The sequence below is a fragment of the Myotis myotis genome, unplaced genomic scaffold (genome assembly GCF_014108235.1).
Source record: "Myotis myotis isolate mMyoMyo1 unplaced genomic scaffold, mMyoMyo1.p scaffold_m19_p_4, whole genome shotgun sequence".
Classification (NCBI taxonomy): domain Eukaryota; kingdom Metazoa; phylum Chordata; class Mammalia; order Chiroptera; family Vespertilionidae; genus Myotis; species Myotis myotis.
The window spans coordinates 18,877,836-18,949,924 of NW_023416346.1; the positions used below are offsets into that span (position 1 = coordinate 18,877,836).

At 41.2% G+C, this 72,089-nt stretch overlaps 1 protein-coding gene and 1 pseudogene across 1 annotated transcript; both read right to left on the bottom strand.

Annotated features, from left to right (window-relative positions):
- Nucleotides 1-15,501: 15,501 nt before the first annotated feature.
- On the bottom strand, nucleotides 15,502-23,371 carry SLITRK2 (SLIT and NTRK like family member 2). The gene is made up of 3 exons (XM_036306164.1): nucleotides 23,248-23,371; nucleotides 19,441-19,494; nucleotides 15,502-18,918 (listed from the first exon to the last, which is right to left on the bottom strand). Exon 3 carries the CDS (start codon nucleotides 18,873-18,875, stop codon nucleotides 16,344-16,346), a length of 2,532 nt encoding a protein of 843 aa, XP_036162057.1. The 5' UTR covers nucleotides 18,876-18,918; nucleotides 19,441-19,494; nucleotides 23,248-23,371; the 3' UTR covers nucleotides 15,502-16,343.
- Nucleotides 23,372-70,440: 47,069 nt separating this feature from the next.
- Nucleotides 70,441-71,709, bottom strand: LOC118654666 (annotated as a pseudogene).
- Between the last annotated feature and the right edge of the window lie 380 nt (nucleotides 71,710-72,089).

The window sequence follows — 72,089 nt, forward strand, 5'->3', positions numbered from 1 at the left end:
CAAATTCACGTTACAGGGTTCTTATATTCCATATAGAATTTATATGCTCAGAGAGTCACCATATACATGTCCACACTATATGGGACTGTAGTGTGAATACCACACTATATGGGATTATAAAGAGTGAATATCAGCCCTAGCTGGTTTGGCTCAGTGGATAGAGCATCGGCCTGCAAACTGAAGGGTCCTGGGTTCGATTCCAGTCAAGGGCACATGCCCGGGTTGTGGATTCAATCCCCAAAGGGGGGTGTGCAGCAGGTAGCCGATCAGTGAGTCTCTCTCACCATTAATGTTTCTATCGCTCTCTCCCTCTCCCTTCCTCTCTGAAATCAATAAAAATGTATTAAAAAAGAGTGAATACCAGCTAATGTTTATGATACAAAGGAACTGTTAATACATTCATTAATTAGAACATTTGTAGATGTTTCTGTTGGAAGTACAGCCATTTGTCTGAAGCAAGATATCCTATATATTAAAAAGGTAATATGCAAATTGATCAAACAGCAGAACGACCAGTTGCTATGATACACACTGACCACCAGGGGGCAGACACTCAACGCAGGAGCTTCCCCCAGCCCACAGGCCCTGATTGCCCAATTGGGGCCTGCCCACCAACCTCTCTGTCCCTTCCCCTGGCCAGCAGGTTTTGATCGCCTAACGGGGAAGGGGGAACCAGGAGTGGGTGGTGGTAGATGCAGGCAGTGCCAGGCCAAGGCCTCTGCCCCACTGGTTGCCCCCCACACAGAGGGTGACCCGACAAGTGGGCGGGAACAGCCAACCTCTTGGTCCCTCCCCCCTGGCAGCCAGCAAGCTTCATTCGTCCAATGGGCAACAAGGAACCGGGGTGGGTGGTGGCAGGGGGCGGGGCTGGCTGCTGGCAGCCAGGGAAGATGGCTCTGATCGCAGGCCAAGCCTACGGGCTGTACCCATGTAAGAATTTCATGTGCTGGGTCTCTAGTTTATCTATAAAAGCTTTTAGTGCAGCCTGGCTGGTGTGGCTCAGTGGTTGAGCATCGACCTATGAACTAGGAGGTCAGGGTTTGATTCCCAGTTGGGGCACATGCCCAAGTTGTGAGCTCAATCCCCAGTGGGAGGGTATGCCCAATCAATAATTCTCTCTCATCATTGATGTTTCTATCTCTCTCCCTCTCTTTTCTCCTCTGAAATCAATAAAAATATATTTTTAAAAAGCCTTTAGTGCATATGAAGAAGTGAAAATACCTATGGTTCTCATAGGTACTTTGGAATTCCACACAAACAGGGATAGACACTTAGTAAATGTGTTTTATGCCAAGGCTTTATTAATTATCCAAAGCTTTAGTTAAGTATATGTGATCATTCTGTATGATATCCTATCTAATAAAGAGGTAATATGCTAGTTGACCCTCACACCATCTCAAAGATGGCAGAGCCCACAGCCAATAAGGAGGGAATATGCTAATTGACTGCCACACCCTCAAAGATGGTGGCGTCCACAGTCACAAGATGGCCAGCAGGAAAGGGTAGTTGGGAGCAACCAGGCTGGCAGGGGGGGGCAGTTGGGTGTGATCGGGCTGGCAGGGGAGCAGTTAGGCATCAATTAGGCTGGCAGGGGAGTGGTTACGGGGTGATCAGGCTGGCAGGCAGAAGCAGTTAGGGGAAATCAGGCAGGCCGACACACGAGCGGTTGGGAGCTAGCAGTCCCAGATTGTGAGAGGGATGTCCCACTGCCAATTTAGGCCCGATCCCCGCGGTCATCCCCCGAGGGGTCCCAGATTGGAGAGGGTGCAGGCTGGGCTGAGGGACAACCCCCCCCCCCCCCCAGTGCATGAATTTCATGCACCGGGCCTCAAGTAAACATATAAGATTCTAGAGGATTTGACCCCTCCCTTTTTCTCATCTTGCACAGATAACTAATAATAGATCCTCTAATTCTTTTTTTTTTAATATATTTTATTGATTTTTTACAGAGAGGAAGGGAGAGAGATAGAGAGTTAGAAACATCGATGAGAGAGAATCATCGATCAGCTGCCTCCCGCACATCTCCTACTGGGGATATCCCCGCAACCCAGGTACATGCCCTTGACCGGAATCGAACCCGGGACCTCTCAGTCCACAGGCCGACGCTCTATCCACTGAGCCAAACCGGCTTCGGCAGATCCTCTAATTCTTTACCTCCTTTTGTCATTAGGACTTCCATATCCTCAGTTTCAACTGCTCGAGCTCCTGTTTTGACTTCCAAATTGTTTTTTTCCACCTCTGGTTTCTCGATACACTAGTCCATTCATTATTCAAGGCAATAAGTGATTTTTCTAAATACAGATTTGATTGTTACTACCCTTCTCAAACTCACAATGCCTTTAGTCTCCTAAGCATGACATTAAAGGTCCTTCATGATTAGACTGCAGCCTATTTTCACAGCCTCATCCTTGCCATTGTCCCCTTGTGCCTTATCCTGTAGTTAGTTACATCAGATGTCTTACCATGGCCAAAACATGTTATGCCCTTGCACAGGTCTGTGCCTTTGAATCTGCTGTTTCCTTTCCTAACTTTTGTAGCCAACACAATTCTATTCACCCCTCTAGGTCCAGCTCTAGTGTCACTTGCTAGGTCTTCCTACCCAGATTGAGTCAATGACTGCCTCCTTTCTATTCCCAGTGCACTCTGTGTATCCTTCTATTGTGTCATTGACAATTCTGCATTAGCATTCGATTTATGCATGGCTTTCTGCACCACTTGATTGTGAACCACCAGAGGATTAGAGCTCAAGTTGTGCATAGTGTTTAATAAATGTTTGTTACATGAATAAATGAATGAGTTAATGAGTTAATTATTTTCCCCTGCTATGGACATTAGTCAGCATTCAAAATAGTCTTTTTCCATTTGGGAATTTCTTCATTTCCATACAGCATAATGAGGCCTCTTAAATTTAACAGAAGTCTGGGAAAGGAAATGTAATAAATGGGAAAGTATTTTTAAGTAGGCATGTGTGGGCATTAGCTTAAGCCCTTTAAAGACAGAAGTTATACTCCGGAAAGCATTATGAATGAGGATGTTGAAAAAAATGGTTTGTTTCATAATAGTTAGGAGTGAAAAGTTATTTTCTTTATCCCTCGGAACAATAAGGTGATAATCCTTATTTCAACCCCCTCCCTGTACCTGTTCTTAACAGTGTTTACCACATGAAAAACACACACACACAAACAAACAAGTTCTTTCATCCAGATTTCTGGTCTCTAAAAAGTAAAAAGATATATTTTCATATTAATTGTTCTTGAGTTTCATAATTTTATGAAGGTCAGGTAAGATTTACAAATGTGGCAGCATGGTTTAAAAAGTAAGTTGTTTGCTGTAGGTCAAAATCTTTTGTTCAGTTTACAGAACTGTGGGAATTCTTCAACCAAAATTTAATTCATATGTTCATTTTAATATAATTTAAATCATGGCATAATTTGTAAAGTAAGCCATAGAATCATACATTTTCAGATCAAAAGAGGTCTTATGACACATTTTGTCCAATGTAGATGACATATTTGGGGAGACTTTGATGTTATTACTACTTACAGAAAAAATAGCCATTGACAATATAAGAGACGTTATGTTTTTAAAATGCCACAGAGTAGTTTTTAGTTTACCAGTTCTAGGAATAGCCAAAAATAAATGCAAATGATTCTTGTTTTGTCTATAAATAATTAAGTCAGAGATCTATGGATTTATTTACCAAATCAGTCATTAAGGTTTATTTCTAGAATCTTTACTTATTTTGATTGTTTATGAGCCATGAATAGAATTCAATAACATTAAAGTTATTAGGATAAAACAAAACAAAACAAATAATGCCAGAAGTTTTCTAAGTCACAAGCTAGCTCTCTACAGTGTGATTCAGCAACTTTCAGCAGTTGCAGAGCAAAGCTTTCTGAATCTGGGGCCATCTGACCAGTCCCAGAGCTCAAGGAGAGAGGCCTGAATCCACATTTCCATGCTTGAGGAGGCAAAGCAGCCAGCCCAGCAGCAGAACCTATCTTTCCTCTGGGCTCAGGCCTCAGGGCTCAAAGCCTCTGCCCTACTTGGCACTATTGGGATTTTGTCAACCTAAGGAATCAATTGGCAAAGTGCTGAGTGCTTTTATTTTTTCAAAAAAATATAAACCCTAAGCTTTGAGCTTAACATACAGTCTGCACTTCCTAAATCACACCAATGCCCACACAGCCCTTCAGAAAGACCAATACATCAATCAAAGACACCTTTGTCCCTAAGGCTCATTCATTTGCATTCTAAGTAAGACCCACAGTTTGTGGGTCAGATATAAACAAAAGACCAATATGTGGCCCAACATCTCAGGCTTCCGAAAACTCCAGGCTTCAAAGGCAGCTGTGAGGTTTGCCTACAAACCACTCCTATGTGTCTGACAAATGCTTGATAGAAATCTTTGCATGGGCAGCCGCAGGAGTTTTTGCTTGTACAATGCTGTCATGATGTGACCTTTCTCATTTACTATTTAAAGAGTTTTGCTAAGAATAACTGAAAATTTATTCGGGTGCTGTTTAATGGAAATCCTCAAAGGCTGTTGAAGCAATTTCATTTACAATGAAGCAATAGAAAGTAATAGAAATATCCTGATCCTGTCAATCAGGCTTTAATCCACCCCTGCTCTAACTCACTGTGTCAACTTTTCCAAGTTCCCTTTCCCTGAAAATGCTTCTGTTTCTTTACGTTATTAAGTGGAGAAAATGCTGTTCTCCGCTTTTTCCTTTCTTCTTAAGGCTATTCTGATGAATGAAACCTGGAAGTTATTCTTATGGTCACAGTTTAGATGACAGAGGTAAATGGAGAGTTTTAAAAACTACACGTTTTCTTTCTTACAAAGTTTACCCAAATCATCTAGAGCAGGGGTCCTCAAACTACGGCCTGCAGGCCACATGCAAATACAAATATTGTATTTGTTCCCGTTTTGTTTTTTTACTTCAAAATAAGATATGTGCAGTGTGCACAGGAATTTGTTCATATTTTTTTAAAAAACTATAGTCCGGCCCCCCAACGGTCTGAGGGAGAGAGAATTGGCCCCCTGTTTAAAAAGTTTGAGGACCCCTGATCTAGAGCCATTTTTTTACCTGCCTTACAAAGCCCAAATTGCTCTTCTCATACTGCTGAGTTATTCCATTGCTTTCACCAGCTGTGTACCATTGAGATAAAAACTGAGTACAGAACAGAAAAACTGCACCTCCCATCACCACCACAACTGCCTTAATATTGGATGCTTTTATTTTTCTTTTTACATTTGTATTGTTGACACTATTGCAGATGTCCTCCTATTTTCTCCCCCTTTGCCCACCTCCACTCAGCCCCCAACCCCATCTCCTTCAGCCCTCATCACACTATTGTCTGTGTTCATGGCCTATGCATATATGTTATTTGACTAATCCCTTCACCTTCTTTCATCCAGTCCCCCCCATCCCCCTCCCCTCTGACGTTTGTCAGTCTGTTCTGTGTATCTATGCCTCTGGTTCTGTTTTGTTCATCAGTTTATTTTGTTCATTAGATTCCACATATAAATGAAATCATATGGTAGATGTTTTTATTTTTGTTAAACACACACATTATGAATTAACTAAAAAAAGTTGTGTAAATGTGAATAAGAATGCTTAAAAAGAGAAACATATGCACTTTCATTTAGTGCAGTGGTTCTCAACCTTCCTCATGCCGCGACCATTTAATGCAGTTCCTCATGTTGTGGTGACCTCCAATTTCACTATTACAAATTGAACATAATTAAAGCATAGTAATTAATCACAAACACAATATCAATATGTAATTATATATGTGTTTTCTGATGGTCTTAGGCGACCCCTGTGAAAGGGTCGTTCGACCCCCAAAGGGGTTGCGACCCACAAGTTGAGAACCGCTGATTTAGTGTGAGACCGCATATGAAAGGTCAGTGGAATAAGGCATACATATCCAGGAAAATAGAGGTTGCAGGATGTTCACAAAGGAGTGGTTCTAGTAGAAACAGATCTGCCTTAGGCAAGAGAAATTTGTGGCAAGTTAATTGACCCAGGACTGGTTAGATCATTTATGAAGCCCAGTGCAAAATTAAAATGTAGAGTGTAAATGTTCAAAAGTTATTCATATTTTCAAGAGCCATCAATGCAGCAAAATATTAAACCAAGTGTGGGTCACTTCTAAGCTTGAGTCCCTGGGCAACTGCACAAGTTGCACACCCATGAAGTGGTCCCTGCATAGATTTAAGACCCAGATTTCCTGCATGAATCTTGGGTAAGCCTGAAATTTTTCCCCAGGTGGCCTCAGGTTTCTCCCCTTATAACCAACCCCCGTCAAGTTTCTCTTTCTTCAGAATCCATGAGGAAAACTCCTTTTTTTCCTCTTTGCCCATTTTGACTTACACTTTTTCCTTAGAGAATACAAATACTCTTAAGTTAAGACTCTGCTGATGATAAAAGATGTATGTGTTACTAAATACGGCTTTCTAAAAGATCAATCTGTACTCACAGGTTTTGGACAGTCTGTGGTTGAACATAAGAGCAAGGTCTCTTGCTTTCATCTTCTCTCCATTTCCCTAATCATTTCTTTAAACCTGAATCACCATAGCAGCTACCTGAACCCTAGTATCCTCTCTGCCCAAATGCTCAGATCGCTCTTTATGCTGGAGAGCTCATGGCTTCTCTGTTTCTCCAGTGGGATCTGGTGATGAAGTAGACAAGACATGGTTTTAAAGTAATTCAGAATGTCTGCTCTTAAACACTTCTCTGTGCTGACTCATTGAACTAGGTGGCCTCTCCCTCCACTCAAAGGGTCACTGGACCAAGCATCAAATCTCCCCAAACCTTGGTTTCCTCATTATAACTCAGATATAATAATCTCAAATGGTGATTATAAGGATTAACATTAGAAATGCATGTGAAACACTTAAGAAGACTCTATGCAAATATCAACAGTTCTACAACTTTTACTTTGCTTGAAGAATCTTCCATTATTTATGAAATCAAGTCCACATTTCTTATTTTAGCTTTTAAAGCTATTAAAAGGTAACTCAAGTCAGTCCTTCTATTCTCACTGTTTTTCCACAGGATTATTTCTGTCTTTACATTTTCAAGCTTGATGATTCCTGAAGCCTTTCCCTAATTCAAGGCTCTTTATGTGTCCTCTCTCCTTCAAGCAGACTTTTCAGATAATGCCAGTCTAGTCTGCATTGATCTTTTTCTGTTCTGACCCTGACCACTCATACCCGTTTCATGGATAAAGCAGAACATCTTCCCAACTTTGTTATTCATTCCCTGAGGGCAGAAACCATGTCTCTTTTTTAGTGCACATGTTGTGTTTCCACAGGACAGTGATTAGTGGTGTTTCCATTTCTCCCCAGATTCTCATCCCAGTGCTAGGCACAGGCTGGGCCTTCAGAAACATTTGTGGGTTTGTCTTATATGTGCATATCATATGTTCATGTATGCAGCACACAATGAGCACTTCATAAATTGTATTTTTAGAGATAATCTGTTGCCACATATAGACTATCAGAAATTACTCTTTGTGTAAATGGTTTTATACAATTAAATGTTTAGGAACTGGAATAAGGATGAGGGAAAGAAAATCATGACATTGTTGTTGTTTTTTTAAACTGAAAAGAACAATAGAACTTCTAATCCAAATGGTTTCACTGGTGTGTCACAGAACAGGTGTGAGGTTTGTTGAAAACAATTTGCTATTAATTATAGTTAATATGTCAAGTTTGTGAATGATTTACTATTGTTTTGTGAATTGAAATGGATTCTAAGGTTCCCTAGTAATAAGCTCATTTGTATTCAATTGTTTTCTTAACTGACAAGGCTAAGTGTTGCTGCTTTTTTTCAGATAAGGAAACTGAGGCTCAGAGACAAGAAGGAACTCATTCAATATCACACAGCATGTTTGCAGAGACATGGAAGCCAAATCTTAGGGCCCCTTGACCTCTGATGAATGGTCCAGGCACTGTTCTCTGATCCTGCTCAGTCAGTAAATCATAAGGAATCAGTGTGATTGAATGCCAAAATCACACAGAATTCAGTAAAATCCAATGTCTTACTCATATAGGAAAATGTTTATTTCCTGGTCAGGGATCAAAACTTGGGAAAGATTTCTCTTGGAAAGGCAAGGGAAGAGGATTTTGTGAAACTACCTTATCCCTGGCCCTCAGTTAGAAATCATTCGAGAAATTGTATATTTGCCCTTCTCTTCCTAAGACTATACTTTCTCTTTGTACAAATATCCATCCTTGTGTATTTGATTTTGTTTTAGAGAGACACACAAAAATTCCAACTTAAAAACAACCAACTGCATCAACACAGGCAGAACCTCCCCATTTTAATCTATAAGAGCAGAAAAAAATCAGTTAATTTTACATTTTCAGAACATTTGAACTATTTGCATAGTATAACTAAAAAACTTTCTGATAAATTTTCACACAAAAAATCTGAAAAATAATGAGATTCTTTTAACAAACCCCTCTTTGAAATTACCCAGATTATTGTTTTAAAAGTGCTTACTTGCCCTAGCTGATTTGGCTCAGTGGATAGAGAGTTGACCTGTGGACTGAAGGGTCCCTGGGTTGTGGGCTCAATCCCCAGTAGGGGGCGTGCAGGAGGCAGCCGATCAATGATTCTCTCATCATTGATGTTTCTCTCTTTCTCTCCCTTCCTCTCTGAAATCAATAAAAGTATATTAAAAAAAAGAAACGTCCTTAAAAAAAAAAGTGCTTGCTTTGCAGAGATCAATTCAGTAACTAAAATATATATTTTGTTCCCAAATTTCAAGTTACACGTTTGAAATGTAATCATATTCTGCCTTTAATATCTCAATGGCATCCAGTTTATTTTTTTAAGATAATGCCTTAGACAAGGATAACCTTTACCATATATCCCTTTTCATAGCCTTCTGTAATATGACAGAAGAAACCACACAGCAAAGTGTAGCTGGATGTTCCTTTCATTCACTAATGCATTTAATAAACCCCTCAGAAACCTCTGAAAAGCAGAGGAAAATTTTGAATCGATGTTTTTTTACTCTTTTTCATTCTTGCAAAGATCATGTCAGCTGAATATTACAAGATTGAGGGCTTTATTTCTTTGTTTGTTTCCATTTAAAAGCTATTTGACCAGATAGAGACACACTGGCCCAGCAGTAAAACAATGGCTGAAGCTTATGATCAGGAAAAGGCCAAACACCACTTGTCAGGTAAGAGCTTTGCTCACTGGAATAAATCATTGATTTTCTGAAGCTCAATTGAGTTGGTCAAGGGTCCATCAGTTTCCCTAATGATAAGAAACTTGACAGTGTTGCCTAAAAGGGTGGGGTAATGAACAACTAAATGGGCAAACTGGTCTATGACCTGAAATGTGATAATGGGATCTTTTTAGATTCAGTTAAACTTCCTTAATTATCACACAAAATAATTAAACTTATCAACCCCATAGACAACTCCCCTGAAAACAGCTAAATGAAAAATCTGTCATCTCCACTGCCACCCCATTCCCACTGCCAAAAGAATCAGTAGGATATTGTGCTTTACAAAAAAGTAAGGAAAGTGGTTTAAATATTTAAAGTCAAATATAGGAAGAGAAATTAACCCAAGACAAATGGTGTATTTGAATCCTGCAAAAAGAAAATAACAGTAAAGCTAAGTCCAGATTAGTTAACTGAAAGGAGAAGAGGGGTAAGAGATTTTCAGTCTTGATCACCTGAATAATTATCCCAATGCCCTGTTTTGTAAGTAGCAACAACTCCCCAAAGAGCCAAGAATCATAGAGTATTACAGTTAGATATGTCTATTGAGTTCATCCAGTTCAATGCTATTCCAAAATGGGGGAACTGAGACCCAAGGAAAGCTATGACTTCTCCTCACCACTTTTAGCAGCATAAAAATCAGAACCTCAGATCTTAGGTCTTTTTATTGTGAAACATTACCTGTAGGTTCTTATTTTGTATAAATCAGAACTTTATGAGACAACCATGTTCTGACAGAAATATAATTTTATATAGTTTTGAGCACAAAGAAGTTCTCTTATCTGGAAGACTTAAATCAATCAAATACACAGAGCCATAGGAAGAACTAAATGATAAGCTCTGGAAGAATTCATCATTCAAGCTTGTCAGGGAGTGTATTTTCTCTCAACTCAGAATCTACCAATTCTGAAAGTCAATAACAAGGCAATCTCACAGCTCAGCAGTAAAGCTACTTTTAACTCTAGAATGAGATCATTGGGTTCAATAGACAGACTCAAGTAGCACTTAAAACTGGGCCTGCCTGCATGTAATAAACTTTGGATCTTAGCTGTGTGTTACCATAATTTCTCTGCCATCTTTATGGTGTGTGTGTGTGTGTGTTTCTCATAAATTCTGAAATGTTTCAACTAAATGATCAGATAATCTACTGTACTAAGCACCAACTCTCATTCTTCAACAAAACACTTTAAAATGAGACTACCATATGACTGCTATGTAAATAAACTGAATATATTGTGCATATAGCAAATTAATAATCTCAAGAGAGGATAATCTCTTTTAAGTCCTCATGTCCACCACAGGAATCTCAAATCCTTTGTTTTGTTATACATTTGTGAGTGGCAGGTATATTCTGCTGTTCAACTAAAAGCAAACAGCCAAAAAAGTCACTTTGCTGTAATATCACCACAATAACAGCAACAAATCCACTCCCCTTCCCTGCATCTCATTTGTTTTAACTCTAGACTTTGGGAATATAGTAATAGCATTCCATTAATGAATTCAAAACTTCTGTTCTTTGGATTTACATATAAATCTGTCTCTTATTTTATAAAATATAAATTTATTAAATCAGTTATGCTATTAGAACTTTATGATGAAAAGTTGTTGGTTGTAGTATGGGTGAGAATGCATGGTGGGGGGAGTCGGAAATCAGTAGAGTTTCAATTCCTAGGGAGATATCTCTATTTGAATTGTTTTTATTGATTGCTTAGTCTGATACTAATGGACGTTCATGGAAAAGTGCCAATATATTTTTTAAAAGAGCTAATTTTCCCCTTAATATGTAAAATTATTACCTTCATTTGTAAACATTTAAACAGCGTATATCAAGGCTAAGAGGATGGTTCCAGTAATACTTTGTCATTAATTTCTCTTAAGATTCTGAAGATTTTTTCTAATTCAACTGTTCATTTTCAGCAAATATTTATTAACTAAAAGCTAACTACAGTATAAAATATCGATGTAAACAGTTTATCCAAAAAAAACACAATATCATTTGATCACATTTCCAATATTTCAGTTTGCCTATTAACAGCACAAAATATGACATTTATTTTTTGAAACAATGTCAATATTTGGCGCAGAAGTCTATTTACACGAGGGCTTGTTCATTTGCCATTTATTCCAATAACTTGAGAACAATTATTTGCAACTAAATCTAAATTTTACACAAGTACTTTCAAGCTAAAATACTGCTAAAAATCCCATCATACATGCAATTCAATATGTTTGCATAATAACATATTAATTATAAAATCTGTGACTCTATGCACTTTATAGGAGTCATTCTACCTTCTAATGAATCATATCCACATCTGAGAGGAGACACTGCTGAGCAGAAGAGTTCTGTGTTCAATTGAGTTGAAATGGGTTGGCTACTTAGACTGTTCAGGACTGTTTCTCCACCATTCACTTGATAGTTCAATTCACACAAAACTGCAGCAGATTTTCAAGTATAAGCCCTTAGCAACCAAGAAACTGGTAGCACAAGCAGCATTGGCAAAGCACACTCTTATTTTGCAGATGGATTCTGTTTTAAGCAAAGTTGATATTGAAAATCCAGATATACAAAACATAAGTTAGGGAGTGATTATTTGCGTTATAAAATGGTTTTCTGCTTTATAAAAAATTTTCTGCTTTATAAAAAATTTACAAGTTTCCTCTAAATGATAGCTCCCCTAATGCATTTAAAGTACAATTTGATTTATAAAACTTTAATTTACATGTGACATTTTCATAACAATAGTGAGAAGCAAAGTACATGGATATACAGTACTTAATTATCTCTTTCAGGATTTAGATAAGTGCCTTTGTATTGTATTAGTAAAAGACACTTAAACCAAAATGTTATCTTTTAAGCCACTGATATATAATGTAAATATTGACTCTAAAACATGGATATTCCAGAAAATTTAATTAGGTTTGTAATTTTATATTTACATTTTTGGGATTCATCTTTACAGTGGAGATCTTTAGATAGCACATGTATGCAGCTATCTTCAGGCCACAATATTGGGCTCTGTTTCTGCAGAAATTTGTTTTATTTTAATGATTTTTTTCCTTCTTAGCTATATAACTCTCAAGAGATGTTAATGGTAGTTACAATGTAGCTGGTTTATTTATGATGTATCTGTTTATATTTCATTGTACAGAATCACCTTTAAAAAATGCAACTTCCTGCATTTCAATACTGTTCCCACTGTTTAATATGAGTGATTGTCATTCATATTCTTTATTAGCACTAAGCTCATTGCAGGGGATGGGAGTGATGGGGTGGGGCAGAGATCCTGTTTACTGTATCTCTGTACCCCCTCAGCAAGCAGCATAGAACCTGGCACCTAAGAAGCAAGCACTTAATAAATATTCTTTGAATGAATGAAGAAATGACTGGATTAGAATTGTCTGGAAGGCTTTGTTCACGCTAGCATTCCATTCAATCCAGTATGTTTCTGGAATGTTTAAAATCAAAATGAATTTCCAGAATCTTAAAAATCACAAAACTCGCCCTAGCTGGTTTGATTCAGTGGATAAGCATAGCCTGCAGACTGAAGGGTCCCAGGTTCAATTCTGGTCAAGGGCACATGCCCTGGTTGCAGGCTGGGTCCCCAGTAGGGGGCTTGCAGGAGGCAGTTGTTGATCAATGACTCTCTTTCAAGATTGGTGTTTCTATCTCTCTCTTCCCTCTCCCTTCCTCTCTGAAATCAATACAAATATTTTTTTTAAATCACAAAACTCTCTTTAATTCCTTATAGACTTTAGTAAAATCCATAAAATATAGAGTCTGATGATATGGAAATACTTAGAAAATTAAATCACCTTAGAGGTCAGAGGACAAAGCAGAGGAAATTGAAGGGTCATTTCCTTACTCACCAACTGCTGGAGTGAAATAACAAGGCATGCAGGTTGACCAAAGTCCAGAACCAAATTAGAGTCTTGGCAATTGTGTCCAGACTGAGAAGTGGTACTTTCGAGTGTTTGAATACAAACTTAGCCATAAGTATATTCAGAAACAGTGAAAGCAATGAATTAAGAGCTAGAAGCAAAGGGATTTACCATGTGCCATTTGTAGGGCCAGACACATAGATCTGTTCCAGGCAAGGCCAGGGTAGATCACATTCTATTGGCTGGAACCATTTCACTTTGCTGATGTTCACACCTATTACAAGCTGCATGTGAAATAAAAGTGAAATCACAAAATCCAGCTGTACAATATCAAAATAAAAATCCTAAAATAAAATATGTTTGAAAACACTTGAGTGGGTAAAGCAAAACAAGATAATCAGTGGGGATGTTAATGAACTAATAAACATAAAGTGTTTGTGATTACATTAGAAAATTAAGCTTCAAAATATATGGTGTATTATGCCTTTAAATGAAATCGTCTGGGCCAAATTCAAATGATTTTATTTTAAAACCTAATATAAATAAAGCACAGATCTGAAAAGTGTGAGAATCTAGAATTAAAACATAATTATTAAGAGAGTTTATAAATCCAAATTCTTCCAAGGAGGCCTTTTTAAAATCATGTGACTAAATGAATATTAAACTATCTTTATTTAAAATTAATGAATTTGTTTTTCTATGAATAATGGCATTTTATAGTAATAACTTTACTTTCAGGATAATAAAAACAAATGCTGAAGTAGAATCATACATTAGTAGTTCTAGTCATATAATTTAAATCTAAAAACTATCTTGATGGAATACATATAGTACTAATTTACCTTCACAATCATTTCCCAAATTACCTACATCTGTATTCTGTATTTATCATTGTACCAAATGAAAGCAGTAACAAGAGGATTTTTGCAACTTTTTTATATATAAACACTTCACTCAAAGAAGAGTGGTTTCCAGGAGATATCTCAAAGTTCAACTAGCTTCTGTGAAATGTAAAATCTCTGTACATTAACTTTCTCTTAGGTCATTTTCAGCCCACCCTTTTCAATTTTTATCTAATGGATTTAAATAAGAATTATGATCTCTAATCAAAGAATGAACATGTTAGCTTGTCACTGTAGATATGTAGAGGTTCTAGGTTGTTAGAGGCATTCTTTTCCCTGAAATATATATATAATTATATATATATATATATATATATATATATATATATATATATACATATATATATATATATTATATATTTACCTTCTATTGTTTAAAAACTATTTTGCACCAGTCATTATTAATCCAAATAATTTGTATTTAAGTAATTTCTAATTGAAAGCCTGTTACATGAATTGTTTATACTGACAGACAATATACTATTAGTCATTTTAAAGCTTTAAAAGTAAATTATTAGGATCCACTTCAATCTTCACCGGATAATAAAGGATTATTATGTGCAGTAACCTATTTATGAAAAGGAAACAGTGTGCTTCTTTCAGACGCCATCAATTGCTTTAATAAGGATTTGAAAAGCTGGACTACTTTATATGCAGCTCACTATCCCAGTTGCATAAGGATTTACAAGAGACAAAACAAAACTATTTTTGTTGCAAAGAAAGGCTGTTTGTTTAAATTACACAATAATGTTTGCATCTAAAATTATTTACAGGCTAATAAGGCTTCATAAATGTTATATAAACTTGGTTAGTTAAAAATCACTTTAACGCTAAAACCAAAACAAAAGGCTTGCTCAAACTGACAAGGAAAAATTCCAGTAACACATGCCTAAAAAAGGCACAAGAAAAAAAGATGCTTACTTTCTTGGTTTAGGTATTTATTAATCTATTTGGAGGTGCAAATAGTACATGATTTGATAGCACCCTGTCGATGCTTCAATGAACTCAAGAGGAAAACGTTGCTTTCTCTGAACATGTGAAAATTGAGAATTCTGAGTCTAACTTTTAATTCTAAAGGAAAGTAATGCTTACATTTGTCTCTGCTGCCTTGAATTTATAGATAATTTACTTGGGAAGTTTTAATCTCACCTTTGAAATCTTCCTTCAAGGTATTTAATGGCTCATATGTCTTTATTAAATGAGGTGTGTGGCGGCCTCTACTGGTGTATGTTTATAGAAAATGTTTCAATAAGCAGAAAAAATATTAATTTCAATTAAAAAGTTAGAAATACAGTCTCTATTATTGAAATATATAAAAATATCTAATTTAAAGCAGAAAATATATTACAAGTTGTGTAATGTATTCTTAATTAGGAAAATAATCTAAAACACTGACCATGTTAATGTAAAATAATGATTTACAGAAGGGCATTAATTGTTCAATTCACTCTGATATTGGGTTAAATATATTTTATTAATGAATTACTAATCCAGACTGAGGCAGTTTATTACCTCTAGTCCACTGTTAAATCCCCTTAGTTGACTTAAATAAAATCACTTAGAACAAACCCAGCAGAAAGGAAATATTTTACAGTTAAATCTATAAAGTCCTAGAACTAGAGTCATTTGATGACAGGCTGGTTTCTATAACTCAAGCAAACTGTACATTGACTTAATATAGCTGACATTTTTATCTATTTTACAGTGTTTTAATTTCAAAAATACAACACATTAAAATATGTTCAGCTTATCAAAGCTAAAAGCAACATATAAGTAATGTACTTAAAGTGCAAAGGCACTTTAACACAAAGAAGTGAGGCCTATTGGCTATACTTGGTAACTAAAGATGAAAATACCATATATCATTATTTACAGAAGCGTTTATAGACTCAAAAGATCTTTTGAGATCTTTTACAAAATACACTAAATAGCTAATTTCATTTGAAAAGCTTGCTTACTCTTTCTTCATTCACTATAGTCTCCTCTTCCCATCCCCCACTGGAAAAATCAAAGCAGAGCAACAAAACCATAAACAAAATATATGAAAAAATGCATTGTAGAAACATTCATGTTCAACGATGATTCCTAAGAAGAGAAAGAAAAAGAGGTGGGGACAGGAGTAAGAGAGAAATAATTTAAAAGAAAGCTTGAAAAAGCATTATCATTTGCTTCACTCCATCCCCCACACATCTTCAAAAACCCCCACTGACAATGGGAAAGGGAGAACACAGACAGGAAAACAAATGCCCTGCTTCCAACAGTTTGGAGCAGCATCCTTTGATGCTTAGGGTTATAAATGATTTCCCTTCACAGCTGACTGATTGCAGTTTGTTTTTCCAGAACTTCGAGGTAGTCTGGTTCTGATTGTGGCTTAGCTTGCAGTAAAGGGTGGTCAGGTTTTGACTGCCCCACAAAGCATTTCCTGGGAGTTCCATATAAAACGGTTTTATTGATTCTGTCTTGGTTTTGGCGTCGAGATTCATATGAAGGGGCGAACTGCCTTTTAGGTAAGGTACAAAAGTTATAGTGGACTAGTCCTGCACTGGGGAGTTCCTTGACTCGCTCAGCAATATTCTGATACAGTAGCTCAGGCTCCCTTGGTGTGGCCTGCTTTTCTAGCAATTCAGTGGCACTTATAGTGTAAGCAACAGTAGCTGGCTCATCTTTTTTCTCTTCCAGGTTGCTGTAGCTGAATTCTTGCAGGTTTCTGTAATAGGCCACTGGGTCTCCTTCCTTCTGCATGTAGATGGGGTTTTGGCACATCTGCCCCACAGGTGGGGGGATATAATTATAGACATGGCCATCTGTTTTATCTTGAGTCTCACTGTTGTAAGACCCATACTGTAACTGAAAGGAACTTACATCTAAGTTGTTGGTATTCCTCGGAACACTTGGCACCCCCTTTCGGCGTTTCAGGACAAAGACGAATAAGCCAGCCCCAAAACAGACAGATAAAATAAAGACAACAAGCAATCCTAAAATTAAGACAGAAAGTGGGACTTCAGTGTGTAGTTCAGGATAGGAACTGGGAGACACACTGAGTGACCGAGGTGTGTTTGTGTTGTGATTCATTGACAGAATAGTTCCGTCTGACAAGTTTGGACTGTCTGGACAGATAGCCTCCCTCCCCAGAAACTTCAGGATCTCCCCTGCATGCTTAGCAGGAGACTCACAGGTCACCTCATTGATGATGACAGGGGAATTGGCATGCTCTGTCCAGTCCTTTAACCCCATGATATCACAGGTGCAGTCCCACGGGTTCTCTTGCAGATCTATCTGGATAAAAGCTGGAAGCTGATCCAGAACCCCTTTCACAGGCAGGTGAGAAAAATGGTTGTTTCTCAGATTCAGCCTGGTGAGGGCTGTGCCCCCAAATATGTTATCAGGCAAGGACCTCAGCAAGTTGTTATTCAGAAACAGTAGCTGTAGGTTAATCAAAGCATCAAAGGTTAGCGGCTTAATTTCCTTAATGACATTATATTCTAAATAGAGATACTGCAAGCTTTGCAGTCCATCAAACATAGAAGGATACAGCACTTCAAGGTAATTGCCATTTAGATAAAGTCTGCGTAAACTGGTCAAGTTTGTGAAAGCACCTTCCTGAATGACTGCAATCCTGTTGTTTCCTAAATGTAACAAATCCAAAGAACTATAATCTAAGAGGTCATTTTTATAGACAGTTTGAAGATAGTTCCCTGTCAGGTAGAGTTTCTTTGGACTGGTAGGTTTGGGCTGCAGGTCGGATATATTAGTGAACTTCCTTTCTTGGCAGTTTACATTTAAACCATTGTCTGAGCTCTGAGAGGTGCACACACAGCTACTGGGGCAGGTTAGGGGCACAGGGGACTTGGTCTGGTACACCATGATCGGGCCAAAGCTCTGCCGTTCCTTTGAAACAGTGACCCGGGGAGTTGGACGATTTCTCATTTTGGGTGGTCGGCTGGCTTTTGGGGCCCTGGTTGGGTTGAGAGCAGGATTCATTGTAGGTGACAGCCTTTGGATGTGTGTGTCAGCATGGCTGCCCCTGGAGTCACCAGAACTTTTTCTGGGACAGAGGTCTTGCCTGGTCAGTTGGGTCACATCTTTCCCATGCAATCTAAAGGGAGTTTCACAGACAATCTCTCCCACAAAAACAGTTATGGTGTCCAGCCAAGCCTTGAGAGGAAGTAAGTCACAAGTGCAGTTCCATGGGTTTTCCTCCAGCTGAATCTCCATGATCCCTCCAATATGTTCAAGGACACCAGCGAAAGGCATCACTTTCAGCCTGTTTCCTCTCAGGTCTAAGTGGGTCAGCAGGACAAACCGGAACACATTGCTGGGCAGTGACAGAAGAAGGTTGTCATTCAGTATGAGTACTTTGAGCTTATTAAGTTTGCTGAATGCCCCTGCCTCAATGGCACTGATGTAATTGTAGTCAGCCTGGAGGTATTCAAGGCTTTCCAGGCCCAGGAAGGTGTCCTCCCTCAGCACCTCCAGCTTGTTGTTGTTGAGGTGTAGTCTCTTGAGTGTTTTCAGGCCACTGAATGCTCCAGTTCGGATCTCCTGCAGACCGTTGTTACCTAGGTGGAGAGTCACTGCGTTGGAATAATTTACAAACTCGTTTGGGTACAGTCTTGTCAGGAGGTTTCCATTGAGGAAAAGCTGGTAGATTCTATACTGGGGAGGCTGGAGCAGGCTGACAGTAGTAAATCCTTTGTTTTCACAGTTAATATTCAGTACGTTTTCCTTCTCTTCACACAGGCAGCGGATCTTGCAAATGTCTTTGGCAGTTTTTCGACTCTCTGTCTGTAAGAACCCGGCCACCATTAAAACACTGAGGAACCAAACGCTGCTCAGCATCTTTAGGCACCTTTGGTGTCAGCTCAGGTACCTACAGGCAAACCTTGGGGGGGGGGGCAGGAGAGAGCAGGGTTCAGGAAGAAAGAAACAAGGAAGCCTGATTAAAATGGCAAAGCAAGAGGGCAGACTGGGAGGAAGGGAAGGAGAGTGCAGGGAGTGGACCACATGGCATAATGAAATCACTGCGTTTTTCAAAGCGGTTTCTTTTCTCAGGGTTCCCCCCTCCCAGCACCCCCCCCCTCTCCCCCAGCACACCCACACACGCGTCTCCGAACACACGTGCTTGCACCTGATTTCCCTGCGGGTCTCAGCCAGCTCTGGAGTTATTAGTAACCGAGTTGTCCTACTAAATCCAACCCATCTCCTCCTCCCCTGGGGCATATTTAAGAGCTATCAGGCGAGCGGCTCTCCCATTTCTGGGCTCGAAGCAGAAATTGCTTCACTTTTTTTTTTTTTTTTTTTTTTTTTTTAGCTGCGCAAAAAGGGGTTTGGAAAATCTGGGGAGTGGCGAGGGGAGAGGGGGAGGATAGAAGAGCAAAGATAGCGTGGCATGGGGGTTACTCACACATCAGGAGAAGACGGGACTCCTCTCCTCTGCAGTCCGCCAGTAGTTTAGCATCTTCAGGAAAAGAGGGAGAGCAAGGTAAAAGGAGGCGCCGCTTCCGGGGAGGGGGGTGCTCTGCTTTCTGTTGGTTGATTCAATTTGGCTGGGGGTGGATGGGGGTGAGCAGAAATAAGATATCTGGCAGGCAGCAGGAGAGGAAGAGGAGGGTTGGAGCGCAGGGAAGCTGAGCCGAATCCGACCCTGGGTGCGCTTGCGTAGGATGGTAGGGGAGCCCGCCGGGTTGGCAGGCTGCGGGATCAGCCAAGCCTAGGTGCGCGCTTCCAATCCGGTGGCAGTGGTAGCAGTGCGCCTAGCAGTTTGAATTTGAGAGGCTTTGCAGGCTCCCTGGGACAGGGCTAGGGTGACGTCACGGGGAGGGGGAGGGGGCAAGGGGATGGATCGAGAACGCGCTCTGGGGGAGGGAGGGGCAAATGCTTCCCTTCCCAGCTAGTGGTTTTGCAAAGCTCAAACCGGGGTTGCGTCAGTTTATCCTGAACTACTCCACCTCCAACCCGGCGGGCGGCTAGCGGTTAGCGAAGCTCCCGAGGAGGGTCTCGCCAGCAGGGGCACACTAAGGGGGGCTGGGACTCTCTTAGAGGTTTCCTCCACTTGCCCCTCCCTCATGGCCATTCTAGGGGGTCTCATTCCAGATTCCCAACCAGGGGTCTAGATCCTCTGTCTCAGTTTCTCTCCCCTCCCCCCCCCTCCCCTTGTGTGTAGATGTGCCTCTTCTGCTACAGGACTGGGGCCCGCCTGCCAGCCTCCTAGCTCAAACGCTTTTGGTGCAAGGGTGGGTGTGTGCATGCAGCAGTGTGTCTGTGTAGGAGGATGAGGAGTTCTCCTATGTATGCTTTACATGCAGAGCTTTGTTTCAGTGCTTAAAGAATTACTTTCTGGGTTGTGACTGGCCAGATATTTGCCTGGATTCAGAAAGCTAGCTCAACATTAGCTTATAGACTGAGATAAACAACAAAACCCTTCTCCTCCTGAGGTTTACACTTATTCAGATAATGAGGTTTAAATGTGTGCTTTTTGCCCAAAGGAAGGAGAAGAAGAATGGGTGTCAGAAAGACACTGCCAGGCTGAACCTCAGCTGGGAGTGGGAGCCCCCAGAAGGGTGCCTTAAGCCCTCCAGGCTGCAGGCAGGGGCCAGGGAGCTAGGAGGACAGAAAACAGCAATGCAGGAAGACTGGCTCCTGAGAAAGAGAGGATTGATGATGGAGTCCTGCCTGACATCCAGTAGACCTGGGTTCTGATCTAGCTCTGTGGCAAGGTATGTCACTTATTTCTGAATCTTCCCGTTCCCATTGGCAAAAGGGATGGACTATATGGGCCCTTCCAGCTCTGACATTCAATGGAATTCAGATAAGCTTCCCACAGCATTACTAATGGCCAGGTGTTGGGGTTTGCCTTCATTATCTCATTTCTTCTTTGTTATCTTAAGGTCCTCTGAACTCAGGAGTCTCCATGTGGAGTCCATTTGCAACATGTGAATGTTTGCTATTGCCAGGAATTGCCAAGGGCTCTCTCTCAAGGGAAAAAGAAGGAAAAGAAGGGAAAGAGAGTGAAAAAAGGAATTGACCAAGCCATGTTCCTGTCCCACAAAACATTTCCCTGTGTCTTCAGTCCTAGCTTGCAGAGGGAGTCAATACAGGGTGCCATTTCTGGGCGAAATTCCAGAGAGATGATCACATAAACAAACCAAGCCATCTGAGAAGGGAAAGCTCCCCACTTCTCCCCTCCTCCTTTCCTATTAAACTCAGATCCTTGAATTGTTCTCCTGCTTAAGCTCTTCCTCCCCAGGAAGGGCTCCGGACAGTTTATAAACTTAGGCGCTAAGGCCACCTGTAGCTCTGTAGTTCTGGCAGTCACCTTGGTAATTTTTCTAGGGCTTTTTTCTTTTCTCCTCCTTTTCCTTAGGGGAAGAGCTTTGAAGCACAAATCATAATCTTCCTCCCCATTCTGTAATTCTTACTTGGTTTTGGGCAAGATCCTTTCCTTCTGGGGCCTCAAATTGCCCTTCTGTATGCCAAAGGGCAACATTGAGAGGAGTTGTCCTCAGAGGGGGAGGGGGCCTCACACTCTATTTCAGTTGCATCATTAGATGCAAGCAGAGTGATGCAGTGCGAACATGATTAAGCATCCTTTCATAACCAAGGGGCATTTGTTTCTACATATTTCCAAATATTAGATATACATAGTTCCTAGAGAGATACGGTGTACTCATTCAGTCGTTCATTTAACAAACATTTATTAATTAGGTTAATATTTCATTGAAGTAGAAGCCAGCATGAGAGCTGGACAAAAATATTTGAAATCAGATTCATTTTATAGATGAGGATAGTCCTCAACCAGGGAAAATGCTGACTTGCTTAAAATAGAAGAATCTATAAAATTAGAAACAGAACCCAGGAATTCTAAATCCCAGTCCAGCAGCTTTCTAAAAAGCTCACTACTGCTTAAGGTGAATTTGAGAACTACCTAAACTTAAATACCGGTGGTGGTGTTTTACCCAAATGTGGTCTTTTTAAAAAAATTGTATTTGAAATTGAAATATTAAATATTAGTTTTCGTTCTCAAATATAGTAACTTCCTTCAAGGCATTGATGATACTGTCAATACTTCTTGAAAACACTCTTTTCATAGGAATTTCAGAGAGGGATATGTAAATAGATTCGGGGAGCTGGAGACACTTGAAATTCTTGATAATCACAATAAAAGAAATGAGGAGGTACGCTAGCTGCTGGGAACAACATGGGGGACCCTGAATTATTGTGCAGATCTTCCTTCCATGGACCCTCTTACCACTCATGCCTCTACTGCCTGTCCCTGAGCTTCCCCAGCCGCTTTCCCAAACATAGGTATTGCTACCAAATTATCCACAACCCCGATAAAGCACTTTAAGTAAGTTTGATTGGGCCCCATGTCTCTGGGAAGAACGACCGCAGTACCCCGCTAGGTAAAGCGGGCTTTAAGGCAGCGGTAAGGTGAACTGGGAGCCCTAGAGAGGCAGAGGCGGACACTAAAATAAGGCAAACGCTACCTCTCCTCCCGAAGGCGAGGGAGGCAAAAACTGGGACTCGGTGGCCTCAGTCTCACTCGCATTTAACCAAGTAGTCTGGCACCGGTCACCAATGCTTCCCCAGGGTGCTGTAGGTGAGGCGAGCGTGCAACCCACCCTGCCGCTCGCCAGGCCACCAGGGGCTTAAGAGGAGGAGGAGTCCCTAAGCCTGCAGTGGTGTGTGGGGGGATTCAAGTGCCTGTCCGCGGCCTCCTTTCCTTCCCTAACCACCAGCCCAATCCTCAACAAATACCATTCCCCAAGGACTCTTCAGGGCGACCTGGGGACTAGGCAAGTAGCGCATCGCCCAGCCACAGGGCCTCCACCGCTAGCGCATTCCTACCTGCTCTCCCACTGCTGCTAGACGCCAGATGCCGGGTGCGGGGCCCGTTGCCGCGACGGCCACCCGCACTTTCCTTGCTTTGGGACCTGCCCGGCTCGTGGGCCGCCCGCAGCAGCGGCGGTGACCGCGGGGTTGAGCGATGCCCCCAGACTGACCACGCCCGCATGGACGGTCCGGGAGCCAACCAGCCCTGGTAGGGTTGGGAGGTGAGGGCGGCCTTAGCGCGAAGTCGCAGGCGGCAGGCGCTCTGTCCTCCCACGCCGTTCCCTCCGCTAGGGGAAGCAGCCACGAAGGGGGCTGGGGAATTCATCGGAGCCCGCTAGCCTACCGCGGGCCGCGGCGTCCCCGAGTGCTCAGAACTTACCCAGCGAGCGCGCCTCCGGGGGAGGCGCCCACAGCATCTGCGACCAGGAAAGGCGCGGGAGCCGACACAGCCTGGGACCGGCGCGGCCCGTGAGCGAGGGCAAGGCTGCGAGCGCCAGCGGCGCCCCCGGGCAGGCAGATTCCCACTGGAGCGGCTCGCCGTGGGGCAGGGCTTCCAGCAGGAAAGAGGGAGGGAGCCGAGGGGGAGGAGTGAAGCAGAGCTGGAGGGAGCGGGAGGAGGAAGAGGGAGGAAGGGACGGTGGCCCCTCTCCCACTTATCAATCACTCTGCAGATCAAAAGTCCCTGCTGTGCACCCGGGAGGAGGCGGGGAGGAGATAAACCAGTCCACAGAGGAGCTACAGCTCCATTTCTCTGACAAGCGCGGTGGAGCGCTGTTCATGCCTCTGGGCCCCTCGCACCTGGAACTCTGCCCAGTCCTTGCAGCTTCTGCCGTGGGCTGCAGCTCAGATTCAGTCAAGGGAAATAAGGGTGGCACTAGGTCGGTACCAAAGCCAAGGGGAGATTAAGACCACTGGGTGGAAGTTATGGCAAGTGCAGGAGCAGCCTGCCCTCTGACCTGAACACCCTCTGGGCGGGCTGCCTACTAGTATGAGCCCAGTTACTGGAGGTTGCAGGCAGATATTTAAGGACCTCCTAGGAGGATGGTAAACAAGGAATTTCCATAGAATGTGCCACTGAGCTAGACTAATGCCAACGTGTTAACAAAAGCAAACCCTTAGCATCATTCCAGTCCCTGTTTTGATTCTTTTTCTTCTTTATGACGTAGCCTGGATCTATTATACTTTTGGCCATCCTCCCTTCCTGATTCTCCTTTCTTTTTCCACTTAAAGTAGTCTCCGTGGTTGTGACTCAATTAAAAGAAGGCTCTCAGTGAAATAATCATTGTAGTTCAAGAGGTAGGTGTGATTTTTGCCAAGATCATTATAGCTCCCTTCAAGACATACCTTTCCTAGGGCCTCTCTTCAACCTCCCAGGGTACCCCGGGTGGATGAAGGAAGTTGCAGTTTATTAACATAACCCAGGGTAAGGAGTTTATTTGATGGCACCAAGACATTCCCCCTCAACCTTGCAGAATAGTGGCTTTAAAGTTGTCACCATCCCATGTCCCATCCCAGAGTCTGGAAGTTCCCCAAATCTTGAGAATATCCACAACCTTGATGGTGGACAATAGAAGGGATGGTGGGAGGAGAGGGTTGCAAAATTACAGCAAAATTTAGCTCTCTTGCTAATGAATTCCTGTTGAGATTTGTCTGATTTCAAGATTATTTCCTTCTTATACATTTAAACCAGGTTCTCACAGCACTGACTTCCACCTCATTCTTGTCCTTATCCTGGGGAATCTTTTGTGCTTCCTCCTTTTCTTCTTGGCTTTTTTTCAGAATGGAAGGAGACCATGCTAGGCCTTCTTAAAGGAAAATTACTGATAATTTTATATTTTGAACACATGCAGAATTTACTTAATATACTCCAAAGAACAATCTCTTATAATCATATTTCTGACATTTTAAGGATCATTGCTGCTGTTTTTACTTCATCTCAGAGAAAAACTTTTTGAGATTTTCCTGCCAGTCAGATAAGCTGTTTCAAAATAACACAGTTCTCACATATGCACAGGGGCAGGCTATTTACAATTACATATTCAGAAACATTGCCCTGTTTTACTAATATTCTTATTTGTGTAAAACATATCACTGTGCTGTTTGCTACAGACTATAGCAGCAGCCTGTGCACATGATTACCAACTGCAGACAGTTAATGCTGTATCCTCTCTGTCTTTACATCATTTCAGACCATGTCATATTTTACTGTAGTTATTTAATGGGTGCTATAAACAACCACAAAACACAGAGCTAAGAGTCCATTCACAGGCAGAAATAATGAGACAGTCAGGTTGAAGAAAAGGAGACAGTTTACTGAGAAGGGTGGTGTGTCTCTAGCTAACGGGAACACACACAAAAGCAATAAATTGTATACAGATAAGATGAGGAACATGGCATCAATGAAAAAAACTGGTATTTTATTTAGATCCAGTACAAAAATGTATAATATGATGTGTATCCATTTTACTTAGCCTCATGTGTTTACCAGCCTTCATAAAAGCATTTAGAAACCTGCCTTTCCACAAAGGATTACACTGATATTAGATAAAATGCAAAAGCACAGACTCCTTTTTGTTAGCATCAAATGTGCAAGTAGGTGGGTAGTTATTTTGAAGGGTGTCTTGAATGCACACATACACAAAATGATGAGCAATACAAAACTTTCTGTGAGGGTTGTTGCATAGATAATTGCAGAAGAGTGCTAGAAGCTTGTGAGAGTTTTCACTGTATCAATTTATTTGAAAGATGTTATATACTGACTTTTCTAAAAGTTTCTGTGTATTTTCCTGATATAACTGAATATCAAAGACATGCATATTAATATACTTTTGTTAATTAATAAAAGTGGCATGATTAATGTGCTGTTCTAGTGGCATTGCAAATGCATCTAGATATTTCTGTCCTGTTCTCTATTGCTTAGTTCATATCACTACTGGTAAAGGACTTAAAGATTCCTGATAGCAATGTTAGTGAGGATATAAAAATATAAAATTATGCTTGTGATTTTATAATTTTATTCTCAGATTAGGAGAAAATCAGATATATCATCTAGGATGAATATAAAAAAGACATGTGCATACATTTCTAGGATGATGGAAATGTTGTCTTATTACCATGTAATACATAGTTTGCATAAGACTGTTGTTTCTCCATCTTTCCACACCTAGCCATACCTGGAAAGCTTTAAGAAAATAAACAAAAAATATACGAAGTAGAAACCTCATGCAGAGTCATAAATTCTAAGGCAGATGTGAGGTGTTTTCAGAGAATACTGTCAGTTTTCAACCAAATGTTTCAAAGAATAGTTCAGAAAGAGGAGGACAAATTTGAAATAAGGAGATTCAACACAGAGGGCACACTGTTAAGACCAGTAATTATAGTTTAAAGGATATTGTAGACTTTGGTTCTGCGATGCTGTTGAAAGTGTAGATATTTTTAAATTTAATTCATTTTTTATTATCATTTTGAAGGCAGGTTGGCTTGGTTGGAATAGTCCTAGGCCAGAGCCAAGAATAATTTGTCTTTCAATCAAATACATGTCTAAACCCTTGGAAACCAACAACCTGGGTTCAGTTCTACCTCTGCTTCATACCAGGAAGGCACGCACTTCTCTCAGCATCCCTACGTGTCAGGATGTATACTAGAACCTGCCATGTGCAGTCAGTAAAGATGGGATTTATACCAAAGTCCTTGAAAATTGTGAAGTGAAACACATATGTGAGAGGAGAACTAGAAATGAGGGATTCTTTTTTAAAATACATTTTATTGATTTTTTACAGAGAGGAAGGGAGAGGGATAGAGAGTAAGAAACATCGATGAGAGAGAAACATCCATCAGCTGCCTCCTGCACACCCCCCACTGGGGATGTGCCCGCAACCAAGGTACATGCCCTTGACTGGAATCGAACCTGGGACCCTTGAGTCCACAGGCTGAAGCTCTATCCACTAAGCCAAACCGGTTAAGGCGAAATGAGGGATTCCTAATATCACTTCTTAAAACAAGTAAAATCTACAAAACAATGATTTTAGTGATAAAGCAATATTTGAATTTAAATTGGATACTAAAATCAGGATTAGAAAGTTATTTATGATTCTGATTGGAACTATATAATGACAAGCATTCAAATGAAAACTTTAAAACATTCCATCTTTTTCTTAGGTTTTTCCAAATAGTTGGATATATGTATATATCAGGGTTTCTCAACCTTGGCACTATTAACGTTTTGGACCAGATAATTATTTATTGCATTGTCTGTTATGTGCAATATGGGAAGTTTAGCAGCATCCCTGGCCTCTACCACTACCCAGTAGCACTAGTATCTATATTTATATATCTACTAGAGGCCAGGCGCATGAAATTCATGCACTGGGGCGGGGGGGGGGGGCAGGGGTGTCCCTTAGCCGGGTCTGTGCCCTCTCGCAGTCCAGGACCCCTCAGGGATTGGGCCTAATCTGGCAGTCAGACATCCCTCTTGCAATCCAGGATCCCTCGCTCCTTACCACTCAACTCGCTGCTCCTTAATGGCAGGCTCCTTACTGCTTGGCTTACTGCTCCTTAGCACTTCAGCGGAAGCAGGAGAGGCTCCCACCACCCACCACCGCTGCTGCGCTTGCCAGCCATGAGCCCGGCTTCTGGCTGAACAGCACACCCCCTATGGTAGTGCACTGACCATCAGGGGGCAGTTCCTGCATTGAGAGCCTGCCCCCTGGTGGTCAATGTGCATCATAGTGACTGGTCATTCTGGTCGTCTGCCATAAAGGTTGCTTAGGCTTTTATTATTTCTATCTCTATCTCTATCTCTATCTCTATCTCTATCTCTATCTCTATCTCTATCTCTATCTCTACCTCTACCTCTACCTCTACCTCTACCTCTACCTCTATCTAGCTCTAGCTCTAGCTCTAGCTCTAGCTCTATCTCTATCTCTATCTCTATCTCTATCTCTATCTCTATCTCTATCTCTATCTCTATCTCTATCCCTATCCCTATCCATACCTATATCTATATCTATATCTATATCTATATCTATATCTATATCTATATCTATATCTATATCTATATCTATATCTATATCTATCTATATCATCTATCTATAATCATCTATATCTATCTATACAACTGTTATATACGTATGCTTTGTGTGTGTGCATATATAATACGTGTGTGTGTGTAAGTATCTTATGCTTATTTAACACTTCAATAAATGGAAGGGACATAATGTACATTTTGACTCAGTGACAGAATCAGAGCAAGATCTTAGGTTCCCCGATGCCCTGCAGCCTGCCACCTCTTATACTCCAAGTACCGTGAATGGAGACAGGCAATGTACACTGGTGCTGATCTTTATGAAGAAATATATTTTCCATCATGACCAAGGGCACAGTCATGGGTTGAAACAAGTTTCTGAAACAATATTACCCTTATCATAGTCATGCACCCTGAAATATTCTATTGTAGTTGATTTTTAAAATGGCTGGCTGAGGCCTACAAAATTGATTTTATGGGTTACTAATAGATTGTATCTCACAGCTTGAAAACCTCTGACATGCTGGATTGATCAAGGGAGGATGGGAAAATGGGACAAAACCAAGAAAATGGCAGTAAAGAAAAAGGAGCAAAGGTATAGAAAAACGTATGGCTCTCAGCCAATTGTATCAAGCATCACATAGCTATGGCACCTGCTTCCTAAGGGTTCTAGATCCCCCTCCTTGTTGATTGAGTCAAATGATTTATCAGTAAGAACCATATTTAAATTTACTGCACTTGGGAGTGAATATACATGGCAAAAGCCGTAGACTTTATAGATAAGGCTTAGGACAGCATTAGTAGGTATTTCATTTATCTTGACACATTCCATCCTATTAATCTCACTGCAACTGGAAGTTGGTCTGGAGTTACAAGCTAATGTGCTCGGGAAGAAACCAAATTTATTGAGTTTGACATTGCTTGTCATTGGCATAATATAATGCAGTTGAGCCTCTGGACTAAGTTCTGTTGATTTTATTTATGTATTTATGTTTAGCTAGTACAAATATATGGTAAACTATGGGATGTAGTAGAGGGCTTAATGCTGACTCTGCTGGAACATGCAAAAGTGTCTGTACACAAGTTGCCAAGTTCTAAAGGGTTATATCCAGAAGAACAGCTACTAAGGATTTGCATTAAGTATTTGTGATTTTTTTTGAAGTCACCATTTATTAAGAGGACTGGGCTATTAATATTAAAAAAAAAAATCAAGGATGACACATTCCAGATTTTCCCTGAACTTGTGATTTGTACAAAATGAAGCAGGGTTTAGAAAGTATGGGTTCAGAGGGGAGGTGCATAAAATCTAGAAAGTAAATAAAATAATTTCCCAGGAATAGCTGGATGCAGCATTCAACCCTCATTGCAAAGCAATGAAGAGAATATATTTTTTACCTTGAATCTTGATGATGATGATTTATTACTCATACTAGAGGCCCGTTGCACGAAGAGATTTGTGCAATAGGCCTTCGCTTCCCCTGGCTGCCGGCACCAGTTTTCCTTTGACACACGGGACCCAGGCCTTTGCTCTGGAGCCTTCAGTCTTCATGGCTCCGGACCGAGCCTCCAGTCTTCACTCTGCCACTTTGCCCCTACATATGCAAATTAACTGCCATCTTTGTTGGGTTAATTTGCATACTCTCCTGATTGGCTGGTGAGCATAGCAGAGGGACAGTTAATTTACATATTTGTATTTTATTCAGTAAGATGTGATCTCAGTTCTTTTTTTCATCTCCTAGGAAATTTCCTAAGTGACATTACAATGACACAGGGTACACACCCCTATTCACCTGATTATTGCAGGTGAGGCCACCTCTAAGTCAAATGTAATGGCCCCAGCACAAATGTCAAACAACATTTGCATCTGTCTGTGGTAATACTGTGGTTCCTAGGCAAATTAAAAAAGAAAAATACTTTCAAATTTTATGAAACTTTTGATAACCTAAATATGCCCAAAATTCTCAAAGAAAAATAGCTTGAAGTCTATTTGGGGTGGAGGAACCATATGCAGTTTCTCTAAAGCATCACTTTGGGGAAATCCCAGGAAACCATGACAAAACTGGAGGCATAATCATCACCAGATCTGTCCCTCACCCTGGGCATCAAATAACACAAGTACAGTAGTAGCATCAGTATCACTTTATTAATATTTTGAAAAGAAGCAAAAGCAAGCTCATTTTTTTCTACACATCATTGCTCTAGAATAATGAATTCAGTATGCTGATCCTTTAGTGCTTTATATATAGATCTAGTTGGTACAGCTCAGAAAATGACACCATTTGAATTAGACAATTTATTTACCATCATTTAAATATATTGAATTGTTTCATTTAAATACATTTTTCAATAGAAATACTAATATTTATGAAGACATGTACAGTATTACCAAGTGGTAAATGTAAGTTATTAGTTGCAGCAAGAAAGGACAATTGTCAAATTAATGAATCGATGTTCAGCTTACAAGTTTTATAAAATATAATCACTCAACTGAAGATAACTCCTATCTCTTAAATACAAATAAATAGTACATAACAATTTTTGATAAGCCTGAGTCCCTGTTATACAGTTCTAGTTACTCAGAATTCAAATATATAGGATTTACTCAAGGGTCTTTACAGATCCACTATGATTTACATTGACAATATTGGGGTATATAGGCAAAAATGAAAGTGTTCATTTGTTACTCCTGCTATGGCCATTAGCCAAACTGTCTTGAGCTGTAGAGATGATATTGATCACAGGCCACCCTGCTTCATTAAATTATACTTCACTGATTTTTAACTAAGTGGTTTACCTAAAAGAGTCCTAAAATCATAATGAAACATAATACCTACATGGAGTTAAATTACACAATTTTTATCAGTTTCCACTATTAATATGCAATAGCACCTTAATTTTAAAAAGCTACTAAGATATATTAATATAACAAAGTAGTCTATGTAGAAAGGTATTAAAAAATATAGGGGAGTAGGAAGAGTGATCTATAATTGCAGATCTACAAGGCTGCTTTCATTCGTGTTCAATCATCATTCATTGAGATACCAAAGTAATTTGTTATCTTTAAGAATTTTTCTACTTGCAAAATGTTAGTGATTATTATTTTTTTAAAATATATTTTATTGATTTTTTTACAGAGAGGAAGGGAGAGGGATAGAGAGTTAGAAACATCAATGAGAGAGAAACATCGATTAGCTGCCTCCTGCACACCCCCTACTGGGGATGTGCCCGCAACCAAGGTACATGCCCCTGACCATAATCGAACCCGGGACCCTTGAGTCTGCAGGCCGACACTCCATCCACTGAGCCAAACCGGTTAGGGCAGTTAGTGATTATTTTGAGTATAGTTGTTGGCTAAAAGCAATTAATTGCCTAAGAATCTCTGTTTTGTGTATAGGCCTGCTGCTTTCTTTCCTACCTTCTTCCCTCCTTCTTCTTTTAAAGTTGATTCTGGATTTTTTTCATCTGCTATTTAGATGTTTTTTCAAAGAAAACTGTAAACACTACAGGCAGCAGTCTATATCCTGAGAAAATGACTCCTGAAATGGGCCAACACCACATAAGAGTTTCTACAATGAAGATGCCATCTTGATTGCTATTTTTACTGAATTTTCCATGGACTAGGCCGCAGTGGTCAGCAAATTCATTAGTCAACAGAGCCAAATATCAACAGTACAACGATTGAAATTTCTTTTGAGAGCCAAATTTTTTAAATTTAAACTATATAGGTAGGTACATTGTTATTAACTTAATTAGGGTACTCCTAAGGCTTAGGACGAGCCACACTCAAGGGGCCAAAGAGCCGCATGTGGCTCACGAGCCGCAGTTTGCCGACCACGGGTAGGGGAATGGTAGAGCTGGAAAGGGATTTAGATTTAGTGCACATTACCATGTGGTTTGTGTGCATCTCCGCATCCATATTCCCTGGGCCCTTGGTAAGCAAGCAGATTTCTGGGCCCCATCCTAGATTCACTGAATGGAATTTTCTTAAGATAGATTCTGGGCATGGTATTTTTATAGAACTCTCAAGGGAATCTGATACAAATTGCAAAGCCAATTCTAGTCCAACATCTTCATTTTATAGAAGGGGAAACTAAGCCTCAGAGTTGTGAAATTACTTATTCAAAGTCACACAGGCAAAGCTAAGAATAAACTTAGATCTCCCAACTCTTATGTAAATGCTGCTGCTTGATTGTTTGATGTTTGGATAGTTTAGTTTTAGAATTGCATTTTTTCATTGATAATCAGTGTTAAAATTTAATGCAGCACAATACACTCTGTTTATGAACCATGTTACATTATGCCCATAAAACGTGGCTTCTTGGTCAACCACATGAAGTGATAAAATTGTACTTTCAAACTCTTTTAACACAAAGTTTATTGCTATTTATTTGCACTTTGAGTGATAAACTATATAAAATATAACAAAATGGTTCATAAATACTTATTGAAAAAATAATGAGCACAGACCTCTGCATTGAGTCTGAAAGATTTACTTTATTATTGACATATAGATGATTCAATATCAAATTCAGTGGAATCTGAAGTAGCTTACATTTCATGCTATCATTTACTAGGTCTATTGAATAATTTTGAAGATATTGCAGGGATACTGAGGTTATAGCAGTTGTGTTTTTTTAATTTGGCTTTCTTCTTCATTTCAAAATTTTGAGTAAAATTATATAAACCCTTCAGAATAGGGGGGCTCAGGATATCTTGAAACTCTCTTGACCTATGTGTCAACTTCAAGAAAATTTCTGTAGAAACTTTTGAAGATAAAATAGAACATCTAATTAACATTTAGAAGAGAAAGATATATGTCCATTTCAAGTAACCTGACCTGGATTTCAGCAGCAGAATCTCTTCTTGACACATTTGTAACTCATTTTAATTCCTAATAGGCACTATGTGTACACATCCAAAGCAGAATAAGATTTGACCTCTCAGGGTTACAAAGGTGGACTAAGTTAAAATTAAACAATAAATTTTTGCAAAGATATATTTAATTTGGTGTGATCTAATACTGCATCAAATGCATGTGATTGACAAGCACCAATTATTTTCACAGAAAATTGGGTGATTTCATGGGTATGTGGAAAGTAGAAAGTATGTGGGCTTTGGAATCATACAGTTAGGTTTGAATCCAGCTCAACCATCTAAGAGTTCGAGTACGGGCAAGTTACTTAAATTTTCTGAGCCTCACTTTCCTCCTTTGTAAAATCTGGGTAATCATGGGGGTTTTTGTGAGAAACATAGATAAAAGATAGAAATTGTTTTCTAAGGTGCCTACCATTTAGTAGGTGAAGAAAGAACCTTGTTCTCTTTTTAGTGTCCTTAGCTTGGTCTGTAAAGTAAGAAACCTGAAACACCAATCAGAAATAATGCATGGACCCCTATGTTCATAGCAGCCCAATTTACAATAGCTAAGATTTGGAAACACCCCAAGTAGCTATCAGTAGATGAGTGAATAAAAAAGCTGTGGTACATTTACATAATGGGATACTATGCTGCTGTAAAAAAGAAGGATCTCTTACCCTTTGGGACAACATGGAGGGAACTGGGGAGTATTATGCAAAATGAAATAAGACAGTCAGCCAGGCTGGCATGGCTCAGTGGATGATTGTCCACCTATCAACCAGGAGATCATGGTTCAATTCCTGGTCAAGGCATATGCTCAGGTTGTGGACTCAATCCTTAGTGTACAGTGTGCAGGAGGCAGCCAATCAATGATTCTTTCTCATCATTGATGTTTCTATCTCTCTTTCCCTCTCCCTTCCTCTCTGAAATCAATATTTTTTTTAAAAAAAAGAAATAAGCCAGTCTGAGAAAGACAAGTATCATATGATATCACTCATATGTGGAATCTAGTGAACAAAATAAACTGATGAACAAAATGGATCCAGAGAGATAGAAGCATGGAACACGTTGTTGAATCTCAGAGGGAAGTTGGGGGGAGGGGAGGGGAGAATGGGTGGATGGGAAGAGATCACCCAAAAAACTTATATGTATATATTCATAACCCATAGACACAGAAAATAAGGTGGTGAAGGCCTGGAGCAGGGGGTGGGGGTGAGCTGGAAGGGGTCAATGGGGAAAAAATGGGGTCATATGTACTATTTTCAACAATAAAGATTAAAATATGTTTTAAAATAAAGACCAGATAAAATTTTTGTCTGCTTGGGAATTTTGTATCAATCTATATATATAAAAACTTAAGTGACCCAACGACTGTACAACCGAATGACCAGTCAACCGGTTGACCGGTCGCTATGATGCGTTCTGACCACCAGGGGGCAGATATTCAATGCAGAGCTGACCCCTGGTGGTCAGTGTGCTCCCACAGCGGGAGTGCCACTCAGTTGACTGACGGGTGCCAGATGCAGGGCTTACAGCTGGGGAGTGCCGCTGTGGCAGCACAAGCCTCTCCTGATTGGGACTGACTGGGCACGAGCCCAGGGCAGGTGCAGCAGGGCTGGGATGAGCGGGAGCAGTAGGCAGAAGGGGCAGGCAGTTTTGGACTGACAGTTTCTTCTCAATCTCCTCAGGCCATGCCAAGGGACCCCACTGGTGCAGGAATCCGTGCACCTGACCTCTATTATAAAAATAAAATCACTCTGGAATGTTGAACTAGCATTAGTAAAGTGACAAATGAAGCCTGTCTTTACAGTTTATCAAAAGCTCATTAGTTGGATTTTTTGGATTATTTGAATGCAGGCTACCCTGAAGTTTATCTTTGTACTATCTAAAAAATCTTCAACAAGTCTGCAGAGTAATTATTGTCTTACTTTAGAATCCAACTGCTTTCTAATTGAAAGTTGGCAGCTTCCTATATTCATAGAATCAGTTAATGTACTAATGTTTTTTTTAAAAAATCCATTTACTAAAATAGTCTGGCAAGACCTTATTATTGTCACTCAGTGTAGTGAGGTGGTCCAAGACTGAACCTTAATATTTCTGATTCCTTGATGACTGGCAGCTAGGATAAAACTGACTTTAAAAATGCAGGAAATTACTTCCTGAGGCTGGAAGAGTGAACGTGGGAATGTGCCTTGGGAGTAGGTAGTCTTTCTCTTTGTTCTGGAAGGGATTAATTGTGAGCTTTATTGACCTGCAGAAGTAAGCTAAGTACTTATTCTTTGTCCTCTGATATTGGAAGTAATCTAAGTGTAAATAATTCCAAGTAGAATGCTAACTGTTTCAAATAATACAGAAGTTTATTTTTAGTTAGGTTGGAAGGATTGTAATCCAAGCCTTGACGTCTATCTAGGGATTTTTCATTTCTTCTGGCACGCCCTGGGACCAAAGCTTGAAAGCCTTGAAACTGGGGAGAGAGAGGTGATGCCAGAAGAAACTCTAGTAGCTGGCCTATAAGAGACCCTCCATATTGGGGTGTGTCTTATGAATTTGGGGAGCAAAAATATTTGATACGGCTTTGTAACATTCTGATGAAATGATCAAGTTTCCAGCAAAATGTGTTAACCATCACAACCTGGTTTCAGATTGGTGTTAGCTTTGAGAACTGGAGTGGGTTGTTGTTTAATGGTAACTAGATGGACCAAAGTCAGTAGTGATCCAGAGAAACTAGGGGAAGCATTTTGGAGCCAAATGTCAAACAGAAAAAGTAGGAGAGATAGATTTATACTCCCCAGGAATCATTTGAAATATGCAGATGACTATATTGCTCATGGTCATTTAGGGTAAGATCTCAAGTTATTTCACTTACATATTCAATAAAGTAGATTCCTAAAATGCTATAAAACTTGGGGCACTAGGATTCCATAATAATACAACTGCTATTTCTGTTGAGTGTCTACATTATTCTATTCCTTATTTAATACATGTGATAAACATTGCTCATAACACCTGAAAGTCAGCATTATCTTCATTAACAAAAGAGACGCATGCTTAGAAATATTTTGATTGGAAATTTGTCATAGTCTGTGTTCTTGTAAAAAAGTATTTTTTCTTTACCTTTCCCCACCACTAGTCATACTGGCTTTCCTTTCAATTAACATGAACTGGTGACATTTTGGTAGTCAGATTATGATACAACTTTCATGAATTACTGATCAATAGGTTTTATTTCCAGGAAGGACATAGAAATATGTCTGCTACTCCAAAGTTTTAAAAACATAATAATTATACTTAAAATATGCATTGGACTAGTTTTTATAGCTTATAATTAAACTGAACTTCATAAAAATAATAGTATATTTGGTTTTGAATCATGATACAAAATAACAATGAGAATATTGTGTTTAATACTCTAGTATTAAACAACTTAGTTACTGTATTTACTAATGATCTACATGATTTAAATTTTATTTTCATGTTCCAGTAGGAGTAGAGTGACTGTTGGCTGCTATTATAGTATACTTTATGCAGACTTCCTAATGAATAAATGCAGCAAAACCAAAAGGCTATGTTAATAACATATAATAAAGGCAGAGGAGCTCTTAATGGTGAGAAATATTACATTTGCTGAGTCTGCTGCTTTTCTTTGCTAGTGTTTTACTATGGAGGGTTTAATACTTATTTCTTCTTTTTTTCTTCCTTAACGAATTAGATGGCTGAACATTATATGAAGAAATGCACTCAAGTATAAGTGGAAACACCTGGCAATAAAGTAGATTGGCTTTTTAAAAAATATGTTTTTATTGTTTTTTTTTTTAATTTAATTTAATTTAATTAATTAATTAATTTATTTATTTATTTATTTATTGAAAGAGGGAAAACTGTCCATTGGCTGCCTCATGCATGCTCCCTAGTAGGGTTCAAGCCCGCAACCCAGGCATGTTCTGTGACCCCTGACCAGGAATTGAACTGGCGATCTCTTGGTGTACAGGGTGACAATCAAATGAGCTACACCATCCAGGGAAGATTGGCCTTTCTTAAAATTAGGAAAAATGCTTATAGTCATTCAAAAAACAGAGGTAGTTGATTATAAAAGAGAGTACAGTGTGAGCTCTTTAAGAGATCTTTTTGTCATTTTCTCATATGCACAGTGGTACATAATTGAGCTAGTGACTTGGTATGATTTAAAAAAGGGATGCCTATAGTATTCTTTTTTAAAATATATTTTTATTGATATCAGAGAGGAAGAGAGAGGGAGAGAGAGATAGAAACATCAATGATGAGAGAGAATCATTGATCTGCTGCCTCCTGCACACACAATCCCCCCCCACACACTGGGGATTGAGCCTGCAACCAGAGCATGTGTCCTGACTGGGAATTGAACCATGAGCTCTTGGTTCATAGGTCAACGCTCAAACACTGAGCCACTGCAGCCGGGTAGCTATAGTATTCTTATCACACTTCTTCCCCCAATTCCTTTTTACTGTCTATTAAATAGTTTCTTAGGATGCTCCTGAAGTTATATACCCAGTGTAAGGCAGCACTGTAGCCTGCCAAGTCAATGAAGATTCAAGAAGGAAAGAGTGGTGGTCAGCTGCTTGGAGACAGAGGTTAAGCTAGAGGTGCAGTCACAGAGAATTGGTTGGGACACAGGTCCCGGTAGAAATTGAACCAAAGTTTTGTTCTTAAACGGAAGTGAGGCAGTTTCAAATGATTTGTCAGATTGAGGCATGATCCCAAAGACTGGGCAGGATCAGTAGACAGGAGACTGTCATGCTGAGCATAAGGCAGGAATAAAGAAGGCCAGGAGTCATACTTTGGGATTAGGATCTGGATTCCAACAAGACTAGTTTCTAATGAGTCTTGAAGCTACTCCAGAAGCTTACAGCAAAGTCAGCAGCCTAGGATGTAAAGCCTCTTTGGACTGACTGTTCCTAATCTCCAGCCAGGGAAGGAAGCTAGAACTCTGTCCTCTGAGAAGCCCCCAATACCCATAGCATATAATAATATCACACTATCTGGTTGTATTATGGGCTGTGTTGGGTTTGGGAGTGTTTGTGTACTACCTGGCTACTAATACCTTCTCAGGCTCATTGTCATCTTCTTTACAAACTTCTCAGCCCAATATTCTAACTTCCTCCTCTCTCTCAGGTCTTGACAGCTAGACTCTTGGCAGTATGTTTTTAAAGATGCTATGTTAGTTGAGCCAAATGGTACCTGGCTAAGTAAAAAATGTATTAGTAGTATCTCTGGTAATTGTCTATGCCTTCTCTACCTCTATTACAAATGTCAACAAATATTGATTGTTTTTTAGATAAACTGATGTGTAGTTGGCACTGTGGTGGCTACAAAAAGGCACATGTGATATAACAATTTCCCTAAGGAGAAGACAGAAAATACACCCACAAATATTACAATAACAATTCAAGGCAGTATCCACTTAGTTGCCAAATCAGTTTGATAGCCAATAAGTATTATGTGGTTTGGGAGTTATACCAAAGGTTTCATGTAAGAGGGGAAACCTCTGGGGTTTAAAAAACAAATGGGTAGGATTGAGATAGAGGGAAAACAGTGGGATAATCTACTTATTCATTTGACAAACATATATAATGCTTATTATATGCAATGTCTTATTTTGAGTACTTCACATGTAGTAACTCATTTAATGCTCATAACTACCTTATTATTAAATCAACTTATTAGAAAACCAAGGCACAGAGAGGTTAAGGAACTTGTGCAAGGTCATACAGCTAAGTAGTGGAACTGGGAGTTGCACCTAAATGGCCTAACTTAGAACTGCACTGACCAATCTGGTAGCCACTGGTGGTTATTTAAATTTAAATGCATTTAAATTACACAGTATTAAAGTTTAGTTCCTCATTGTGCTAACCACACTTCATAAGTTCAATAACCACCTGTAGCTGGTGGCTAACCATAGAGGAAAACACAGATGTAGAGAACAATGGATCATTGCAGAACTTTCTGGTGTACAGTGCTTGGCTTGTTTGATTTCTATGCATTCAACCATATTTCTCTCTGCCATCTCTTATTGGGGGTAATGATAGCATGTGGAGGGTGACTACATATTTATGAGTCCTTGCATAGAGTTAGAACAAAGAGCAGTAAAAGACAATTTTGCAAAAACAAGAAATGGAAACTGGTCTTGAATGCTAGGTGGGGAATTGTTTTTAGTTTTCTATTGTAGTGTGGCAAACTCCCACAAAATTAGCAACTTAAAACAACACACATCTATTATATCATGATTTACATGGGTCAGAAGTCCAGGCGTGGCTCAGCTGGGTCATTTGCTTAGGGTCTTACTAGCTGTCAGTCAGAGCTTTAATCTCATCTGAGGCTTGGGATACTCTTCCAATCCTATTGGTTATTGGCAGAATTCAGTTTCTTGAGCCTGTAGAGCTGAGGCCCTCTGCCTCAGTCTCTATGCCATTTAGAGTCTCCTTGCCATTCCCTCTCATATTACTCTCTATGTACTATGGCAGTTTGTTTCTTCAAGGTCAACAGGAGAGTATTTACTGCTACTAATCCTGTCTCTGAACTCTAGTCTCAGTTTTAAGGGGCTCACCTGATCAGGTCAGGCCCACACAGAAAAATCTCCCATTGGATTAACCTAAAGGCAACTTAATAGGGACTTTAACAAACATCTGCAAAATCCTTTCACCCTTTACCTTGTATATAAAATGTTCATATACTCATGTGAATGAAATCCCATTATATTTACAGGTCCTGACCACAGTCAAAGGGAAAGGATCCTACAGGGTTTACACACCAAGGGGGTGTTTTAGAATTCTGCCTGCCACAGTTCTGTAGATTTTAATAAATGAATGGGGTTCCTGAGTATGGAAGTTACAAGGTGGGGCTGTTATGCTTTCAAGAGGCTGTTTATTTCTGTAGTAATTTGGCCTCTAATTTACATATAATATCAAATTAAAACTCTGGTTTTCTGGTGCAACCATCTATCTTGTTTATTGATATATAATCTTAAAAGGTGCATTTGCATGGTTTGGAAACCTAATTATGCTTAAAATCAAAATGATAATTTTTGCCATGAGTTTTTTTTTTATTTGATATTTTATTTTTTTAATTAAATCTTTATTGTTCAGATTATTACATTTGTTCCTCTTTTTTTTCCCCCCATAACTCCCCTCCTCCCAGTTCCCGCCCCACCCTCCGCCCTCACTCCCCACCCACTGTCCTCATCCATAGGTGCACGATTTTTGTCCAGTCTCTTCCCGCATCTCCCACACCCCTTTCCCCCCAGGAATAGTCAGTCCATTCCCTTTCTATGTCCCTGATTCTATTATAATCAACAGTTCATTCTGTTCATCAGATTATTTATTCACTTGATTCTTAGATTCACTTGTTGATAGATGCATATTTGTTGTTCATAATTTGTATCTTTACCTTTTTCTTCCTCTTCCTCTTCTTAAAGGATACCTTTCAGCATTTCATATAATCCTGGTTTGGTGGTGATGAACTCCTTTAGCTTTTCCTTATCTGTGAAGCTCTTTATCTGACCTTCAATTCTGAATGATAGCTTTGCTGTATAAAGTAATCTTGGTTGTAGGTTCTTGGTATTCATCACTTTGAATATTTCTTGCCACTCCCTTCTGGCCTGCAAAGTTTCTGTTGAGAAATCAGCTGACAGTCGTATGGGTATTCCCTTGTAGGTAACTGAGTTTCTTTCTCTTGCTGTTTTTAAGATTCTCTCTTTATCTTTTGCTCTTGGCATTTTAATTATGATGTGTCTTGGTGTGGTCCTCTTTGGATTCCTTTTGTTTGGGGTTCTCCGTGCTTCTTGGACCTGTAAGTCCATTTCTTTCACCAGGTGGGGGAAGTTTTCTGTCATTATTTCTTCAAATAGGTTTTCAATATCTTGCTCTCTCTCATTTTCTGGCACCCCTATAATTCTGATGTTGGTACGCTTGAAGCTGTCCCAGAGGCTCCTTACACTATCCTCGCATTTTTGGATTCTTTTTTCATTTTGCTTTTCCGGTTGGGTGTTTTTTGCTTCCTCGCATTTCAAATCATTGACTTGATTCTTGCGCTCCTCTGGTCTGCTGTCGGGAGTCTGTATAATATTCGTTATTTCAGTCCGTGTATGCTTAATTTCTAGTTTGTTCCCCAATATAAGATCGAGGGTCTCATTAGTTTTCTTGTAGATCTCATTAAGTTTATCGGCGGCTTCTAAACAGTTCTTGAGAGACCTTAAAAGTGTGGTTCTGAACTCTATATCTTCCATTGACAATTTTGTCCTGTTTCTTTGTCTCCGCATTTTGTTATGCTTCCTTGGTGCACCCCCTAGTGGTCTTTGTTCGCAGTCTTATAGTTAAATCTTGATTGTTGTAGCTAATTCCAGGGAGGGTTTGACCTCCAGGCCAAGTGGCTATGAGAATCCCATGAGTTTTTTAATTACAAAAGTAACACACGCTTATTGTTAAAAAGGTAAAATGATACAGAAACACATTGAATATCAGTAAAATGTAAAATTTACCTACTTCTCACCAACCCCCTTTCTCAATCCTTAGTGATATCCTTAGATTCTTCATTAAACATATACAGACACACATATTTCATATATTTATTTTTATTTCTTACACTTATTTTCTGCATTGCTGCATGTATATAAACGTTCTTCCAGGTCAATACCTACAGGACTTATTTCTTTCTCTCTCTCTCTCTCTCTCTCTCTCTCTCTCTCTCTCTCTATATATATATATATATATATATATATATATATATATATATATGTATATATATATATAGTGTCCCCAAAAATGTATACATACTTTAATAACTGATAACTCACTTAATTTTCACTCCTTTTCAGGTTTAACTGATTTGAAATAATGGTTGAAGCCAGACTAAGCTTTGAACAAAGAAAATGTATCCTAAAGTGCCAGTAGACTTTTTTATGGGGATACATAAAAATAAAGTTTATGGTATAAAATTGGCAACAGTCGAATTGAGGGCATACAAATACTAAACAAAATGATTCTTGATCTTTGTGATTCCTTTGTTTCACGTTATCAGCAGTGCCTGGATCAGAATGGTTATCGGTTTAAAAACAGGCATTGACAAAGGAAAATTATTAATTTTTGTAGGTTCTTTTAAATTTTGAAAATGCACTGTATGTTAATAAACATTGACTTTATAATCATTCAAAGTGCATATACATTTTTTGGGACACCCTGTATATACATATGCAATATATATCCATATACATATAAATTCATGAATGTAAATATTGAAAGAGGTCTTTCTAAAGGAAAAGTTATTATAAAGATGAAATCCTCAGTACAATTCCTTATCTTATGCATGTAATAAATTGATTTTTGGTCTAACCCTGGTTTTAGCCTCCTTAGAACTAAGGAGAACCCATCTTTAAACTCACCTGAATCTTTAATCTTTGTTTTATGTCAAGAACTATTTTCAGACCATAATCACAGTTCTGGGGCTTTAAAGCATTGAGGTAATTCGATATCAGAAGGATCTGACTTTGTTCTTTCTAGGGAGGCAGACAGAAATGCCTGCTTGAAAAAATCAAATGGCAGCAGAATTGGCTAATTCCTTTTTCTCCTTGGATTAGGGAGCATAAAGAAGAAATTGTTCAAGGAAAAGTGAAATATAACATGTATCTGAAGTCTTCTATCCACAACCTTTGGCTTGTTTCAGGGATGCAGTTCCAGCTCTTATTCTAGCACCAATCCTGCTCCTTAAGGGAGATTGAAAAAGTCCTGAGCCAGATGTTTTCCTGTTGCTATTGATATGATAACTGAATTCTAAAAATTGGCTTCTTGCCTTGTTCCTTATGATTAAGATGTCATTTGGGGACACTTTTGTGAGTGAAAGTGGGTGCTGTTAATAATTAATATGGGATCAGAGATATAAGCCTAGGTTGTAGCATGCAAACTGGACATATGATCTTTCAACTTGTGATCAAGAAGTGCTGAGTCCCAATTAATGACAATAATCATATTGCACATTTTTCATTTCATTTATTTATTTCAAGAAAAATGATCTTAAATATAATAATGTTACATGCAATAAACATTAATGTCTCCAGAAAAATGATTTTACATATAATAATGTTACATGCAATAGACACAAATTATTCAAGAAAAATGATCTTAAATATAATAATATTACATTCAGTAAACATTAATATTTCAAGAAGGATTTTATTTTTATTTTTTAAAATATATTTTATTGATTTTTTACAGAGAGGAAGGGAGAGGGATAGAAAGCTAGAAACATTGATGAGAAAGAAACACCGATCAGCTGCCTCCTGCACACTCCTTACTGGGGATGTGTCCACAACCGAGGTACATGCCCTTGACCGGAATCGAACCTGGGACCCGTAAGTCCGCTAGCCGATGCTCTATCCACTGAGCCAAACCAGTCAGGGTAAAAAAGGACTTTAAATATAATAATATTACAAAAACTATACTAGCATAATATGATATCACAGAAGTTGTAGGAAATATTAAAAATCTGCAAATAACAGGATTACTTCTATTATATTTTAAAATATTTTCCCCCTCTGGCTCTATTCTTGTTCATCAGTTTATGTTGTTCATTATATTCCACAAATGAGTGAGATCATGGGATAATTATCTTTCTCTGACTGGCTTATTTTGCTTAGGATAATGCTCTCCAGTTCCTCCATGCTGTAGCAAATGGTAAGAGTGCCTTCTTTTAAAAGCAGCATAGTATTCCATTGTGAAGACATACCACAGTTTTTTAAACTACTCATTTGCTGATGGGCACTTAGGCTGTTTCCAAATCTTAGCTATTGTAAATTGTGCTGCTATGAACATAGGGGTGCATATATCCTTTCTGATTGGTGTTTCTGTTTTCTTCGGATATATTCCTAAAAGTGGGATTATTGGGTCAAATGGGAGTTCCATTTTTAACGTTTTGAGGAAATTCCATACTGTCTTCCACAGTGGCTGCACCAGCCTGCATTCCCACCAGCAGTGCAGGAGGGTTCCTTTTTCTCCACATCTTTGCCAGCACTTGTCATTTGTTGATTTGTTAATGATAGCCATTCTGACACGTGTGAGATGGTATCTCACTGTTGTTTTGATTTGCATCTCTCAGATGATTAGTGACTTTGAGCAAGTTTTCATATGTCTCTGGTCCTTTTGTATGTCCTCTTTCGATTAGTGTCTATTTAGATCCATAGCCCATTTTTTCATTGGATCATTCATCTTCCTTTTGTTAAGTTGTATGAGTTCTCTGTAAATTTTGGAGATTAAATCCTTATCTAAAATATCATGGGCAAATATATTCTTTTATGCAGTGGGCTTTCTTGTTGTTTTGTTGATGATTTCATTTGCTGTGCAGAAGCTTTTTATTTTGATGTAGTCCTATTTGTTTATTTTCTCCTTAGTCTCCATTGCCCTAGGAGCTGTGTCGGAAAAGATATTGTTATGACATATGTCTGCTATTTTGCTGCCTATAGAGTCTTGTAGGATTTTTTTGGTTTTCTGTCTTACATTCAAGTCCTTCAGTCATTTGTAGTTTGTTTTTGTGTATGGTGTAAGTTGGTGATCTAGTTTCCTTTTTTACATGTATCTGACCAAATTTCCCAGCACCATTTATTAAAGAGACTGTTTTGACTCCATTGTATGTTCTTGCCTCCTCTGTCAAATATTAATTGAGCATTATGGTTGGGTCAATTTCTGGGTTCTCTGTTCTGTTCCATTGGTCTATATGTCTGTTCTTGTGCCAGTACCAGGCAGTTTTGAGAATCATTGCTTGGTAATATAGTTTGCTATCTGGTATTGTGATTCCTCCAACATTGTTCTTTCTTGGGATAGCTGTGGCTATTTGTGTCTTATTTTATTCCAGATGAATTTTTGGAGAGTTTGTTCTAGATCTTTGAAATATGCCATTGGTATTTTAATGGGGATTGCAATGAATCTGTAGATTGCTTTGAGTAGTATGGATATTTTAAATGATGTTGATTCTACGAATCCATGAACATGGTATGTTCTTCCATCTGTTTATGTCTTCCTCTATATCTTTTTTCAATATTCTATAGTTTTCTGAGTACAGGTCTTTTATGTCCTTAGTTAAGTTTATTCCTAGGTATCTTAATTTTTTTGGTGCAATGGTAAATGGGATTGTTTTTTTTTTCATTTCTCTTTCTGTGAGTTCATTATTGGTGTATAAAAAGGCCATAGATTTCTAGGTGTTAATTTTGTATCCTGATACATTGCCAAATTCATTTATTAGGTCTAGTAGTCTTTTGGTGGGGTCTTTGGGGTTTTCTATGTATAGTATCATGTCATCTGCGAATAAGTACAATTTTATTTCTTCTTTTCCAATTTGGATGTCTTTTATTTCTTCTCCTTATCTGACTGTTATGGCTAGCACTTCCAGTACTATGTTGAATAGGAGTGGTGAAAGTGGACATCTCTGTCTTGTTCCTGTTCTTAGGGGAAATGAGTTTAGTTTTTGCCCATTGAGTATGATGTTGGCTGTAGGTTTGTCATATAGGGCTTTTATTATTTTGAGGTATGATCCTTCTATTCTCAGTTTGCTGAGAGTTTTTATCAAGAAAGGGTGTTGGAGCCCTAACCGGCTTGGCTCAATGGATAGAGCGTCAGCCTGCGGACTCAGGGGTCCCAGGTTCGGTTCCGGTCAAGGGCATATACCTCGGTTGTGGGCACATACCCAGTGGGGAGTTTTCAGGAGACAGCTGATTGATGTTTCTCTCTCATCAATGTTTCTGACTCTCTATCCCTCTCCCTTCCTTTCTGTAAAAAATCAATGGAATATATTTTTAAAAATACTTCTAAAAAAGAAAAAGAAAAGAAAGGGTGCTGGAGTTTGTCAAATGCTTTTTCTGCATTGATTGATATGATTATGTGATTTTTATCTCTCAGTTTGTTTATGTTATGTATCAGATTTATTGATTTGCAGATATTGTACCATCCTTGCATCCCTGGAATAAATCTCACTTGGTCATGGTGTATGATCTTTCTAATGTAATGCTGTATCCAATTTTCTAGAATTTTGTTGAGGGATTCAGTCTCTATGTTCATCAAGGATATTGGCCTGTAGTTTTCTTTTTTTGCAGTGTCTTTATTTGGTTTTGGGATTAGGGTAATGTTGGCTTCATAGAAAGAGCTTGGAAGTGTGCCTTCTTCTTGAATTTTTTGGAATAGTCTGAGGAGGATAGATTTTAGTTCTTCTTTGAATGCTTGGTAGAACTCTCCTGTAAAGCTCTCCAGACCAGGGCTTTTGTTTGCTGGAAGATTTTTGATCATTGTTTCAATTTCTTCAGTTGCTATCAGCCTATCCAGGTGTTTTGATTTTTCTTGATTGAGTTTTGGGAGTTTGTATTTTTCTAAGAATATGTCCATTTCATCTAGATTGTCCATTTTGTTGGAATAGAGTTGTTCATAGTATTTTTTCATAGTCATTTGTATTTCTGTGGGATCGGTGGTTACTTCACCTCTTTCATTTCTGATTTTGTTTATTTGGGTCCTCTCTCTTTGCTTCTTGGTGAGCCTGGATAGAGGTTCATCAATTTTGTTTATCCTTTCAAAGAACAAGCTCTTGGTTTTGTTGATCTTTTGTATTGTTTTTTTGTTCTACATGACATTTATGTCTGCTCTGATCTTTATTATTTCCTTCCTTCTGCTTACACTGGGCTTTTCATATTGCTCTCTTTCTAACTCTTTTAGTTGTAAGGTTAGATAATTTATTGCCATTGTTGCATGTTTTTTGAGATAGGCCTGTTGAGCTATGAACTTCACTCTCAAGACTGCTTTCACTGTGTCCCATAGATTTTGGATTGTTTTATTTTCATTGTCGTTTGTTGCCATGATGCTTTTTATTTTTTCTTTAATCTCTTTGGTAACCCAATCATTGTTTAGTAGCATGCTATTTAGCCTCCTGGTATTTGATTTTTTTTATTGTTTTTATTGTAGTTGATTTTTAGTTTTATGCCAGTGTGATCTGAAAAGATGCTTGTCTCCCCCTTGACAGACTATTGAAGCAACTGCGGTGAAAGAACTGGAGTCCTGGTGTTTTTGGGTTCACAGTTGAGGCAGCTGGTCCCTGGGCATTGTGGTTGTAGGGTCCTGGGAGGTATCCGAGGTCTCCCCAGTTGAAGTTAATGCTGGGCTTCTGATCACAGCCACTCTCCCCTTCAAGATGGCACTATCTCTACAGCAGAGCTGGCTGCTTCAGGATAGAATTCAGCAGCAGTAGATGTTGCCAGGCCAGGGGAACTGGGTCCAGCAGTCCCCAACAGTCTCGGAATATAGCTGTCCCTCACTCACAAATACAGACACTCCCTGCACATCCACACACATTCCTTTTGTTCTCTCACTCACACAGTATCTTGCAGCCTGCTGTCCCATCAGCCACCATCTTGGATCTTCATTGAATGATATTTTCAACTCTGTCTTCTAATTCACTGATTCGATTCTCAGCTTCCCCTAATCTGCAGTGTATTCCTTCCAATGTGTTCTTTATTTGTGTTATGTAATTCTTTATTTCAGACTGTTCTTTTTTTCATGGTTTCTATATCTTTTTTTCATACTGTTGAGGATTTTTACCGTCATTACTCTGAACTCTGTTTCAGATAAATTTCTCATCTCTGCTTCATTTATCTCTTCTTTTGGAGAATTCTCTAGTTCTTTCAATTTTTTTTTTTGTCTCCTCATTTTGGTTGTCTGGGTTTGTGACTATGTTTTAGGTAGATCCTCAGTCTACACCTCTCAATCTCTAGTGCAGGACAGTATTGAAGGCTATTTCTGACTGATTGGATGAGGCGAAGACTCAAAACCTCCAGAGACCACCTCAGTCTACAGACTAATAGGATTCTGACTTAAATTGCCCTTAAGCAATCATCCTCAGGTGTATCAAGAGTTTTTTTCAACAGGGTGGGGCAGATGCTTCTGCCTGGAGGCTAACTGTACTTTTAATCTCTTAAGTGGCCTCAGGGTAAGGTGATTTCCAATAGGGTGTGTCAACTGTCTTCCCCCCAGGCAAGGAAAATGTATATGTGGGAAAGATGTCCTCCACTGCATGAGGGAATGACTCAGCCCAGGAAACTTGGGGTGTCTGCCTTCTGAGTTCTATCCCCCAAGTCCTCAGTCCTGGGTTCTGCTCTCACAGCTCCAGCCCACTTCAACCTTCCTCTGCCAGAGCCCAAGGTGGGTGGTTCTACAGAGAATTTTTGTTCATTAGCCCTTCAAGAGGGTGGCCGACCCCCCAACTGCCACTTCCTGGTAGATAGCACCCTGTTGCTTTTCACAGCTAGATGTTATGTAGGTACCCTTTTCAGATTTGGTGCTCTCTGCTGGTGAGCCTAGCTTGGGGATTAGATCACAGAGTTCTCAGTGGCACCCTTCCCACAGCTGAGATATCTCTCTGGGACTTCAGTTGCCGTCTGTGGGCACCCGGCCTATCCTTTTGCACCTTTGCACCTCCTACCAGTCTCTATGCCATCTCCACCTTTGGTCCTTCGGCATCAGAGTTTTCTCCTGTGAGTTTTCCGTTGATTATTCAGGAAGTCTTTCCATATTTCAGTTGTAATTTACTTGTAATTCCTGGGAGCATGTCATGCAGCATTTACCTACTCTGCTGCTATTTTTAATCTCCATATTGCACTTTGATTGAGGACTTAAAAGGCACTGCACTAAGCAATTTATTTACAGTGTCTCATTTAATCCTCATAGCCAACTACCCTGTGGGATAAGTCTTGTCATCATTCACATTCATTTGTTTTTTTTTAATTGAATTTATTGGGGTGACATTCATTCACAAAACCATACAGGTTTTAAGTGTACAACTCAACAAAATATAATCTGCACACTGCACCATGCACCCATCACCCAAAGCAAAGTCTCTTTCTATCCCCATTTTCCCCTTTTTGCCTACCTGCACCTAACCCCACCTCCCTTTCCCTCTGATTATCATCAAACTGTTGTCTGTGTCTATGTGATATATATGGGTTTTTGTTTGTTTTGTTTTTGCTTAATCTCTTCACTTTCTTTCAACTGGGAGGATACAAATGGTGATTGACAAAAATGAAATTACAATGAAAATATAGAGCAATCAACCTGAATAACCAATTGAAGACTAGCTGAAGAGAAGTTTTATAACCAAAGATTTATAGAAGACTTATCAAGAGTAGTTGGAAGACTGGAGACATGAAAATGGCTAGCTCTGCACCCATGGGCAAGAGCTGAGATCCCAGAGGGATATCTCAACTATAAAGGTTCCCCCTGAGAAGTGTGGGTTCTGAACCCCAAGCTGGGTTTCTCAACCCAGAGCACCAGAGACAGGAAGAGGAGTCCCCATAACATCTGGCTGTGAAAATCAGCAACAATTCTCTCTGCCAGGGAGAGATGGGAAACTGCTAAAGACACAGGAACCCTCTTAAAAAGACAAACACAAAATCTCATTCACAGTCACTCACCCTGGGCTCTGCAGCAGGAACAGCAGAATGGACTACAGTTGTGAGAGGACAGACCTGGCTTTGTGACTCTGGGGAGAGAGCTAAAGAAACAGCTGCCAGGATTCCTGTGCTGATTCCCTCTGCCAGACTATAGACACCATTTTTCTTGGGTGGGTTAATCCCCTCCATTTGGTAACAGCCTGGGAGAATGCAGTAGTTCCACCATCTGGACTACCTGTTGCCCCAACCTGTGGTGTTTATATCCTGCCTAGACTAGGTTGTAGAGACCTAGACAGACTCAGGAGGGTGTCAGATACAACTTTGTGTGGCTTTGTGGTAAAGACTATTCCCACTATCCTGATAACCTGATAGGTGCCTCTCTGACAAGGGAGATCTGCTAACTCCATTCTCTGGGCTTCTGGTGGCCTCAACCTCCTGACTCCTGGGGCACTGTCCAGCTAATATTGGGCTCCTGGCAGAATCTGGGATAAACTGAGTTGTGTGGCTTTATGATGGTGGTCATTTTTCCATCATACATCTGACCAGTGTAGAGCCCTCCATTCTCAAGGTAAAATCTTGGTTATATGGGGCCTGATAAACTCTTCTGTCTTCACCTTGATGACTCCCTCAGACCTTATCCCAGCATAAAGGTCTTCGGACATTCTGTGGGGAGCAGCTAGACTTAGTACAACCTGGGAAATTTACTGAGTGGATTCAGAACCAGCATTGACAACAAGTTTGAACCTGCTTCAGTCTGGTGAACACCACTCTCCCCTACCTGATGACTCATTGAGAACCTACCTCATGCAACTCAAGTAATGCCAGAGCATTTTCAGCTGCTGAACCTAGTAGTCAGTCAGCAGATGGAGATAGGTGGAAATGGACCTCAGGATATCTTGGGACATTTGGTCACCTGCCCCCGGGCTTGGTGTTGGTAAAAATCAGGCTTGGCAGGTAGCTGTGACTTTCCCATGCACACACAGAACCAGGAGTGTCAGCCACCAACTCTGGATCACTTTGTAGCTCCAAACAGGTTACCTAGTCACAGGAAGTATCTGATATTGGCCTACACCAGAGACCCTCCCAATGGGCCTCAAAACCAATACAACCAGTGGGAAGCTTCAGAAAACATCAGAGTAGGATCCCAAAAGCTCCACAAGAAGCATAGCTAAAGGGAAATCTTGGCAGTTACCAGACGCTGCTGAGGCAAATTCCACTTTGTGTGATAAGCACCTGCACAGAAGCTCATGCACTGTAGCCAGAATTGACCCTCATGGATAGCCAGCCCAAGAGTCCACCTCATGCATGAACAAGCTAAGAATAATCAAGACTCAATTACAACATGAGGGCTCAAATAACCAACACAAGGGATATTCTTGGAGCATCCAGGTCAGTTGATCAAGGAGAGTGCACCACTGTCTCCCACCAGACACCTACTACATAAGGCCACCCTACTAAGACAGAGAGTCATAGCAGCTCTACCTAATATGTAGAAACAAAAACAAAGAGGTAGTCAAAATGGGGAAACAAAGAAATATGCCCACATAAAAGAAAAGGAGAAATCTTCAGAAAAAGAGCTAAATGAAATGAAGGCAAGCAATTGACCCAATATAGAGTTAAAAAAATATGGTTATAAGCATGCCTAAGGAACTTAGTAAGAACTGAAACAGCATGAAATGATACATAGTAACCATAAACAACAACAACAACAACAACAACAAACAGAATTGAAGAATACACTAGAAAGAATAAATAGTAGGTTGGATGAAGCAGATGACCGAATCAGCAACTTGGAAAACAAGGTAACAGAAAACACCTAATCAGAGAATTACAAAGAAATAAGAATTTTGGAAAATGATAATAGTTTAAGGAACATCATTCACATCAAAGGGATACCGGAAAGGAAATAGAATATAGGATCAAATTCTTATTTGAAGAAATAATGACTGAAATTTTCCCTAACCTGGGAATGGAAAAAGACACACAAGTCCAGGAAACATGAAGAGTCCCAAACAAGATGATCCCATAGAACCTCACACCAAGACATATCATAATTAAAATAACAAAGGTTAAAAACAAAGATACTTTTAAAGCAGTAAGAGAAAGACATGTAGTTACCTATAATGGAGCTCTGATAAGACTGTCAGTTTATTTATTCACAGAAACATTTCAGGCCAGAAGGCATTGGCATGAAATATTCAAAATTATAAAAAGTCAGACTTTTCTACCCAGACTACTCTACCCAGAGAAGCTATCATTTAAAATTGAAGGAGAAAAAGAGTTTTCCAGATTAAAAAAATAATAATAATAAACACTAAAGGTGCTTTTTTTTCTACTACCAAAACAGTAATACAAAAAATGTTTAAGAAGAAGGGGAATAAACACAGAGGAATACAGTTAAAATAATAAAATGCCTATAACTATGTAGCTATCAATAATCACTTTACCAGTAAATAGTTTAAATATTCCAATCAAATGACATAGGGTAGCTGAATGGATAAAAATGCAAGACCCATATATATGCTGTCTATAAGAGATTCATCTCAAAAAGAAAGATGCATAAAGACTAAAGGTAAAAGGATAGAAAAAGATATTTCATGCAAATGGTAATTTGAAAAAGCTGGGCTAACAATATTTATATCTGACAAAATAGTTTTTTAAACAAAGGCTATAGTAAAAGACAAAGAATGGCGCTACATAATGATAAAGGGTTCTATCCAACAAGAGGATGTAATCCTTATAAATATTAATGCACCCAATATAAGAGCACCTCAATATATAAAGCAAATCTTTTTAAAAATATATATTTTATTGATTTTTTACAGAGAGGAAGGGAGAAGGATAGAGAGTTAGAAAAATCAATGAGAGAGACACATCGATCAACTGCCTCCTGCACACCCCCTACCAGGGATGCACCCACAACCAAGGTACATGCCCTTGACCGGAATCAAACCTGGGACCCTTCAGTCTGTAGGCCGACGCTCTATCCACTGAGCCAAACCGGTTAGGGCTTAAAGCAAATCTTGATAGACAAAAAGGAGGAGATCCTGAGTAATACAGTAATATTAGGATATTTTAAGACCACATTGACATAAATGGATAGATCTTCCTCACAGGAAATCAACAAGAAAACAGCAGCCTTAAAGGGCACACTAGATAAGATGGATTTCCAGTGGTCAGCAAACTGCGGCCCCTTGAGTGTGGCTCTTCCACAAAATACCACGTGCGGGCACACACGTACAGTGTGATTGAAACTTCGTGGCCACACTCAAGGGGCCAAAGAACCGCATGTGGCTCGCGAGCCGCAATTTGCCGACCACTGGATTTAACTTATATCTTCAGAGCATTTCAACAGAATATACCTTCTTTTCATGTGCCCATGGAACATTTTCTAGGATAGACCACATGTTGGGACACAAAACAAGTCTCAATAAATTTAAGAATATTAAAATTATATCAAACATCTTCTCTGATTATAAGGGTATGAAACTAGAAAGAAAACCTGAAAAACACACAAAGACACACAGGGGTTAAATAAAATGTTATTCAGCAATGAGTGGCATAACAACGAGATTATAGAAGAAATAAAAAAAAATTCTTTGAACCAAATGAAAATGAGAATATAATAATCCAAAATCTATGGGACACTGTAAAAGCAGTACTGAGAAGGAAATCAATAGCATTACAGGCTACCTCAAAAGAACAAGAAAAATAAGCAATCTAATATTTCACTTAAAGACACTAGAAAAACACTATAAACAAAGCTTGAAGTGAGTGGAAGAAAGGAAATAAAGATCAGAATGGATATAAACAAAATAGAGTCTCAAAAATACAAAAGATCAATAAAACAAAGAGCTGATTCCTTGAAAAGATAAAAAAATTGGCAAACCTTTAACTAGACTCATCAAGATAAAAGAGAGGTCCCAAGTAAATAAAAACAGAAATTAAAGAGGAGAAGTAAATATGAATCAAATACAAAGATTGAAAGGAAGCATTATGAACAACTATATGCCAACAAACTGGAAAATGTGGACAAAAGGGATAAATTCTTAGAAATATACAATCTTCCAAAACTAAATCAGGATGAATCAGAAAATCTCAATAAACTGATTATATAACTAATACAATTGAAGCAAGCAGTAATCAAAATTTTTCCAACAAACAAAAGTCTATGACTGGATGGTTTCAGGTGAATTTTACCAAATACAGTGGGGCCTTGACTTACAAGTTTGATTCGTTCCAAGACCGAGCTCGTTAAGGAGCTCATTAACTCAAATTACTCTATCAACTCAATGCAAAAAATCGGCCGAGAGACAGCTGGTATCTCAAAAAACTCGTTAGTCAGGACACTCATAAGTCAAAGCCCCACTCTATTCAAAGAAATAATACCTATGCTTCTCAAACTATTCCATAAAAGTCAAGAGGAGAGAAGAATCTGAAGCTCATTTTACAAGGCCAGCATTATCTTAATTCCAAAACCAGATAGAGACACTACAAATAAAGAAAATTATAGGCCAATATCCCTGATGAACATAGATGCAAAAATCCTCACCAAAATATTAGCAAACCTAATCCAGCAATAAAGTGAAAAGATTATACACCAGTGTCAAGTGGGATTAATTCTGGTGATGCACAGTTGGTACAATATCTGAAAATCAATTAATGTGATATACCACATAAATAAAAGATAAAAATAATGTGATCATATAAATAGATTCAGAAAAACTTTTTTAAAAATGTACTTTTATTGATTTTAGAGAGGAAGGGAGAGGGAGAGAGAGACAGAAACATCAATGATGAGAGAGAATCACTGATTGGCATGTGCCCTTGGCCAGAATCGAACCCGGGACCCTTTGGTCTGTAGGCCGATGCTCTAACTACTGAGCAAAACTAGCCAGGGCCAGAAAAACTTTTGACAAAACCCAGCATATATTTATAATAAAAACTCTTTAACACAATTCTAATGAAGATACCAATGGCAAACTTCATAGAATGAGAACAAATGTTCCAAAAATTGATATGGAACTATAAGAAAATCTGAATAGCCACAGCGATATTAAGAAAGAATTATAAAGTTAGAGGAATCATGCTACCTGATAAAAAATTATACTACAAGGCCATATTAATCAAAACAGCATGGTATTGTCATAAAAACAGACATATAGGTCAATGGAACAGAATAAACACCCCAGATATAAATCCATGATTCTATAGTATTCAAATTAATATTTGACAAAGGAGGCAAGAACATGCAATGGGGTAAAGATAGTCTATTCAATAAATGGTGCTGGGAAAATTGGTCAGATACATGCAAAAAAAGTGAAATTAGACCACCTTCTTACATTATATACAAGAATAAACTCATAATGGACTAAAGACTTAAATGTTAGACTTGAAACCATAAAAATCCTAGAAGTGAACATAATCAGTAAACTCTCAGACATTTCTTGTAGCAATATTTTTTCTGATATACCTCTTAAGGCAAGGAAACAAAAGAAAAAAATAGAACTAAATCAAACTAAAAAGTGTTTTCACAGCAAAGGAAACAAAATGAAAAAAAACCAAACACTGAAAGGGAGAACAAATTCACAATTAATACATCTGATAAGGGATAGTATCCAAAATGTATAAAGGACTTATACAACTCAGCACCCAAAACTAAACAATCCAATTAAAAAATGGTCAAAGGACCTGAAGAGATATTTCTCCAAAGACGACATACAGATGGGCAACAGACATATGTAAAGATGCTAAATGTCACTAATCATCAGAGAAATGTAAATTAAAACTATAATGAAATATCACCTCACACCTGCCAGAATGTGTACCATCAATAAATCAACAAATAACAAGTGTTGGCGAGGTTGTGGAGAAAAGGGAAGCCTAATGCACTGTTCATGGGAATGCAGATTGGTGCAGCCACTGTGGAAAGCAGTATGAGGTTACTTCAAAAAATAAAAAAAAATGGAACTGCGTTATGATCATGTGATTCCATTTCTGGGAACATCTGCAGAAACCTGAAACACTAATCAAAATAATATATGCAACCCTATGTTCATGGAAGTGTTATTTACAATAGCCAAGATTTAGAAGCCCCTCAAGTGTCCACCAGTAGATGAGTGGATAAAATAGCTGTGGTACATTCATAAAATGGAATAGTACTTGGTTGTAAAAAGGAAGAAAATTTCACCTTTGATGACAGCATGGATAGACCTGAAAAGCATTATGCTAAGTAAAATAAGCCAGTCAGAGAAAGACAAGTGTCATATGATTCCACTTATGTGTGCAATCTAATGAAAAAAAAAAAATCTAGCAAGCAAATACTAGTAGAAACAGACTCAGAGATCCAGAGAACAGAATGACAGCTCTCAGAGGGGAGGGTAGTTGAGAGGCTGCAGGAAAATGGTGAAGTGATTAAGCAAAACAAAACAAAACAAAACAAAAAAAAACAAAACAAAACAAAAAACAAAAAACAGCCCTAACTGGTTTGGCTCAGAGCGTCGGCCTGTGGACTGAAGGGCTTGGTTGAGGGCACATCCCCAGTAGGGGGTGTGCAGGAGGCAGCTGATTGATGTTTCTCTCTCATCGATGTTTCTAACTCTCTATCCCTCTCCCTTTCTCTCTGTAAAAAAAAAAATCAATAAAATATGTTAAAAACAAAGAAAAACACAACACAACAACTTATAGACACAGAAAACACTATGGGATTACCAGTGGGAATGGTGTTAGGGTGAGGTAGAAGAGAGTAAAGGGGAAATAAATGGTGATTGAAGGAAACTTGACTTGGGTTGGTGAACACACGATACAATATACTGATATAGTATTATATAATTGTACACCTGAAACTTATATAACTTTATTAATCAACTAGGGACCCAGTGTATGAATTCATGCACCTTGAAAGGAACTGTGCCCGCAAGGCTGCGGTAGGCACAGGGGCGGGTCTTGGCCTATCCTCCGCACTCCTGTCTGGCCCCACCACCACCGTGGCCCCCGGTCCCCCATCTGCCTGCAGCCCCACTCCCACTACTGCTGCTCACACCCACTGATGACCCTAAGTGATCAGGACCAGCGCTGGGTGCTGGCAGCAGGTGAAGGTGGTGGCTCTGGCACCAGCAGCAGGTGCAAGCAGGGCCATCACTGGCAATGGGTGCAAGAGTTGGCTGCCAGCCCTGATCACCCCTCAGGAGCAGGAAGACGTGGAGAAGCCCTGAGGGGTTATCTGGGCCAACAGCTGCTGCTCGCACCTGCTGACAGCGTGGAGCAATTGGGTCTGGTGCCGGGAGCTGGCAGCGGGTGTGAGCAGTGGCTCTGGTGCCAGCAGTGGGTGTGAGCGGGGCCAGCACCAGCAGCAGGTGCGAGCGCCCGGTGGAACCGCAGCACACAGGAGCAAAGAATTTTCAGTAACCACCAGTGGCTTTCTCTGATGACAGCGACCAGCGTTCCACCTTGGTCTGACACCCTCGCTTACCTGCTCTACCATCTCTCTGCAACTGATACCCACCATGTTCCATGCTCTGCCGCCTGCTGCCGACGCTCGCCCCCTGATTGTCAGCACACATCATAGCGACTGGTTGTTGGATTGCTCAGTTGTTCCGCCATTCAGTCTATTTGCATATTAGGGTTTTACATATATAGATGTCATGCCAATAAATTTCTTCTTGATGGTTTGGAGTGTAACTCCAGGCAACTTCAGTTAAACATTTGGCATGTCTTCTCTCAATATGGCAACCCAATAATGAGACTTTTTTTAACTCAAGAGACTAGAAGTGTCATTTTGTGTTCTTATGCCATCACAGATGTTCCCAAATTGATCTATTTTACTTCCCCATTATCAGGATCCAGCAATAACAAGAGAAAACTGATAGGTCTGACCAAATAATTAAATTGATTTCCCCTCCCTGGGAACTGGCCTTTAGACCACTTCACAATGGACATTCCACTTGCCTAGACCACATTCCACTTGCTAAGTCCATTATCTCTCCCCTCCAGAGTTTCCTAGAATCCAGACCTACACAGAGAATTCTCCACCCATAAAAAGCCCACCCAGAGTCCTTTAATACCTCTGACTCCCTGTCTTTGGGTGCTGGTGACATTTTGGGGCTCAGCCTATCTGGTATCCAGATGACCTAATAAATTCATAATTCTTTACCCCTTTTGACCTCGTGTGTTCTTCCTTTGTCGACCCTAACAAAAACATTTTATTTTATTTTATATTTTATTACTTTATTTTGTTTTATTTATTTTATTTTATTATTTTAATTTAATTTATTTTATTTTATTTACTAGAAGCCCGGTACACGAAATTCATGCATGGGGGGGATCCCTCAGCCCAACCTGCACCCTCTCAAATCCAGGAGTCATCAAGGGATGGCCTACTGACGGCTTAGGCCCACTCCTTGTGGTTCTCTGTGGGGCCTGGCTGCTTCACCACTGGCACAGTAATGAAGCCGCCATGCCCCGCTGTCCTCTGTCTCGGGGCCTGGGGGCTTTGCTTCCATCACCACCATGCGAACGGAGCCACCATGACCTGCTGTCCACTCTCTGTCTGCCGGGCCTGGTGGCTTTGCTGCCATCACCACCATGCTAATGGAGCTGCCATGCCCTGCTGTCCACTCTCTGTCTCTGTCTTCTGAGCCTGGGGGCTTTGCCACCACGGCCATGCAAATGGAGCCACCACGCCCAGTTCCCTATAAATGTTTGAGATTAAACCTTTATAGGAGATATCATTGGCAAATATGTTCTCCCATGCAGTGGGTTTTCTTGTTGTCTTGTTGATGGTTTCTTTTGCTCTGCAGAAGCTTTTTATTTTGATATAGTCCCATTTGTTTATTTTCCCTTTAGTTTCCATTGCCCTAGGAGCTGTGTCAGTGAAGAAATTCCTTTGGCATATATCTGAGATTTTGCTACCTGTGGATTCCTCTAATAATCTTATGGTTCCCTGTCTTATGTTTAAGTCCTTTATCCATTTTGAGTTTATTTTTGTGTATGGTGTAAGTTGGTGGTCTAGTTTCATTTTTTTGCATGTGTCTGACCACATTTCCCACCACCATTTATTGAAGAGACTGTCTAGACTCCATTGTATGTTCTTGCCGCCTTTGTCAAATATTAATTGAGCATAGTAGTTTGGGTCGATTTCTGGGTTCTCTATTATGTTCCATTGGTCTATATGTCTGTTCTTGTGCCAGTACCAGGCAATTTTGAGAACAGTAGCTTTGTAATACAGCTTGATATCTGGTATTGAGACCCCTCCTACTTTGTTCTTCTTTCTCAGGATCACAGCAGCTATTTTTTTTTTTTATTCCAGATGAATTTTTGGAGCATTCTTTCTAGATCTGTGAAATATGCTGTTGGTATTTTAATGGGGAGTGCATTGAATCTATAGATTGTTTTGGGTAGTATGGACATTTTGATGATGTTGATTCTACCAATCCATGAACACGGTATGTTCTTCCATCTGTTTATGTCTTCGCCTATCTCTTTTTTCAATGTCTTGTAGTTTTCAGGTTTAGAGGTCTTTTACCTCCTTGGTTAAGTTTATTCCTAGGTATCTTAATTTTTTTGGTGCAATGGTAAATGGGATTGTTTTTTTTTTTTTAATTTCTCTTTCTGTAAGTTCACTGTTGGCGTATAAAAATGCCATAGATTTCTTGGCATTAATTTTGTATCCTGCTACATTGCCAAATTCATTTATTAAATCTAATAAATTTTTGATGGAGTCTTTAGGATTTTCTAAGTACAGTATCATGTCATCTGCAAATAATCCCAATTTTACTTCTTCTTTTCCAATCTTGATGCCTTTTATTTCTTCTTCTTGTCTTATCGCTTTGGCTAGCACTTCCAGTACTATGTCGAACAGGAGTGGTTAAAGTGGGCATCCCTGTCTTGTTCCTGTTCTTAAGGGAAATGGTTTTAGTTTTTGCTCATTGAGTATTATGTTGGCTGTAGGTTTTTCATATAAGGCTTTTATTATGTTGAGGTATGATCCTTCTATTCCCACTTTGCTGAGCGTTTTTATCAGAAAAGGGTGTTGGACTTTGTCAAATGCCTTTTCTGCATCAATCGATATGATTATGTGATTTTTGTCTCTCAACTTGTTTATGTGATGTATCACGTTTATTGATTTGCAGATATTGTGCCAGCCTTGCATTCCTGGAATAAATCACACCTGGTCATGTTGTATGATATTTCTAATGTAATGCTGGATACGGTTTGCTAGAATTTTGTTGAGGATTTTAGCATCTATGTTCATCAGGGATACTGGCCTGTATTTTTCTCTCTTTCTGGTATCTTTATCTGGTTTTGGGATTAGGGTAATGCTGGCTTCATAGAAAGACCTTGGAAGGATGCCTTCCTCTTTAATTTTTTGGAATAGTCTGAGAAGGGTTGGCTTTAGTTCTTCTTTGAATGTTCGATAAAACTCCCCTGTGAAGCCATCTGGTCCAGGGCCTTTGTTTCCTGGAAGCTTTTTGATTACTGTTTCAATTTCATCAGTAGTTATTGGCCTATTCAGGTTTTTTTTTATTCTTCCTGATTGAGTTTTAGAAGTTTGTATTTTTCTAGGAATGTGTCCATTTCATCGAGGTTGTCCAGTTTGTTGGAGTAGAGTTGTTTGTAGTATTTTTTGACAGTCCTTTGTATATCAGTAGGGTCAGTTGTTACTTCACCTCTTTCATTTCTGATTTTGTTTATTTGGGTCCTCTCTCTTTGTTTCTTGGTGAGCCTGGCTAGAGGTTCATCAATCTTGTTAATCCTTTCAAAGAACCAGCTCTTGGTTTCATTGATCTTTTCTATTGTGTTGTTTTGTTTTTTGTTTTTTTTTGTCTCTATGTTGTTTATTTCTGCTCTGATCTTTATTATTTCCTTCCTTCTGGATACTGTGGGCTTTTCTTGTTGCTCTGTTTCTAACTCTTTGAGTTGTAGGGTTAGATCATTTATTACCAGTTTTTCTTTCTTTTCTTTCTTCTTTTTTTTTTTTTTTTTTTTTTTTTTTTTTTTTTTTTGAGGTAGGCCTGTAGAGCTATGAACTTCCCTCTCAGGACTGCTTTCATTGTGTCCCATAGATTTTGGATCGTTGTGTTTTCATTGTCATTTGTTTCCAGGATGCTTTTTATTTCTTCTTTGATCTCTCTGGTAACCCAGTCATTGCTTAATAGCATGCTATTTAGCCTCCAAGTGTTTGAATTTTTTTCAATGTTTTTATTGTAGTTGATTTTTAGTTTTATGCCATTGTGATCTGAGAAGATGCTTGTTATGATTTCTGTCTTCTTGAATTTGAAGAGACTTTGCCTGTGTCCTAATATGTGGTCTATCTTTGAAAATGTCCCATGTGCACTGGAGAAGAATGTATATTCTGTAGCTTTGGGGTGAAATATTCTGAAGATGTCAATTATAGTGAGTTTTTAGGATTGCTGTTTCTGTGCTGAATTTTTGTTTAGAGGATTTATCCAGTGGTGTCAGTGGGGTATTAAAGTCCCCTACTATGACTGTATTGCTATTGATCTCTCCCTTGATATCTTCCAGAAGCTGTATTTGGGTGCTCCTGTATTGGGTGCATATATGTTAACCAGAGTTATTTCTTCTTGTTTAATTGCCCCCTTTAGTATTATGTAGTGGCCTTCCTTATCTCTTGTTATGGTCTTTACTTTGAGGTCTATTTTGTCAGATATAAGTATTGCAACCCCAGCTTTTTTCTCATTTCCATTTGCCTGAAAATTTTTTTTCCATCCCTTCACTCTCAGTCTGTATGAATCCTTTGTTCTGAGGTGGGTCTCTTGCAGACACCAAACGTATGGATCATGTTTTCTTATCCATTCAGCTACCCTGTGTCTTTTGATTGGAGCATTTAATCCATTTACATTTAATGTTATTATTGGAAAGTACTTGTTTGTGGTCATTTTTATTCTTAATGTTTGTGTTTCTTCTTGTCTTTCTGTTTCTTCTTTTTACAGCAGTCCCTTTAGCATTTCTTGCATTGCTAGTTTGGCGGTAATAAACTCTCTTAGCCCTTTTTTGTCTGTGAAGCTCCTGATTCCACCCTCAATTTTGAATGATAGCCTTGCTGGGCATAGTATTCTTGGATTCATTCCCTTGCTTTGCATCACTTTGTATATTTCATTCCATTCCCTTCTTGCCTGGTGTGTTTCTGTTGAGAAGTCAGCTGATATTCTAATAGGAGATCCCTTGTAGGTTACTTTCTGTCTCTCTCTGGCAGCCTTTAAGATTCTTACTTTGTCATTGCTGTTTGCCCATTTCATTATGATGTGTCTTGGTGTTGGTCTTTTGGGGTTCATCTTGTTTGGCACTCCATGTGCTTCCTGGACTTGTGTAGTTTTTTTCTTGCCAGTATCAGAGAAGTTTTCTGTCATTATTTCTTCAAACAGGTTTTCTATTCCTTGTTTCTCCTCCTCTCCTTCTGGTATCCCTATTAAGTGAATGTTGTTTCATTTTGCATTGTCCCAAAGCTCCCTTAGGCTCTCCTCTTGCTTTTTAAGTTTTTTTTCCCAGTTGCTCTTGTGTTTGTGTGTTTTTTCCTACCTTGTCTTCTAATTCGCTGATGCAGTCCTCAGCCTCTTCTAGTCTGCTGTTTAAGCCTTCTATTGTTTTCTTTATTTCAGCTATGTCGTTCTTCATTTCCTCTTGGTTCCTTTTCATGTTGGTGACATTTTCATTCAGCTCCTTATAATTCTCAATGAGTTGTGTGCATTTGTCATCCAGCTGTTTGAGCATCCTTATAACCATTACTCTGAATTCTTTCTCTGATAAGTTATTAGCCTCAATTTCATTTAACTCCCTTTCTGGTGACTCCTCTTTTTCTTTCCTTTGTGAGTTGCTTTTTTGTCTTCCCATGTTTTGCTGTAATGTTTTAATTGTAGTTCCGATTGCTTTGCTACCCAGCTTCTTTAGAGTGTGGTGCTACTGGTGTGACCTCTCAGGTCTCCTGGGTTTGGTAGTCTAGTGGAGCTCCCTACTTGGGCTATTTGGGTTCTCTTGATGTAGGCCTGTGAGCTGGAAAGGCACAACTGAGGTGTCTAGAAGTCAGCAGCTGTGGAGGGGGTGTTTCAATTTTTGCTGTCTTGTGCCCTTGATTGAAATCACGCATGCCCTGCAGGGACTCACAGTGGCACCCAGGAACCATCTATTAGGGTGGTGGGGATCAGAAAGCCTGAATTCTGGCAAAGTGTGACTGTGGTGTCCAGAATTCTGTCGTGGGGTGGGTAGACTCAGCTTTTGCTACTGCTTCCGTGGTTGGATACACGCGATTCCAGCAGCAGCTCACAGAGGCACCTGTGGTGTGTTTGCCAGCAGGGTGTACTGACACACTCTGAAGGGCCCTGGCACTGAAGCCACTGGATTGCAGTGTCTATGGGCAGGTATCCCAGAAGAGGGAATTCAGCATTTCTACAGCCCAGCAGTGCACCCCTGTTTGTTTAAGTGCATGACCAGCAGGGCTCGCAGTGGGGCCCCAGAGCTGCCTGTGGAGTGGTGGTCTTGGGAGACCTGCACGCTGGAAAAGCATGCACCTGTAGTGTCCAGAGTTCTGCAGCTGTGGGGTGGGGAAACTCAGATTTTTCTGGTGCACTTGTGGTGGATTGGCTCGCGTTCCCCATCGCGGCACACAGGAGCACCCGCAGTGAGTTTACTAGTGCAGGCTCACTGAAGCACTCTGAAGGGCCCTGGCATGCTTTAGGCAGGTATCCAGGATGGGTGAATTCCGAATTTCCACTGCCCAGGGGAGTGCGTCCCTACTTGTCCAAGATGGGACCCAGCAGAGGCTCACTGCGGCTTCCCCAAAGTGCCCTGTGGATAGATGGGCTCAGGGGGAGTGAGCAACTGTGGCAGTGGAGTTCACAGGCTCAGTTCCCTGGCGCTGAGCTCTGATGCACTCTGAGGGGCCCTGGTGCTGAGGGGCCCTGGCGCTTAAGTTGTGCAGCTGGGTGTGTGGGGGCAGTTATTCAGACAGAGGGATTCAGAATTTCTACTGGGGGGCAGTGAGCCTGTGTCTGTACAAAATCACACCCAGTTTAGTCTCCCAGTGACTCCTAAGAGGAGTCTATGGAGTGGTGTGCCTTGGAGACCTGCGCACTGGAGAGGCGCGAATGAGAGAGAGCAGGCAATGTTCCAGGTCTGCTGCTGTGGGGGGGGGGGGGGGACTGCACTTACTACTGTAGTGGGCACGTTGCTCCTTTGGCGCAGAGTCCCAGAGTCTGCGGGTATGGCTGCAGGATTTTTACCAGAGTGGCTGCCGGGTCACGGGCAGTGTCCAAGGCCTGTCTGGGTGGTGGTGCTGCTGAGTTCCTAGGAGAGGCCGCTCTCCCCTTTAAGATGGCATGGGGTCCCGCAGTCCAGGGAGTGCCACAGTGGTGGTAGTCTCTCCATGTCCCAGAGAGCCTGGTCTGTCAGCCTCTGCTGCTCCTGCTGGATTTAACTGTCCCTCCCTCACTCACACACCACACACATCCACACACTCTCCATTCATCCCCTCACTCACTCACTTCCTATCCCTCACCTCCATCCTGCCAGCCGCCATCTTCAAGAACCCGCTATTCCTTTAAATCCATCTTGTGGAATATTTTTTGAGTCTATGAATGACATTTCACACCCATATCAATGGATAATCCTCATAGTTAACCACTCAATCTTGGTAGAAAGTCCTCTGGTTGTTTTCATTTGTAATAGTTTCATTTTAGTAGTGAATATGTGCAGTCCAGGGTAATAATCAAAACTTTGAATTCCAGCGTTAAGCATTCTATCTTTCATGTGCATGTCTCTCCCTTACACATCGCCTCCTTTCTTCACTCCCCACCCTCCACATAAACATATGGTTAGTTTCTGATCTCTCCAGAATAGAAGACAGGTAAGAGGGGAGGTCAAAGTTCGGAAATGTCTACTTTGACCAGAACTTAAGGTATCTGGTGTTAGTGCCTCTAGTCTTGGCAGATGTTCAAAGCCTCTCCTTAGGCTTGATGGATGATAAAGTCTGACTCCTTTCTTTAAGAACACATGTGTATTCTTGGGAGATTCCCCAGTGGCAATAATCAATCAACACTACTCACCTCCCTTTAATCCTGAGAATTCAGCATTCTTACTGTATCTTCTACTGGGGTCACTTTACCCTGCTAAGCAATCTGTTTGAACAAGATTTTTTAAAGGCTTCAGGTGAATCGATTTCTCTACCATCTTGTTCATATCTTATATTTTGTCCGTGAGAAACACTCCTACATCCAATCTCCCACTTGTTGATTACATAGCTAGGATCTAATATTGATTGTTTCCTCTGCAATGACATCTCAGGCCAATAGTCATGACCTCTCTTGATGTTAGATTCCTCAGGTCTACTCTGCTCACCCTCAATCCCAATTTCTAGCTCTAGTTTGTTTATAACTAAACAAATATGTGGAAAATGCCTAACATGTATTTTTAATATTAATATACAATAGGTAATTAATATTATACAGCATGCACTTATATTATTAATATACTAGAGGCCCGGTGCACGGATTCTTGCACATTGAAAGGAAATTAATTAGAAGGTGGCCGGTGAGGTGGGACTGGGTGAGACAGGCCAGACACACCCTGGAGCCAACCTCCCATGGTCCTTTCCTAGCCAGACACACCTGGGGTGGCGCCGGGGCTCAAAGGGCATCTGTGGAGTGAACTGGGTCACTTTGGCAGGTGAGGTCCTTTGGCCTGGCCTGTGGGGATCAGGCTGAAACCAGCAGTCTGACATCCCCCAAGGGGTCCCAGAGTTCGAAGGGCACTCTGCAAAGTTGCTGTCACTCAGCAGCTCCTGCGTTGAGCGTCTGCCCCCCTTGTGGTCAATGTGTGTCATAGCTACCAGCCCATTGGCCAGTCGCTTAGCCATCCTATCTCATAAAAGAGAAACATGGTAATTGGCATACAACCGCTACCCTTCCCATTGGATAATCAGGGCAATATGCAAATTAACTGTCAGCCAAGATGGCAGCAGGCAGCCAGGGAACTTGAAACTAACATGAGGCTTTCTTGCTTCAGTGACGGAGGACTCCAACGTTCCCCGCCAGCCCCTGCAGGCCTCTGAGCTGCAAGCAACTACGTAACAAACATAGAAGCTAAACAAAACCCCAGAAACCTGCCAGGCTTCAGCCAGCAGGATCGTAACATTGTAAGCAAAGGCCAGAAACCTACTTTCAGCAGTGGAGGCCTAAGAGCTGGAGCCAAGCCTCAAAGCTAAAGCTGGCCTAGAATAAAAAAAGAAAAAAGAAAAAAAGGAGTGGTTGGGAGCTTCAGTCACCCCCAGCCTGAAAACAGCCCTCAGCTCCTCACCCAGACTGGCCAGGCACCCCAGTGGGGACCCCCACCCTGAAGGGTGTGTGACCAGCTGCAAACAGCCATCATCCCCTCACCCACACTGGCCAGGCACCCCAGTGGGGACCCCCACCCTGAAGGATGTTTGTCCAGCTACAAACAGCCATCATCCCCTCACTCAGGCTGGCCAGGCACCCCAGTGGGGACCCCCACCCTGATCCAGGACACCCTTCAGGGCAAACCAGCCAGCCCCGACCCGTGCATCAGGCCTCTAATCTATACAGTAAAAGGGTAATATGCCTCCCAGCACTGGGATCAACGGAGCCGCGAGGCCTCCCGGCACCGGGATCAGTGTGACAGGGGGCAGCACCCAAACCCCTGATCGCCCTGCGGCTCTGTGTGTGACAGGGTGAGGCGCCCCAACCCCCTGTGGGCCCTGCTCTGTGCGTGACAGGGTACAGAACCCAAACCCCCCTGATGGGCCCTGCTCTGTACATGACAGGGGTGGCGCCACAACCTCCCCATCGACCCTGCCTTGAGTGTGACAGGGGATGGTGCCACAAACCCCCAATCGGCCCTACCCTGAGAGTGACTGAGGGTGGAATCACAACCTCCCGATCGCCCTGCTCTGTGTATGACAGGGGGCGGCGCCCCAACACCCCAATCGGCCCTGCTCTGAGCCCGACCAAGGGCTGCACCTAGGGATTGGGCCTGCCCTCTGCCACCTGGGAGCAGGCCTAAGCCAGCAGGTCGTTATCTCCCGAGGGGTCCCAGACTGAGAGAGGGCACAGGCAGGGCTGAGGGACCCCCTCCCCGCCAAGTGCACAAATTTTTGTGCACCAGGCCTCTAGTCCTATCTCATAAAAGAGAAACATGGTAATTGGCATAAGACCGCTATCCTTCCCATTGGCTAATCAGCGAGATATGCAAATTAACTGACAGCCAAGGTGGTGGACAGCAGCCAGGCAGCTTGAAACTAACATGAGGCTTGCTTGCTTCAATGACGGAGGACTCCAACGTTCCCCGCCTCACTTGCCGGCCTCTGAGCTTTCAGTTTAAGAAACATTGTAACACATATAGAAGCTAAACAAAACCCCAGAAACCTGCTTTCAGCGAGCCGGGATCTTAGAGCTGTAGTTATACATTGCTTCGATTATAGAACCGAAAAAAAACAGATACCTTCTTTCAGCAGCCAAGGCCTCAGAGCTGGAGCCAGAGCTAAAGCTGGCCGAGAGTAAAAAAAAAAAAAGAAAAAAAGGAGCGGTTGGGAGCTTCAGTAGGCCTGAAAACAGCCCTCAGCCCCTCACCCAGACTGGCCAGTCACCCAAGTGGGGACACCCACCCTGAAGGGTGTGTGACCAGCTGCAAACAGCCATCATCCCCTCAACCAGGCTGGCCAGGCACCCCAGTGGGGACCCTCACCCTGATCCAGGACACCCTTCAGGGCAAACCAGCCAGCCCCACCCATGCACCAGGCCTCTATCCTATATAGTAAAAGGGTAATATGCCTCCCAGCACCGGGATCAGCGTGACAGGGGGCAGAGCCCAAACCCACTGATCGCCCTGCGGCTCTGTGTGTGTGACAGGGGGCGGGGCAACAACCTCCCTTTCCACCGTGCTCTGTTCATGACAGGGGAAGGTGCCCCAACCCCCTGATCAGCCCTGCTCTCTGCCTGATAGGGGGGAGCTCCTCAACCCCCTGATTGGCCCTGCTCTGTGCATGACAGGGGGGGAGCTCCCCAACCCCCTGATTGACCCTGCTCTGTGAGTGACAGGGTATGGAGCCCCAACCCCCCTGATCGGCCCTGCTCTGTCCGTGACAGGGGGCGGTGCCCCAACCCCCCAATTGGCCCTACCCTGAGCGTGACTGAGGGTGGCATCGAAACCTCTCAATCTGCCCTGCTCTGTGCCCGACCAGGGGCTACACCTAGGGATTGGACCTGCCCTCTGCCACCCGGGAGCAGGCCTAAGCCAGCAGATCGTTATCTCCCAAGGGGTCCCAGACTGAGAGAGGGCACAGGCCGGGCTGAGGGACCCCCGCTCCCCCCCCCCCAGAGAGCACAAATTTTTGTGCACCAGGCCTCTAGCTTATTTATATATATATATATTATATATATATATATATATATATATATATATATATATATATATATATATAACTACACTAATAAAAGAGAAACATGGTAATTGGTGTACGACCGCTACCCTTTTCATTGGCTAATCAGCGAGATATGCAAATTAACTGTCAGCCAAGATGGCGGCCGGCAGCCAGGCAGCTTGAAACTAACATGAGGCTTGCTTGCCTCAGTGACAGAGGAAACCAACGTTCCCTGCCTGCGGCTGCAGGCCTCTGAGCCTGCAGTTTGAAACATTGTAACAGATACCGCGGGACTTCAGCCAGCAGATTGGCAACATTGTATGCAAAGGCCAGAAACCTACTTTCAGCCGAGGCCTAAGAGCTGGAGCCAAGCCTCAAGCTAAAGCTGGCCCAGAATAAAAAAAGAAAAAAAAAGAAAAAAACGAGCAGTTGGGAACTTCAGTCACTCCCAGCCTGAAAACAGCCCTCAGCCCCTCACCCAGACTGGCCAGGCACCCCAGTGGGGACCCCCACCCTGATCCAGGACACCCTTAATGGCAAACCAGCCAGCCCCACCCATGCACCATGCCTCTAGTAAAAGGGTAATATGCCTCCCAGCACCGGGATCAGCGTGACAGGGGGCAGCGCCCAAACCCCCTGATCGCCCTGTGGCTCTGTGTGTGACAGGGGGCGGGACCACAACCTCCCTATCCATCCTGCTCTGTTCGTGACAGGGGAAGGAGCCCCAACCCCCTGAGCAGCCCTGCTGTGTGCCTGATAGGGAGGAGCTCCCCAACACCCCCCCCCCATGGGCCCTGCTCTGTGTGTGACGGGTAGAGCCATAACCTCCCCATTGGCCCTGCCCTGAGTGTGAGAGTAGCGATGCCCCAACCTCCTGATCGGCCCTGCTCTGTGGGTGATAGAGGGCGGTGCCCCAACCCCCTGATTGGCCCTGCTCTGTGCGTGACAGGGTACAGAGCCCCAATCCCCCTGATGGGCCCTGCTCTGTGCACGACAGGGGGTGGCGCCGCAACCTCCCCATCAAACCTGCCTTGAGTGTGACAGCGGACGGTGCCCCAACCCCCCAATTGGCCATACCCTGATTGTGACTGAGGGTGGCATCACAACCTCCCACTCTCCCAGCTCTGTGCATGACGGGGCGACGCCCCAACTCCCCAATCAGCCCTGCTCTGAGCCCAACCAGGGGCTGCACCTAGGGATTGGGCCTGCCCTCTGCCACCCGGGAGCGGGCCTAAGCCAGCAGGTCGTTATCTCCAGAGGGGTCCCAGACTGCGAGAGGGCACAGGCCGGGCTGAGGGACCCCCCCTCCCCCCCGAGTGCACAAATTTTTGTGCACCAGGCCTCTAGTATATATATATTAGAGACCCAGTGCATGAAATTTGTGCAGGGAGGGGTCCGTCAGCCGGACTTGGCAGTTGGACATCCCTCTCACAAGGCAAGACCTCTGGCTCCTAACCGCTCACTTGCCTGCCTGTCTGATCCCCCTAACTGCCCTCCCCTGCCAACCTAGTCACCACTATTAACTTTCTTTTTTAATCTTAGCCCCTTCACACACAATTGTATTTGACTTCCTTATTGGCTTCTCCCTCTCACACAATTTTTCTCTCTCTTTTATGTAACACTTTTTTTCTACTGACTCATTTATAAAATTTTCTTTCCTTTTTATTTCCTACTTCTGTTCCATCATCCTTCTTCCCATCTTTCTCCTACCCTCCCTCCCTCCCTCCCCACATTCCTTCTTTCCTTTATCTTTACCCCTGCCCTCCCTCCCCTTTTCCTTCCTTCCCACCTTAATTTTTTTCTTCACTTTCTCCCTCTGACCTGCTTTTCTCCCTCCCCCATTTCTTCCTTCTTCCCATTCTCCTTTTAAGCTCTACTGGCTCCACTTTAAAACTTTTCTTCCCTCCCTGTTTCTCTCTCATCCTACCTTTCCTATACATTCTTCTCTACTTACTTCCACTGTTTTAATATCTATCTATCTACCTGCCTAATTATTCACTAACATTTATCTTTTTTCTTTTCTGACTCCTACTTTTAAAATCTGTCCCAAGTACACAACTACACTTGATTTTCATTATAGCCCCTACAGTTCACACATACATCCTCTTTACTTCTTTAACTCTGCTGTCTACTGACTCCTTTATAAAGTTCTTCACCCCCTCCTTCCCTTCCTTTTTTTTTTTACCGAGAAATTCTATTGGTTTAAGATGAGCTGCATATGAGGTAATAAAGACTTCTGGAGGGGGAGGGGTGGGAGGCCCGGGTGCGTGGCCAGGTCATCTGTCCAGAAGTTGTGTCCCCACTTTTGGCATCTCTGGTAGGTAAGGCAAATGCTGGTGTCTCCACAGATCCCAGAGCAGATAAGGGGTGGGGGTGAGAGAATGGGTGAAATGAGAGAGGGAGGGAGGGAGGGAGAGAGAGAGAGAGAGAGAGAGAGAGAGAGAGAGAGAGAGAGAATAGTCGTATATGTGTCTGAAAGAGAGAGAGAATGTATATGTGTCTATAGAGAAACAATAGCTGTGTATGTATCTATGAGAGAGAGAAACAGAATAGTTGTGTATGTTTCTATGAGAGAGAGAGAGGATCTGAAAGATAGGGTTCTGGGTGTGTTTCTGTGTAAGAAATGGGGAGAAAAAAGATTGAAAATAAGGGAAAAAAGGGGAAAGAGACCCCACCTTCCCCTTAGAGGACCCTCTTCTCCTTGCCATGTAGTCAGCAACCCCAGCACTGAGTTGGCTGGGGTAGGGTGACCCCATTTGCCCTTCTCCATCTTATGCTTCTCCTGTGTCTGGGGCTTGTCCTCTGGATGCCGTTGTCCTCTCGTCAAGAGTCACCTCTGAGCCCCTACCCTGTGGCCTGAGGGGTGATATCAGTTGGAAGTGTCAGAATGATCACTCCCTGGTCCTTCTGTTGGGGACCTCACTGAGGATAGGGTCACAGCCTCCTGCCAGGCTCCGTTTGCCCTCATTTCCCGAGGGCTGTACATCTGGCCTCCCCGAGGTTATCTCCGTAGCCCCCTGGGCCCATCGAGTGTCAGAGTGATTCCACCTGGGAAGCAGGGTAGGAATCTCCGTTGAGCCAGGGCATCCCCAGAAACATGTCTCCGGATCCTGAAAGATTAAAAGAGCCACCAGAGCCTGTAGAGGAAGGGGGTGCTGCGGAGTTGGTGTGGCTGTGGCCCCCCTGGCTAACACACAAGGTGGTCTTTACAACATAGATGTCTGCCTCCTCTTGAAACTTTCCGATATTCTTATAGTGAATCCGCTTGTTGCCAAACCAGTTGGAGATCTGAGAGACGGTGATACCACACTTCTTGTCGAGCTTGTCCTTAGCCTCCTCACTGGGATACAGGTTACTCAGGTGGGAATAGAAATACTCACTTAGGACCTCGGTGGCCTGTTTGCTGAAGTTCCCGCGTTGCCATCTGGCATCCAGGAACTGGGAGCGAAGGATCATGACGGCCTCGCAGGTGCTCTGCCTGAGCTGCATCTGGATGGCACTGAACTTACCTGTATGATGCTCACCACCCGCTCCATCTCCTTGGGTGCCACGGGCCTCGTGTGGCTCTGCTCCTTCAACAGGTTCATGACATGGGTCGTGAACTCGTTACATGCCTGCTCATACTTCTCCAGCTCCCAGTGGTAGATATGATGAATCTGGGCATGTTTGCTGCGATAGTCCGAGTGTTCGATGGAGATGGAGTTGTCCCAGGAAGCTTCTGTGGCTGCAGCTGCTGCTGCTGAGCGCCCCCCGCCCCTTTCTCAGGCCCAGCCATACCTTCTGCCAGAAGCATGTTGTCCAAGCGCATAAGCTGAGGGTCCACCAACTCCTTCTCTTGGGAGCTTCGGATGCTGAGGCCGGTCTTCTCTTTGATTTCACATAGGACGCTAAAGAGAGCTGGCTTCATTTGGTGGCAGTTTAGGGCGTGTTTCTTGGCTTGGGCCTTGTCCAGGCTCTGATCCGTGATGGTCATTATCTGCTGCAGAATGTCCTCAATGTCTTGCTTCCCTCGGCCTCCAGGGACCCCCCCTATCACCCCCACCAGGAGGTTTGCCAGGGCCCCCAGGCTCCCCACCCACCAACCCCAGCCGTCCCCACCCCCACCTGAAGGGGGCGGCCCCAGCAGCAGCTGGTCCATAGTGGCAGGGGAGGCCTGAGACACCCTCCCTCTTCCACCCCTTCACTGAGTGGTTACTTCCTCCCAAACTGGCCCAGGCCTCTGTTCCCTCTGCCCCAACTCCCACCTATCTCTCCTTCTCCTGGCTCCCCCAGGGATTCATCCAGCTCTGAAGGGAGACCTGGGGTACTGGCTGGGCCCCGGTGGTGGAGAAAATGGAGCCAGAGAGAGAGGAGGGTGTGTGCGCGAGAGGGAGGAGCCCTCCTTCCCTCCTTAAAGCTTCCGTGGTGGTGGGGGGGCATTAACCCCCAGCCCAGGGCTCAGTCCTGGTCAAGTGTTCGCTGCCCTGCCTTCCCCAGCTTCCCTGCTGCCATCCTGCTCCCATTCCCTGCCCGGAACTC

Excerpts from the sequence above, each read along its gene's own strand:
- SLITRK2 (XM_036306164.1), bottom strand. The coding sequence starts at position 18,875 with ATGCTGAGCAGCGTTTGGTTCCTCAGTGTTTTAATGGTGGCCGGGTTC.